This window comes from Oncorhynchus clarkii, chromosome 3 (genome assembly GCF_045791955.1).
Source record: "Oncorhynchus clarkii lewisi isolate Uvic-CL-2024 chromosome 3, UVic_Ocla_1.0, whole genome shotgun sequence".
In the NCBI taxonomy this organism is placed as follows: domain Eukaryota; kingdom Metazoa; phylum Chordata; class Actinopteri; order Salmoniformes; family Salmonidae; genus Oncorhynchus; species Oncorhynchus clarkii.
The window spans coordinates 82874539-82931753 of record NC_092149.1 but is presented as its reverse complement, the minus strand read 5'-3'; the positions used below and the strand labels follow the sequence as shown (position 1 = coordinate 82931753).

The 57215-nt window shown below is 43.3% G+C and overlaps 2 protein-coding genes across 4 annotated transcripts; both read left to right on the top strand.

The window, feature by feature from the left end:
* Positions 1–15284: 15284 nt before the first annotated feature.
* LOC139405522 (exosomal polycystin-1-interacting protein-like) lies at positions 15285–20945 on the top strand. Of its 3 annotated transcripts, XR_011633886.1 has the most exons (5): positions 15292–15408; positions 15522–15647; positions 17715–18920; positions 19038–19310; positions 19350–20945. XR_011633886.1 is itself a non-coding variant. In XM_071147927.1 (3 exons), the coding sequence occupies exon 3, from the start codon at positions 17778–17780 to the stop codon at positions 18528–18530; it is 753 nt and encodes a 250-aa protein (XP_071004028.1). In that variant the 5' UTR covers positions 15285–15408; positions 15522–15647; positions 17715–17777; the 3' UTR covers positions 18531–19952. The 3 variants fall into 3 exon arrangements, 2 of the variants coding, with proteins under 2 accessions (XP_071004028.1, XP_071004029.1); XM_071147927.1 differs by having other exon boundaries at positions 15285–15408; positions 17715–19952; XM_071147928.1 differs by lacking the exons at positions 15292–15408; positions 15522–15647 and adding an exon at positions 16562–16734 and having other exon boundaries at positions 17715–19946.
* An 8526-nt stretch (positions 20946–29471) lies between these two features.
* On the top strand, positions 29472–46950 carry LOC139386194 (uncharacterized). The gene is made up of 15 exons (XM_071131669.1): positions 29472–29615; positions 30021–30134; positions 30901–31021; positions 33035–33195; positions 33421–33569; positions 33762–33921; positions 34113–34240; positions 34618–35502; positions 38120–38129; positions 38784–38913; positions 40432–40610; positions 40881–41026; positions 41256–41421; positions 41501–41613; positions 45831–46950. Exons 2-15 carry the CDS (start codon positions 30086–30088, stop codon positions 46626–46628), a joined length of 3195 nt encoding a protein of 1064 aa, XP_070987770.1. The 5' UTR covers positions 29472–29615; positions 30021–30085; the 3' UTR covers positions 46629–46950.
* The last annotated feature ends 10265 nt before the right edge of the window (positions 46951–57215 follow it).

Here is a 57215-nt window from a genome sequence, read left to right as displayed (position 1 = left end):
TTCAGAGGTGAATGTTTCAAACCAGTTGCTGTGAAAGTCCTTGTCAATTCCCTGACAGCCCAACAATGAGCAATGGAGTGTTCACTGTGGATAGCTTGGGTTTAGTGAAAACAAAAAAAACATTTTCAGACACTGAGATGGTAAAAATAATGCATGTGTGAAGTTGCTGACGCCTTGCTTGAAGGTAAAACAAAAAGATGAGCTCAGAGAAAAGATCAAACAGATCCCACTGTCAGAATCCACAGCAATGAGGAGAACTGAAATATTAGCTGAAGATTTAACTTCACAACTTCTTTGTTTCATTAGCAGTGAATGAACATCAACAGATGGCACTAATGCCTAGCTTCTGGTGTTTGTCAGATTTTACATCAAAACATAGAAGGAATTCTTTGAGGAGCTGTTGGACACATCTAGAAGCAAACACACAGGGAGAGGATATCCATGAGGTCATCAAAGGGATAATGACAAAAATGGGGAGAGAGAGCTGAAGTAAGGGGTCTCCATGACCACTGATGGAGCTCCAGACACGATAGGAAGAGGGATGAGACTGGTTGCACATTTGAAAGAGGACCACCCTGATCTGACATATCACTGCATGATCCATCAATCTGTCCTGTGTACCAGTCTAGGAAAATAACCCCTGCAAAAAAAGAAACGTCCTCTCACTGTCAACTGAGTTTATTTTCAGCAAACTTAACAAGTGTAAATATTTGTATGAACCTAAGATTCAACAACTGAGACATAAACTGAACAAGTTCCACAGACATGTGACTAACAGAAATGGAATAATGTGTCTCTGAACAAAGGGGGGTCAAAATGAAAAGTAACAGTCAGTATCTGGTGTGGCCACTAGCTGCATTAAGTACTGCAGTGCATCTCCTCCTCATGGACTGCACAAGATTAGTCAGTTCTTGCTGTGAGATGTTACCCCACTCTTCCACAAAGGCACCTACAAGTTCCCGGACCTTTCTGGAGGGAATGGCCTTAGCCATCACCCTCCGATCCAACAGGTCCCAGACGTGCTCAATGGGATTGAGATCCGGGCTCTTCGCTGGCCTTGGCAGAACACTAATATTCCTGTCATGCAGGAAATCACACACAGAATGAGCAGTATGGCTGGTGGCATTGTCATGCTGGAGGGTCATGTCAGGATGAGCATGTCAGGATGAGCCTGCAGGAAGGCCTGCACTGCCTGCAATGACAACAAGCTCAGTCCGATGATGCTGTGACACACCGCCCCAGACCATGACGGACCCTTCACCTCCAAATCGATCCCGCTCCAGAGTACAGGCCTCGGTGTAACGCTCATTCCTTCAACGATAAACGCAAATCTGACCATCACCCCTGGTGAGGCAAAACCGAGACTCGTCAGTGAAAAGCATTTTTTGCCAGTCCTGTCTGATCCAGTTACGGTGGGTTTGTGCCCATAGGCAACGTTGTTGCCGGTGATGTCTGGTGAGGACCTGCCTTACAACAGGCCTACAAGCCATCATCAGTCCAGCCTCTCTCAGCCTATTGCGGACAGTCTGAGCACTGATGGAGGGATTGTGCGTTCCTGGTGTAACTTGGGCAGCTGTTGTTGCCATCCTGTACCTGTCCCGCAGGTGTGATGTTCGGATATACCGATCCTGTGCAGGGGATGTTACACGTGGTCTGCCACTGTGAGGACAATCAGCTGTCCGTCCTGTCTCCCTGTAGCTCTGTCTTAGGCGTCTCACAGTATGGACATTGCAATTTATTGCCCTGGCCACATCTACAGTCCTCAAGCCTCCTTGTAGCATACCTAAGGCAAGTGCATGCATATGAGCAGGGACCCTGGGCATCTTTCTTTTGGTGTTTTTCAGAGTCAGAAGAAACGCCTCTTTAGTGTCCTAAGTTTTCATAACTGTGACCTTAATTGCCTACCGTCTGTAAGCTGTTAAGTGTCTTAACGACTGTTATTTAGGTGCATGTTCATTAATTGTTTATGGTTCATTGAACAAGCATGGGAATCAGTGTTTAAACCCTTTACAATTAAGAACTGTTAAGTTATTTGGATTTTTACAAATTATCTTTGAAAGACAGGGTCCTTCCAAAAGGGACATTTCTTTTTTTGCTGAGTTTAGCATTAAGGTCATGACAACAAGGATGAGACTTGTCCACTTTTTTGAGAGCAACATCCCTACAACACCGCCTGCTACGAGGCATTCTGACAGAGGCCAATGCCAGTTTTAATGACTTACTACTGCCCAATCATGTCAGATGGCTCGGCAAAGGCAGGATTTTGGAAACACTTTTGGGGCATTCGGGAGAAAATCAAAGCTTTCTTATCAGAGCAAAAGAGTGACAAGGCAACTCAGTTTTCTCTTCTTCTGAGTTTTGTTGGAAGATGAGGAGAAGATGGAAACAGTTGCATTTTCGACAGACATTACATCACACCTTTATCCACTGAATGTTAAGCTGCAGGGATGGGACATAACAGCAGTTCAGGCTTTCCAGAAATGTTCGCTTTTTAAGAATCCCCAGGGAGAACTTGCCAACTCCCCAATCTTCTGGTGCCCAATCTTCTGGTGCCCAACCATGTCGATTTCATCCAAAACAAATGGATAGCTTCAAGGCTCGCTTTGATGACTTCACTGTTGGAAGAGAACTGCTGCTGCTCATTCAGAACCCCTTCTTGGTCACAAATGTGAGTTGTCAGAAGAAGCAAAACAGATCTTCAGATGGGTAGATGTTGCCTCAATGCAGATGGAGTTGATTGAGCTGCAAGAAAATGTGTCTTTGAAGGAGCAGGCTAATGATTGTGACCCTGTTACTTTCTGTGGAAAGATGTTGCCTGCAGCCGATGTCCCTGTTCACATGAAACTGGCACTATACATCCAGACTATGTTTGGCTCCACATACTGCTGTGAATCAGCCTAGTAGTTCAGTACCCCAGATTTAGGGTATACGTTTTTTGACAGCTACTGGACATATAATGTTATGCTAAAATATAATTAACAATATCTAGTTAGTAAACGTTTTTTCAATACAAAGTTGTGCCCTGACATTAAAATGTAGAACACATCTAATGTAGAACACATTTTACGATAGTTGCTGTAAAGTAATTTATTGGCATATAACCTAGCTCCGCAATATTTATTGCGTTATTGCCTGGACGGTTAGTTGCCATATATATACTCACTGCTGCTGAGTATTGCGCAACTCCAAGCCATCAACATCATCAATATGACAGTCCACTATCATTGCAGTAGTAGCAGAGGAGACAGCAGTACCTTCCTCTGTTTTTGAACTATCTAACTGTGTGATGGGTCGGGTGTGGTATGCTTTCAACATGTTAATGTGACACTCACGAGATTGGCGTTTTCTATCAGGAGTTTGAAGCACATAGTCAGTTTCACTTATTTTCTTTTCAATTAAATAAGGACCAGAGAAACGAGCTGACAGTGAAGATCCTGGAACAGGTAATAACACCAGTACTTGGTCACCTGGCTGTAGTGGACGAGAAACAGCCTCTTTATCATAGTGTCTTTTCATGCTCCTCTGTGAGGAAGACAGAGCTTCCTTTGCAAGAGCACAAGCTTGGTGTAGGCGCTCACGAAAGCGACTAACATAGTCCAACACATTCTCATCTCTGGTACACAACTCTTGGGACAAGAACTGTTCTTTAAGGACTTTCATTGGTCCTCTTACTGTGTGACCAAACACTAGTTCAGCCGGGCTGAAACCTAGGGACTCCTGCACAGTTTCACGAGCAGCAAACAAAACTAGAGGAACTCCCTCATCCCAATCTTTCTCAGATTCCAAACAATATTTACGTAGCATAGACTTCAGTGTCTGATGCCATCTTTCAAGCGCACCCTGAGACTCTGGGTGATAGGCGCTTGATACACGGTGCGTAATTGATAAGGATTTCAACACCTGCTTGAAGAGCTTGGATAGGAAATTGGTACCTTGATCGCTTTGTACCACCTTAGGTAACCCGAATGTCGTGAAGAATTTTATTAAGGCTTTACTCACTATCGGAGCTGTAATCCTTCTCAGAGGAATAGCCTCGGGGTATCTTGTAGCCATACACATTATCGTTAACAAAAACTGGTTACCCGATTTTGTCTTCGGTAACGGTCCGACACAATCAACCACCACATGCTCAAATGGTTCACCTATGACAGGTATAGGACAAAGAGGAGCAGGAGGAATAACCTGATTTGGTTTTCCTGTTATCTGACAGGTGTGGCATGTCCGACAGAACTGAGCCACATCTTGTTTTAAACCTGGCCAAAAGAAATGTCGAAGGATCCGATCATACGTCTTTGTAATTCCTAAATGACCAGACCACTGGTGATCATGAGCAAGGGATAACACATTTTGTCGAAAGGCTGTAGGAATCACTATTTGGTAAACAGCATTCCAATCTCCACCCGCGTCAACATGGGATTTCCATTTACGCATGAGGAGATTACCATCAATGAAGTAAGCCACATTCTTCTTCTTCACCTCTTCTAACGAGACAACACTAGAAAAACATTTAGCAAGCTTGTTGTCAACCTTTTGGTTAGCAATCAGCTGCTCACGAGTGACTGGTAATTGTATTGCATCAGCAATAACTTCAACGTACTTTGATTCTTTCCTGAGCTGTTTGTCAGAGGTGATCAGCTTCTCAGAGGTATCACACAATCCATCCTCTTGATCATCCTCTTTGAACAGAACAGTGTTCGACAAATCTATCACGTCACCCTCTTGTAGTGCCTGAGCACGAGTGACAACACATGTGGATAACTCTGTGCCAACTCATTCGAGAGAGAGTGGTCACTTTTATCCAATACTTCCAATACGGGTACTACCTTTCCTCCGGCAATATCGTTACCCATTATAAAGGTCACACCTTTCACTGGCAACTTAGGACGTACCCCCACTCTGAATATTCCACTGATTAACTCAGAGTGTACTTTCACAAAGTGCAACGGCACTGGGACAAAACCCATTTCAATACCCTGCACTAACACACTGGAACCACAGTATGTATCGTCAGATAAGGGCAACACATCAGACAATATAAACGACTGCGCCGCACCAGTATCTCTAAGGATTTTAACCGGACGCTGAGACGCTTCGTCATTCTCTAGGGACACAAACCCCTCGAAAATGAATGGTTCATAACTGCGGTCGGGGACTGGGTCTTTCAAACTACAGTTACCCTGAGGCACCTGTTTTGTTGCAGACCTCACAACCGTACGAATTAGACCAACACCTGTTGGCGGCTTGGCACGAAGAGGCATCCCTTGTTTGCGTTTAAGCAGGAAGCAATCATTAATCATATGTCCCACTTTATGACAATAGAAACAGGAACGCTCATTCTTCTGGCGTGCTTGATATACTACTGCGGGCCGACTAGGGCTAAAGGTAGGAAACTCAGTGGTTCTACTCTCAGTTTGAGCCGAAAACACACTCTTGTGCGTCAACACAAACTCGTCTGCCAACACAGACGCTTCTGCCAGGGAGGATACTTTCTGTTCGTTTAGGTAAACTACAATGCGTTCGGGTAAGCAATTTTTAAACTCTTCCAACAAGATTAACTCCCGGAGAGAGTTGAAATCAGTTACCTTACTAGCAGCATGCCATTTATCAAACAGATTTCCCTTGTCTCTAGCAAATTCCACATAAATCTTACTAGAAGACTTTCTATGAGACCTAAATCTCTGTCGGTATGCCTCAGGCACAAGCTCATAGGCACGAAGAACAGTAGCTTTGACCACTTCATAATTCAAACTGTCCTCCAGAGGTAGCGCTGACAAAACCTCTTGGGCTTTACCAGTTAATTTACACTGAAGTAATAGGCACCATACCTCTTCAGGCCACTTCAATGCTACGGCTATACGCTCAAATACACAAAAATAGGAGTCAACCTCCGACTCTCTGAACAAAGGTACTAAGGCTATCTGCCTACTAATGTCAAACGTGTTTGAGGACACAGCAGGTGGGGACGGCTCACAAACAGGCACAGTAGGAACGAAGGCTAGCCTCGCTGTCTCTGCCTCCAGTTCCATCTGGCGCATTTTAAACGTCATCTGCCGCTGTTCTCTTTCTGCCTCAATTTTACACATCATCTGCCGTTGTTCTCGTTCTTTTTCTGCCTCAATTTTACCCATCTCCAAATCTAAATGCCGCTGTTCTTTTTCTGCCTCAATTTTACCCATCTCCAAATCTAAATGCCGCTGTTCTCTTTCTGCCTCAATTTTACACATCTCCAACTGGAGAGTCTCTCGCCTAATTTGGGCTCTCTCTTCCACCTCTAGTTGTAACTGTGCTAAACGGACATCCCTCCTGGCATCACCGTTTGACAGTGGGGAGAGTGGTTCAAAATGGGACAATGTGGCTGGTGTTTTAGCCTCACCCTCATTATCAGATACCAATGGGCTTATAGGAGCAGTTACATCCCCTACAGGGTTAGTAGACTCAGGCAGCGGTAACACAAGCACCTGCTCTTCCAACAATACATTTAACACTAGCTGTTTAACCTCCGCCTTAACTACACTCTGCGGAATCGATATTGAGTAATGGTCAGCCAAGGTCATTAAATCAACTCTACGACATTTATCAAAAACCTCCCACGAAGGATTATCCAAAAAGGACTTCAAATCAAAAGTAGCCATCTTACACTACTTCACAAGAGCCAACGAAAATAGCAAACACTAATGCTACTTCAGCTATGACGCTCAACACTGAACTATACCACTACAACAATCTACATGAGCGGCATGGGTGTCAGTAAAGACAGATCCCGGATGAGCCCCCACTTATGTTACGAATCTCTTTTGGCCCGACAGTCTAGGGGGGGGATGGTAGTGAGACCCGTAACATAACTCATGTAAATTATAATAGTGACAAAGTAAAAGTGAACGAAATAACCACGACAACCGAAATAATACCGTCAAACTCAGGGTTTATTATAAACACACGGTAATGGGGGGGGGAACAGGAAAAGGGGCTGAGCTGGACCCAAGGAAAGAAACAAATATGCAAAAACACCCCTAAGCTAGGCTAGCCTATTTCAACAACAGCTAACTAACTAACCAAAAATACAGTGGGTGGTCCGCCCAGTTCTAACTAGTGTGTTTTAACAAAGTTTACCTACGGGTAGTGTATGCCCATGGGCGACTTGTCTTGGTTTCCCCTTTTTCCCACCAGCAAACACCATAAACAAAAACAATACTCACAGGAGATGACAAAGTGATTTGGAGGTGCTCAAACAAAAGAAGAGGTTAATTATTACACAAAGAGCGAGATCTACATACATGGTATTTACAAAGAGATTGTGCTACTGAAATCTATCAAGAGCAGAGATCTACCAACATGTCATTACAAAGATTGAGCTCTCCTGAAATCTACAAAGAACAGCTATCTACCAACATGGCATTACAAAGATTGAGCTACTGAAATCTATATAGAACAGCTATCTACCAACATCGCATTACAAAGATTGAGCTCCTGAACAAACAAATGATGGGGTTTTTAAACCATGGGGAAGGAACTGTGATAGGGTAGGAAACAGGAGGAGGTGTGTCTTCTGATTGATGGGTTGATTGTTGACTGATTGGGGAGTGATGATTTTCACCTGTGAGGGGAGAAGGAGAGAAAAGAAACACACACAGGATACACACAGACACAGGATACACACAGACACAGGATACCTGTATCCGTAACAGGTGGCTAAGTTTAGTTACTTACTAAGCTAGGCTAGCTAACTTCGGTTCACTCAGATTTTAAATTCTCAATGTTGAGCACCTCATCATAAACAATTTCACTTCTCTAACTACATGTATATAGACCTGCTGGCTATCATAAGGTTGTTGCTGCTGGTGTGCTTACTACTAACGTTACAGCAACGTTAACATTGGGTAAAGTTAGCTAGCTGGCTACAGCCAGGGTCGCATGGTAAGCACTGTCACTTGGCACTGAATTAACGTTGAACTAGCTTTTTTAGAAAATGAAACTTAACGTTCTGTACTGAGTTTCTCAAACATCGTAGCATTAAACTAATCTTAAGAGGTTAGCATGTCTTGGGGGGTATAATATTCGTGCCTCTGTCTGTACATTTTCCACTCATCATTATTCACAATTAATTCTGGTTTATCCATAACCATGATCGCATCCACATTCATGTAGAAGTGTTAAGAAACATTCTATTCTTATTTACAACAAAGTGACTCCAAAATGACACTATACGTTATACATGAATTTCTATTGGCACAAAATAATCTGAAACGCAACCAAAATTAACAGCAAATGCAGCCAACACATTTGTAGAGTCAGAAGCTTGATGTAGTCATTGCGTGCAATGAATATGGGATCAAAGACTTTACTTTATTTGAATTTGCCCAACTTTTGGTCTCCTAAAATGGGGGAGACTATGTACACAAAGTGCTGTAATTTCTAAACGGTTCACCCGATAATGATGGAAATACCCTGAGATTAAAGCTGACAGTCTTCACTTTAAGATTTGTAGTCATTGTATCAATCCAAATGCAAATTGCTAGAGTACAAAGCCAGAAGGGGGAAAAAATGCTTTACTGTCCCAATAATTAGAGGGTCCTACTCTGAGATGTTGTGATTACAGACCCTGCTTAATGACCAAATTGAGCATGATCTTCTTTTGTGACATCTTATGAAGTGATCTTTTGTCTTTAAATTCTTGTTTCAGCTGAGGGCTGATTCAACTGGCCCTTGGTAGCCTGAGCTAATTATTTTTTCAGGTGAGGGCTGATTCAGCTAGAAGTCTCCTGGGGATCCATCCAGAACTGGGTAAAAGGCCAAGATGAAGGGGGGGGGGGGGTGAACAGTATCTGAACTGAACGACTTTGAAAATCCTTGGAAGCGTTGCAGTAATTGAATTACAGGCTATATTATATGTAGGTTATTGCAGTAGGCTGTTTATTGCTTATGCCATGTGCTTTGTGAAGAGTGCAGGTTAGAAGGAACACGCCTTAGTGAACAAACAGTAGAAAGGACTTTCAATTTAGATTGAAAGAATACGCTAATCTCTCTCCATCTCTTTCCCCTGTCTGTTATTCTTCCAACCTCCCAGCAAACCAAGGTTGGTTCTGTTCTCGGAACGCAAAAACTGTCGTTGTGATGATAGTTATAAAATGTTTTTTATAATTTACTTAATGTTGCAAGAACGTTCCCAGAACACATAATCTGTACTTTAAATGTTCCCAAAATGTATTTTATTTAACTAGGCAAGTCAGTTAAGAACAAATTCTTATTTTCAATGACGGCCTAGGAACAGTGGGTTAACTGCCTGTTCAGGTGCAGAACAACAGATTTTTACCTTGTCAGCTCAGAGATTTGAATTTACAACCTTCCAGTTTTTAATCCAATGTTCTAACCACTAGGCTACCCTGCCATCCCAGAATGTCCTAACCTGTGTTTGAATACCCCTACTAACATACTGTACATACTGAATGAGTGTATATACTATATTATTAGTTCATTTTAGAAGTCTGTAAACTAACAGTATCCTTTCAGTTGAGTTTACGAGCTCTTCGCCTGTCTCCCAGAAGTTGATGCTGTTGCTAGGCAACCTCTTACTAGCTAGTTAGCATAACAAATAACTAGTTAGACATTTTATGTCTTCGGGTGTGTTCTTAAATTCAATCTGAAGTGCCAGAGTGCGCTCGTAAATTCAGAGCATTGGTACGTTTGTAATATCTGAGCATTTGGCTCTCAGAGCGCACACTGGATGTTCGGGCAGAGGAGTAGGGTTGATTTGACCGTTCTGACCTTACAACAGGCAGTCAAGCACCCAAGCTAACATTGGCTAAGCTTGCTAGCTACTTCCAGACACAAGAGACAACTCTGACCATTTTACTCGCCTTGGCAGAGCTGGAGAGGCAGTTATCCAGAGCGTTGGTGACTGTAACTGACGTTTACTGACACTGGCCATATTCAACTGGTGTTTAGCCCTCTTAAATTCATGGTACACTCAGGTACACTCAGACGAGAGTGCTCTGAAATCGGAGTAGATAGCCAGAGCTACTTTACAAAAGCACCCGAATGTCCATTGAGAACACACAACGACTATACTATTTAGCTAAGAATGACGGGTATAATCAAGTCAATAAACGTTGGGTAGTTAGATAGCATATAGTTAATATACTGGCAAGTTTGATGTATAAGTAGCCAACTAACATTAGGTAGCTGGCTAACATACCGGTACATACTGCTGTACTGATACGCTATGTGGTTCATGAGCACAGCCTAACCTAACGTGTAACATAACATATTTGCAAAGTCATTACTTTCTTACATTGCTCAACATTTTCTTAACATTTGTCATAATTAGTTTGTAAAATACAAGTTGTAAGTTGTTTTGAACACACTACCATAAACAATCTCTGAGAAACTGATGAAACCATCTCCTGTAAGTAAACTACTGTAAGTGGTACATTTGTCAACTGGTACTAGTGCACCAAGTAGGTTATTGTAGTATTCTGAAAAAAAAAAACGGTTGATATTGTTTTTAATGTAATTGAGAGGAAGTAGACTATTCATCGGTGCAGAGCTATAGGTGTGCCCTTACAGTTGATCAAAGGCTGGGTTATGGAAAGTGATTGGGGCTCTCCCTCTTCAGAGTGCTGTAAATGTGTGACTCAGAAGATCTCTCAGTTCCGATGATGATGATGTAATGTGAATATGAAGTCATGGGAACTGTTGGTATTTGACATGATTCTTCAGAACAGGAATATAGAAGGATTTTTTTACTGGTTTCCTTTCTCTAATGTACAACCTTGTATTTTTTTATTTGATTTATTTCACCTTTATTTAAACAGGTAGGCAAGTTGAGAACACCTTTATTTAACCAGGTAGGCAAGTTGAGAACAACTTCTCATTTACAACTGCGACCTGGCCAAGATAAAGCATAGCAGTTCAACACATACAACAACACAGAGTTACACATGGAGTAAAACAAACATACAGTCCATAATTCAGTAGAAAAATAAGTCTATATACAATGTGAGCAAATGAGGTGAGATAAGGGAGGTAAAGGCAACAAAAGGCCATGGTGGCAAAGTAAATACAATATAGCACGTAAAACACTGAAATGGTAGTTTTGCAGTGGAAGAATGTGCAAGGTAGGGATATAAATAATGGGGTGCAAAGGAGCAAAATAAATAAATACTGTAGGGGGAGAGGTAGTTGTTTGTGTTAAATTATAGATGGGCTATGTACAGGTGCAGTAATCTGTGAGCTGCTCTGACAGCTGGTGCTTAAAGCTAGTGAGGGAGATAAGTGTTTCCAGTTTTAGAGATTTTTGTAGTTCGTTCCAGTCATTGGCAGCAGAGAACTGGAAGGAGAGGTGGCCAAAGGAAGAATTGGTTTTGGGGGTGACCAGAGAGATATACCTGCTGGAGCGTGTGCTACAGGTGGGTACTGCTATGGTGACCAGTGAGCTGAGATAAGGGGGGACTTTACCTAGCAGGGTCTTGTAGATGACCTGGAGCCAGTGGGTTTGGCGACGAGTATGAAGCGAGGGCCAGCCAACGAGAGCGTACAGGTCGCAGTGGTGGGTAGTATATGGGGCTTTGGTGACAAAACGGATGGCACTGTGATAGACTGCATCCAATTTATTGAGGAGGGTATTGGAGGCTATTTCGTAAATGACATCGCTGAAGTCGAGGATCGGGAGGATGGTCAGTTTTACAAGGGTATGTTTGGCAGCATGATGAGTGAAGGATGCTTTGTTGCGAAATAGGAAGCCAATTCTAGATTTAACTTTGGATTGGAGATGTTTGATGTGAGTCTGGAAGGAGAGTTAACAGTCTAACCAGACACCTAGGTATTTGTAGTTGTCCACATATTCTAAGTCGGAGCCGTCCAGAGTAGTGATGTTGGACGGGCGGGCAGGTGCAGGCAGCGATCGGTTGAAGAGCATGCATTTAGTTTTACATGTATTTAAGAGCAATTGGAGGCCAAGGAAGAAGAGTTCTATGGCATTGAAGCTCGTCTGGAGGGTTGTTAACACAGTGTCCAAAGAAGGGCCAGAAGTATACAGAATGGTGTCGTCGGCGTAGAGGTGGATCAGAGACTCACCAGCAGCAAGAGCGACATCATTGATGTATACAGAGAAGAGAGTCGGTCCAAGAATTGAACCCTGTGGTACACCCATAGAGACTGCCAGAGGCCCGTACAACAGGCCCTCCGATTTGACACACTGAACTCTATCAGGGAAGTAGTTGGTGAACCAAGCGAAGCAATCATTTGCGAAACCAAGGCTATCGAGTCTGCTGAGGAGGATGTGGTGATTGACGGAGTCGAAAGCCTTGGCCAGGTCAATGAATACGGCTGCACAGTATTGTTTCTTATCAATGGCGGTTAAGATATCGTTTAGGACCTTGAGCATGGCTGAGGTGCACCCATGACCAGCTCTGAAACCAGATTGCATAGCGGAGAAGGTATGGTGGGATTCAAAATGGTCGGTAATCTGTTTGTTGACTTGGCTTTCGAAGACCTTAGAAAGGCAGGGTAGGATAGATATAGGTCTGTAGCAGTTTGGGTCAAGAGTGTCCCCCCCTTTGAAGAGGGGCATGACCGCAGCTGCTTTCCAATCTTTGGGAATCTCAGACGACACAAAAGAGAGGTTGAACAGGCTAGTAATAGGGGTGGCAACAATTTCGGCAGATCATTTTAGAAAGAAAGGGTCCAGATTGTCTAGCCCGGCTGATTTGTACGGGTCCAGATTTTGCAGCTCTTTCAGAACATCAGCTGACTGGATTTGGGAGAAGGAGAAATGGGGAAGGCTTCGGCGAGTTGCTGTGGGGGGTGTAGTGCTGTTGACCGGGGTAGGGGTAGCCAGGTAAAAGGCATGGCCAGCCGTAGAAAAATGCTTATTGAAATTCTCAATTATAGTGGATTTATAGTGACAGTGTTTCCTATCTTCAGTGCAGTGGGCAGCTGGAAGGAGGTGTTCCTATTCTCCATGGACTTTACAGTGTCCCAGAACTGTTTTGGGTTTGTGTTTTGGGGGGGGGGGTTGAGTTTGTGTATACACATGTCTGCACGTGCACTCACACACACACACACAAGTTGATGTCAATCTGGAACTCTTTGGGGTCTCAGTGAATCCATCATCCCAGAATCCTTTGGGGCACTGGAGCTCCTGAGATTCAGCCACATCACCCACTGGGCCACAGGATTGTGTGTTTTTTATAGAGGCCCAACTCTATGCAAAGGGGATGTGACGCTGCACGGGGCAGATAGTGGTCACACCAGTATTCAAACACAATTCTAGACTGCCTCAGGCTTTTCCTGTTTTTCATTTAACCAACCTGGAAGACCAGGTGTGTTGAATTTATCTCTGAACTGATCAATTAGCTCAGTTGGTCAGGAGTGGTGCCTAGTTGAAACAAAATCCTTCAGTACCTTCGACACTCCAGGAACACTGGCCTTGGCTCTCACATTGAGCAAAGAGACAGCTATGTTAATGTAACGGATGTGAAACGGCTAGCTTAGTTAGCGGTGGTGCACGCTAAATAGCGTTTCAATCGGTGACGTCACTTGCTCTGAGACCTTGAAGTAGTAGTTCCCCTTGCTCTGCAAGGGCCGTGGCTTTTGTGGAGCGATGGGTAACGATGCTTCGTGGGTGACTGTTGTTGATGTGTGCAGAGGGTCCCTGGTTCACGCCCGGGTATGGGCGAGGGGACGGTCTAAAGTTATACTGTTACATTAACATGAGTTAAATGTCATGTGTCTTGCTCTGTGGGAAATATTTTCTCGTTACTTAAACTGTATATATTATTTCTATTATTTTGATCTACACTGCTCAAAAAAATAAAGGGAACACTAAAATAACACATCCTAGATCTGAATGAATGAAATATTCTTATTAAATACTTTTTTCTTTACATAGTTGAATGTGCTGACAACAAAATCACACAAAAATGATCAATGGAAATCAAATTTATCAACCCATGGAGGTCTGGATTAGGAGTCACACTCAAAATCAAAATTAAAGTGGAAAACCACACTACAGACTGATCCAACTTTGATGTAATGTCCTTAAAACGTCCAAATGAGGCTCAGTAGTGTGTGAACTCCACGTGCCTGTATGACCTCCCTACAACGCCTGGGCATGCTCCTGATGAGGTGGCGGATGGTCTCCTGAGGGATCTCCTCCCAGACCTGGACTAAAGCATCCACCAACTCCTGGACAGTCTGTGGTGCAACGTGGCGTTGGTGGATGGAGTGAGACATAATGTCCCAGATGTGCTCAATTGGATTCAGGTCTGGGGAACGGGCGGGCCAGTCCATAGCATCAATGCCTTCCTCTTGCAGGAACTGCTGACACACTCCAGCCACATGAGGTCTAGCATTGTCTTGCATTAGGAGGAGCCCAGGGCCAACCTCACCAGCATATGGTCTCACAAGGGGTCTGAGGATCTCATCTCGGTACCTAATGGCAGTCAGGCTACCTCTGGCGAGCACATGGAGGAATGCCAAAGAAATGCCACCCCACACCATGACTGACCCACCGCCAAACCGGTCATGCTGGAGGATGTTGCAGGCAGCAGAACGTTCTCCACGGCGTCTCCAGACTGTCACGTCTGTCACATGTGCTCAGTGTGAACCTGCTTTCATCTGTGAAGAGTTGATGTGTGCAGAGGGTCCCTGGTTCGCGCCCGGGTATGGGCGAGGGGACGGTCTAAAGTTATACTGTTACACAAGTAATGGTACTCGGACACAGCCAGTGTATTAGTGTGCTTTGGTGAGTGAGTCGTGGCAGAGAGGGTTTGAATACTACAAATCATGCATGGTTCTGCAAGCAGAGGTATCTCTTAGATTTTTTGGTTCTATTCTGTACACTGTCAGGCCTTACCCATGAGCCCCAGTGTCACAATGTTCCATGGAAGACAAACGGTGTGTGTGTGTGTGTGGGGGGGGGTAAAAACATTTCAGATTCATTGTTTGGTATTCAAATAACATGATTTGATAGATATGATCTTGAATACTGCAATTTTATAGTGTAAGTAGTCTGTATTAGTCTGAATGGTAAAAGATTTATTCAGTAGTAGGCTTATTATATTCTACCAGCAGATGGCAGCTTGAGGAACATCGACAAGAGGGGAGGGAGTGACATAAGAGAGGGAGGGAGGGAAATAAGAGAGGGAGGGAGTGAAATAAGAGAGAGAGGGAGTGACATAAGAGAGGGAGGGAGTGAAATAAGAGAGGGAGGGAGTGAAATAAGAGAGGGAGGGAGGGAAATAAGAGAGGGAGGGAGGGAAATAAGAGAGGGAGGTGGGGAGGAAGAGGGATGGAAGAAAGAAGAGAGAGAGGGAATGAAAGCGAGTGACATGAGGAGAAAATGGGCAGATTATTTGTGTCCCGTGTCATCATCACCGAAGACTGTCCGTGCTATCCCATGTTCAGAGAGTAAGTCTGTCTTTCTTTCTCCTCTCCTTCTCTCACTCTTCCCAGCTCTCTCTCTGTCTCTCCCCTCTGTGCCTCTCTCTGGGCTGACTGTTTCTCCCCCTTGCATCTGCTAGACGGGTGAGGAGTTCCACTGTGTCTGCCAACAGATGGGGAAGGCTAAGTTGCTGCGTCTGGAGCAAAGCTGAATCATAACGTCTGAGAAGCATATGCCTCCCTGACTGCTGCCAGCGCTCTTCCATGTAAGTTGCCATACTTTTAATAATCAAGCCACATCGTCTCATTTATTGTGTGTGTGTGTGTGTGTGTGTGTGTGTGTGTGTGTGTGTGTGTGTGTGTGTGTGTGTGTGTGTGTGTGTGTGTGTGTGTGTGTGTGTGTGTGTGTGTGTGTGTGTGTGTGTGTGTGTACGTGACAGTCTCAGACAGAAAATGGGATTTCGAGGAAGAAGTAGAGGGAGTATTTTGGAGAGGCAGAGAGGGAGAAAGGGATGATTTGGAGAGGCAGAGAGGGAGAGAGGGATGATTTGGAGAGGCAGAGAGGGAGAAAGGGATGATTTGGAGAGGCAGAGAGGGAGAGAGGGATGATTTGGAGAGGCAGAGAGGGAGAAAGGGATGATTTGGAGAGGCAGAGAGGGAGAGAGGGATGATTTGGAGAGGAAGAGAGGGAGAAAGGGATGATTTGGAGAGGCAGAGAGGGAGAAAGGGATGATTTGGAGAGGCAGAGAGGGAGAAAGGGATGATTTGGAGAGGCAGAGAGGGAGAAAGGTATGATTTGGAGAGGCAGAGAGGGAGAGAGGGATGATTTGGAGAGGCAGAGAAAGAGAAAGAGAGGGAGGTTCGGTTGGGTGCTTGCGGCCGCATGCGGAACATGATGTCAGAGGAATGTCCTGCACCGCTCCTCATAGCTGACTGGAACAGCAGCCACCTTCCTCTCTCTCTCCCTCCCCGTCTCCCTTTCCTTCAGCATCCGGCCCAGCAGCTGGAGCTTGAAGCTAATGAAGGGAGTGGAAGGGAAGAAGGGAGAGAGACAGAGGGAGAGGCAACGTTTGGTGTGACATAAAGAGAGGGGGATAAGTTGGACTGGGACAGTAAAGGAGTGGGAAGGAAGGGAACAGAACAGTAGTCTGTAAAGCTGCACTGAGCTCTATAGTAATGCAGACCTGTGAGTCATGGCTGTGGTCTGTATAGGAATGGAACAGAACAGTAGTCTGTAGAGCTTGGGCTCCGGTAATGTAGACTGGGCTGTGGTCTGTGTACTTAGCAGGGATCCGGTGACTGAAGGATACAGAGGCTACATGGAGCAGTCAGACACCTTAGCACAGAGTGGGAGTAAGTTGACACAGTGTTGTATGGAGTCATGGCTGCTGAGCTTCTAGTTTAGGTTTAAGGTCTATGGTATATTCCGTTTAAAGGCTGAGAGTGTCTTGATGTTTTGTGATGGATAGGAGATGTTTGATGCTAGGCTGAGGAGTGGGGATCGACATAGCCGAATCCTCTGTTAGTCTGGGTTTTCAACCAAACATATCCTCTTACATAACTTCAGTTGCCACTACAGTGCCAGACTGGCAGACTATCATTAGCGCTACATGCTGGTTATATAAGAGATAAATAAATAGGATTCTTTGTGACCAGAGCCATCCTTCTATTTTTTCAGACGTGTTTCAGACAACTAAGTACATTTTGTCCAACTGTGATGCCAATCACAACATCGGAAAGTCCTCTCCTTTAAAAACAAAAAGAGGGAAAAAGTTATTCTGGAAGTCTTTTATTCATCCCACTTTTCCTCTGCTCCTCGATGGGGAAAGAAAGAGGCAGTGTTTTATTTTTCCTGACAGTTTTAATGTGGCTGGCCTCTGCCTTTACCGCAGCACGGTGCAGGCATTTTTATAGACAGTCGTATGCCATCCGCAGTAGCCCAAGGCCTGAAGGACCTCTCCCCAATAAAGTTGGAGAGCAACAAAAAAAAAAAGCTAAATTACGGGCGCCTGGAAATAAAGAGCTGAATTCAGCTGGCTGTCTCTCACGGACCTCCAACCAATAAACTGGAATTTTAAATAAGAAGCAGCTAGGTTCCTGTAGGACAGAAGAGCTATTTATCATGTGCTATTCTGAGCGAGTGAGTATGATTGAGTTCTTCTGTGACAGAGGCAGAAGGCTATCTGACACATTTTTCCCACTGGTAGGATTTGTCTTGGTTTCAATTTTGCTTTGTTTTTGATTTGTCTTGGTGTCTATATTAGGTTGAAATCTATCTCAAAGTACACTTTGCTCTTTAAAAATCTGCATAACTTTCACCTCCCATCCTACAGATTTGCTTACAGGCTTCAGGATATCCACTCGGTGAAGATGTAGTCCATTTGGTTTCCGTGGAGATGTCTCTAAACAGGGCCTCCTCTTGTCGCTTCCCTCCTGCCCTGTTGCCGTGGCTACTGTGGACTCTGTGGGTTCTACTCCTCCCCACAGCCGTCGCCTCGACCACGGGCCCCGGCAACAGCACCCTGCTCTTCAACAGTGCCGCCCACGGCAACAGCCTGCGGAAATGCAGCTGCTCCACCCACATCCAGGATTGTGACGAGGCGTTGGCAAACCTGCTGTGCAGCTGCCGCACCATGTCGCACTCAGAGCTGACCCCTGGGGGCCTGAGGGAGCAGGGTAGCTTGACCATGTGGCTCAGAGAGCCTTGGGTCCTCACAGAGCTACTGAATGGGAGTGTGGTGCCAGACCTGCGCCTGTCCTACTGTGGACCCGGGTCCCTGGCCATCCCCACCCAGTACCTGGCCCTGTTCGGTCTCCGTAGGCTGAGGGTCCACAGCGCTGCCCAGGGTGCCCCACACCCGGAGCAGGTCCTCACAATCGCCTCTGGGACTGAGGATATAGACGGGATGGGGTCCCTAGCCTCCTCTTCTATCCTCCATGTCTCCTTCCTGGATGTAGCGTTGCTTAATGGCTTATCGTCCCTAAAGGCCTACAGTGTGAGCGCCCCTCCCATGCCCACCCTCTCCCAGTACTTCCCCCACCTGCCCCTGTACCCCTCCACCGCCTTGGACCAGCCCCTGTACCCCTCCACCCCTCTGGACCAGCCCCCAGACCCCCAACAGGACTGCCTCTTCACCTTCATCTACTAGACCTGTAGGCTCTGAGCAGAGAGCAGGGCTGGGTCAGTCCCTCAGCTAAATAGATCTATGGAAACTAGACTGGGCTGGATGGATAACACTGAAGTGGTAAGTGCAAGAGCTCCATTCACCCTGATGTTACTGAATGGACTTGATGTGCAGAGAGCTATGCTGCTTTTCAATTTGTTTCTATATAGTGCGTTTCTACGCTGCAGAAAACACTATTCCAATATCCACAAGAAGACTCTGGACAAGACAAGACAACCATCTCTGAGAAGAAGAAGGAGGCATCTTGCAGTATCAATGCAAGAGCAAGGCAGAGAATAAGAGATGGAAAGAGACTGAGAACGAGACAAGGACGGCATCCGTCTGCTGCCCTAAAGACTAACAGGAAGTTTGTAGGCCTGCTGTTATGAATGCTATCTGACAGTTAGCTTGTAGGCCTGCTGTTATGAATGCTATCAGACAGTTAGCTTGTAGGCCTGCTGTTATGAATGCTATCAGACAGTTAGCTTGTAGGCCTGCTGTTATGAATGCTATCAGACAGTTAGCTTGTAGGCCTGCTGTTATGAATGCTATCAGACAGTTAGCTTATAGGCCTGCTGTTATGAATGCTATCTGACAGTTAGCTTGTAGGCCTGCTGTTATGAATGCTATCAGACAGTTAGCTTATAGGCCTGCTGTTATGAAAGCTATCTGACAGTTAGCTTGTAGGCCTGCTGTTATGAATGCTATCAGATAGTTAGCTTGTAGGCCTGCTGTTATGAATGCTATCAGATAGTTAGCTTGTAGGCCTGCTGTTATGAATGCTATCAGATAGTTAGCTTGTAGGCCTGCTGTTATGAATGCTATCAGACAGTTAGCTTATAGGCCTGCTGTTATGAATGCTATCTGACAGTTAGCTTGTAGGCCTGCTGTTATGAATGCTATCAGACAGTTAGCTTTGCCAGCTGCTCTTTTCTTCAGTTATTCGGTGCAGATGGCCTATTAAGGCATGTTGTTTTGAAGCAGGTTACCATGGCTCCCCTATAAATGGGTCTTCCTGGTTGGAACCCTAATGGATCGTCAGGTCTTGTGACCGTTCTTAGTTGAACTGTACGGTTGTGGACCCACCTTAAGCTGGACTTGGTTGGGTTTGTAATTCAAGATGAAGCTGACGTAGAAGCCTTTTGGACTGTTGTGCTCTGGTGACTGGGTCCGTCCGGTCCATGCTGGATTGATTACATCACTGTGTTTCTGGTGTTCTAGAATACAGGGCTTGTCCTGGAACGGCCTTGGTCTCACCCCTATGGTCCACAATATGTCATTCTGCTCATGTCCTAGAATGAGCATGTCTGTACCCTTATAGTTTTTAAGTAATACCCTGGCCAGGAATTAGACCATGTTAGTAAAAGTTAATACATCTTACCCTTGGTTTAAAAAAATAAAAAAAAATAATAAGAGGGGGAAGAAGGAACATCACAAGAGGTGTTAGGAAATATTTTCTGATCTCCACAACTCAAAAAACAAAATAGCACATGTTCTATTTTCAGCTGACATCCGGAGAGAGACATAGTCATATCATTCATCTAAAACCACCCTCACAAACCGACTGCAGCCAACACTTCTGTTCTGCGTGTGCGTGTGCCTAGGCGTGCAAGTGTACATGCATATTCTTATATACGTCTTGTAAATAATTGTTGAAGATGGGTGACGTGACGCTTCAGTTCCTCTGCCTGCCCTGTGGTGAGCAATGGTGGGTATTTTCTAGATTAGGTCACTCCAGAACACACTCACTAATGACAGTTGGGAAATGAAGTTTTCTAGATTAGGTCACTCCAGAACACACTCACTAATGACTGTTGGGAAATGAAGTTTTCTAGATTAGGTCACTCCAGAACACACTCACTAATGACTGTTGGGAAATGAAGTTTTCTAGATTAGGTCACTCCAGAACACACTCACTAATGACTGTTGGGAAATTAAGTTTTCTAGATTAGGTCACTCCAGAACACACTCACTAATGACTGCTGGGAAATGAAATTTTCTAGATTAGGTCACTCCAGAACACACTCACTAATGACTGTTGGGAAACAAAGTTTTCTAGATTAGGTCACTCCAGAACACACTCACTAATGACTGCTGGGAAATGAAGTTTTCTAGATTAGGTCACTCCAGAACACACTCACTAATGACTGTTGGGAAATGAAGTTTTCTAGATTAGGTCACTCCAGAACACACTCACTAATGACTGTTGGGAAATTAAGTTTTCTAGATTAGGTCACTCCAGAACACACTCACTAATGACTGTTGGGAAATGAAGTTTTCTGGATTAGGTCACTCCAGAACACACTCACTAATGACTGTTGGGAAACGAAGTTTTCTAGATTAGGTCACTCCAGAACACACTCACTAATGACTGTTGGGAAATGAAGTTTTCTAGATTAGGTCACTCCAGAACACACTAACTAATGACTGTTGGGAAATTAAGTTTTCTAGATTAGGTCACTCCAGAACACACTCACTAATGACTGTTGGGAAATGAAGTTTTCTAGATTAGGTCACTCCAGAACACACTCACTAATGACTGTTGGGAAATGAAGTTTTCTGGATTAGGTCACTCCAGACACACTCACTAATGACTGTTGGGAAATGAAGTTTTCTAGATTAGGTCACTCCAGAACACACTCACTAATGACTGTTGGGAAATGAAGTTTTCTAGATTAGGTCACTCCAGAACACACTCACTAATGACTGTTGGGAAACAAAGTTTTCTAGATTAGGTCACTCCAGAACACACTCACTAATGACTGTTGGGAAATGAAGTTTTCTGGATTAGGTCACTCCAGAACACACTCACTAATGACTGTTGGGAAACAAAGTTTTCTAGATTAGGTCACTCCAGACACACTCACTAATGACTGTTGGGAAACAAAGTTTTCTAGATTAGGTCACTCCAGAACACACTCACTAATGACTGTTGGGAAACAAAGTTTTCTAGATTAGGTCACTCCAGAACACACTCACTAATGACTGTTGGGAAGTTAAGTTTTCTGGATTATTCTACATTGACATGACACTACAACATTCAGACGTATCAGATCCCAACCAGGTCCATGTATTTAAGAGAGCTGGCAATGTTTAATGTGGTTTCTAATTCTACACATTCGGTTATATAGCATTAGTGAAATATTCCAGTGGAATATTGAAATATTTCCTATGTCATGTTAATGAGGAGCGAACACATCTCGGATACAATCTCTCAAGCACAGGCTCTCTCTGTAGAGACAGAAATCTGACGCTAGTGCTTCCCATTTGGGAAATTTAGGTCACACCTCTGGGGAACCATTTACTGTGGATTAAACATTTAGGCTAGGTCGTCACAAAATGTGTCGCTCCTCGCGCTCACTGTCTGCACCCTAAAGTATATCTCAGTCACTCACAATCCGGGCAGAACGATCCACGAGCCTCCGTAGCAGGAGATGGGTGTTTGTGTTTCATGTCATGTTTATTAACTAGTGTTGCTACTTTGATTTTAAAGCACCTTTTGATTCAAGCACTTTTTTTCTTCACTGTATCATATCAGGATATTTTTTGAAGGTATATACAGTTGAAATTTGAAGTTTCAATAGACCTTAGCCAAATACGTTTAAACTGAGTTTATCACACCTCCTGACATTTAATCATGGTAAAAGTTATCTGTCTAAGGTCAGTTAGGATCACCACTTTATTTTAAGAATGAGAAATGGCAAAATAACAGTAGAGAGAATTATTTATTTCAGCTTTTATTTCTTTCATCACATTCCCAGTGGGTCAGAAGTTTACATACACTCAATTAGTATTTGGTAGCATTGCCTTTAAATTGTTTAACTTGGGTCAAACGTTTCGGGTAGCCTTCCATAACCTTCCCACAATAAGTTGGGTGAATTTTGTCCCATTCCCCCTAACAGAGCTGGTGTAACTGAGTCAGGTTTGTAGGCCTCCTTGCTCGCACGCTTTCTCAATTCTGCCCACAAATTTTCTATAGGATTGAGGTCAGGGCTTTGTGATGGACACTTCAATACCGTGACTTTGTTGTCCTTAAGCCAGTTTGCCACAACTTTGGAAGTATGCTTGGGGTCATTGTCCATTTGGAAGACCCATTTGTGACCAAGCTTTAACTTCCTGAATGATGTCTTGAGATGTTGCATCAAAATATCCACATCATTTTCTTTCCTCATGAAGCCATCTATTTTGTGAAGTGCACCAGTCCCTCCTGCAGCAAAGCACCCTCAAAATGGTGTTTCCACCCCCGTGCTTCACGGTTGGCTTGGTGTTCTTCGGCTTGCAAGCCTCCCCCTTTTTCCTCCAAACATAACGATGGTCATTATGGCCAAACAGTTCTATTTTTGTTTCATCAGACCAGAGGACATTTCTCCAAAAAGTACGATCTTTGTCCCCATCTGCAGTTGCAAACCGTAGTCTGGCTTTTTTATGGTGGTTTTGGAGCAGTGGCTTCTTCCTTGCTGAGCGGCCTTTAGGGTTATGTCGATATAGGACTCGTTTTACAGTGGATATAGATGCCTTTGTACCTGTTTCCTCCAGCATCTTCACAAGGTCCTTTGCTGTTATTCTGGGATTGATTTGCACTTTTTGCACCAAAGTACATTCATCTCTAGGAGACAGAAGGCGTCTCCTTCCTGAGCAGTATGACAGCTGCGTGGTCCCATGGTGTTTATACTTGCGTACTATTGTTTGTACAGATGAACTTGTTACCTTCAGGCGTTTGGAAATTGCTCCCAAGGATGAACCAGACTTGTGGAGGTCAACAATTTTTTTTCTTGGCTTATATCTTTTGATTTTCCCATGATGTCAAGCAAAGAGGCACTGAGTTTGAAGGTAGGCCTTGAAATACATCCACAGGTACACCTCCAATTGACTCAAATCATGTCAATTAGTCTACCAGAAGCTTCTAAAGCCATGACATCATATTCTGGAATTTTCCAATCTGTTTAAAGGCACAGTCAACTTAGTGTATGTAAACTTCCGACCCACTGGAATTGTGATACAATGAATTATAAGTGAAATAATCTGTCTGTAAACAATTGTTGGAAAAATTACCTGTGTCGTTGCACAAAGTAGATGTCCTAACCGACTTGCCAAAACTATAGTTTGTTAACAAGAAATTTATGGAGTGGTTGAAAAACGAGTTTTAATGACTCCAACATAAGTGTCTGTAAACTTTCGACTTCAACTGTATGCTTTGCAGAAACATGTATAAATCACATATAGATAAGTACAGGCTCTCTGGTGTTGGGACTGGCTGTATAAATTGCTCTGGGTACAAGCCTTCGATGACATATTTAATATGTCATCAATAAATCACGTATCACAGTTTGGTGGCTTTGATTTGTGTATAATTTGGTTCAAGGCAGATTATTGACTGTTTTATAAGGTAGAAATAATTTGTTTATATAGGTGAGTGTGGGTTATGGCCTCTGTCTACACTCCATTAATGTTGAATATGAGTATTATGTTATTAAAAACCAATAAAAGTGACAATGTCTAAAATGCTATTATTTCTGTGTCGATGTGCGCACACATTTACAGGTGTCAGTGTATGGCCCATAGAGGGCACCTTGGAGCTACACTAACAGCAAAGTACAAAAACATTCAATGTTTTGAGGGGCACCAACTCAAATCCATTCCTTTTTACAGGTGTATAGTTTATGGAACAGCAGCAAAGATTTTGATTCAGAAGCTGGACAGAATCTGGTATATAGCTTAAAGGATATGTATTGGTGCATTTAAATCAACATCTGTATGTGTCTTACTAGTGGAGGCAGGTGAGATGCCTTTGGATATATGGTGTAATAAATTGTCATTGGCTTATTGGGTTGAAAGGCTGTGAGGTTGAGCATCCCACTGCTACTGTTCTAGATGACTGTTGGGAATATACTAGTAGACAAGGCAGTGGTTTTGGTTGGACAGTTGGAAAGCTTGCTGATGACAGTGGTTTGAGGGAGTTGGAGGCCGTTTCTGTGGTGATAGGGGATGTTCCTCCATGGTTACTCCCAGATCCTGTTGTTGATCTACCTTGGTAGAGAAAAAGGAAAGATTGGTCAGAAGTCAGTGATAAAGGAAAACCGGTTGACATTTACATTGGTAGAAGTTTATATGCTTTTTAAACGCTTTTCACAGATGGATCCAAGAACCCAGATAGTGGAGCACAGGAGCAGGCGTTTACCTTCCTGGATTTGATGTGCAGATATGTAGAACGCAGATAGTGGCGCACAGGAGCAGGCGTTTACCTTCCTGGATTTGATGTGCAGATATGTAGAAGACTGACAGATGAACTGTCAGAACACTCAGTTGAACTGTTGGTGATAATAGCTGCCCTCTGGTGGGTGGAGGACGTACAACCTGTTAGAATTATAGGATGCTCAGATTGTCTGTATTGAATAGTTGATCATCTGGTAAATCTAATAGGAGGGATTTACTATTGGAGGTATTCATGTTATTATGGAGAGTTGAGACACTGGGTGTGATAGTGAGATTCTGCTGGGTCCCAGCACATTCAGGTGTGGAAGGGAATGAAATTGTAGACCAGTTAGCTAAAAGAGCTTTGAAACGAGACATAATTGATATTAATGTTCCACTGGGTAGAGGTGAGACCAAATTTAAGATCAGAGACATTTTGAGAGATACAGATGAGATGGGACTCTGAGCCCAATGGCCTGCATTTATATGGGCGGCAGGGTAGCCTAGTGGTTAGAGCGGCGGACTTGTTACCTGGAAGGTTGCAAGTTCAAACCCCCGAGCTGACAAGGTACAAATCTATCGTTCTGCCCCTGAACAGGTAGTTAACCCACTGTTCCTAGGCCGTCATTGAAAATAAGAATTTGTTCTTAACTGACTTGCCTGGTTAAATAAAGGTTAAAAAAAAAGAAATATGCCGTCCAAAGAAATGTCGGTGGACCAAGATTCAAGGGTCAGATCAGGAAGGAAGAGGTGGTGTTTGCTCGACAGCGCTTAGGACTCGTCATTACAACTGGTCAGCAAGCAAGAATGGTTTGTGTCTGAAGTGTATGGTCACAAAACAGTGTGTGTTGTAAGTATGTTGAAGAGAGGGAAAGATTGAAGTGTGGGGTCATTGAGTTGGGGGGGTTGGAAGGCAATTGTGGGAAGGGGAGGGTCTGTTAGTAGGGTTATTTTGTATTTTCTCAGAAGTACTGAGTTAGGTAGGAGGATTTAGAAATGTTGCAAACAGTGCTTGACCACAGACTCCAGCCCAGTAGGTGGCGGCATGCACCTTTAACCTTGGAGGACCGCCATTATATCGTAGAAGAAGAAGTCCATTCGTTGAGGACTATGGTTCCGGCTAAAGAAAAAGATGGCGGAAGTGGATCCTGAGTTCGAATCAAGCAGCGCGTCGAGCCAAGTTGATGAAGACGAATGTTCTGAATGGACAACGGTAGTAGTGAAAACTGTAACAAAAAGGAAATTGGCTAAAATTGGAGTGGAGGATATGTGTATGAATGATAATGAATCGCTTCTTGTTGGGATGCATATGTGGGAAACCCGTTTGAGGTGTCGAAAATTGTACAAATGTATTAATTGTTTTTCTGAAGAACAGAGGAAGATTGCAGTGAGCCTGAAAAGAACAACAGAAGTGTTGGGTTTTGAACTTCGCTGTAGAGCACCCGTCAAAGGAGTCATCTCAAGGGTGACGACAGATGTTCAGTTTGAATACCATTTACCTGAAGAAAACTCCTGCTGTGATTGGTTCCTGGTGTCTGATCCGCTGGTGTCTGATTCGCTGGTGTCTGATCCGCTGGTGTCTGATCCGATGGGGGTCTGATCCGCTGGTGTCTGATCCGCTGGTGTCTGATCCTCTGGTGTCTGATCCGCTGGTGTCTGATCCTCTGGTGTCTGATCCGCTGGTGTCTGATCCTCTGGTGTCTGATCCGCTGGTGTCTGATCCGCTGGTGTCTGATCCGCTGCCACTGGGTGAATGAAGAAAAAGAAAGTCTGACGGACCTGTCGTTTTTTGATAAAGAGGTTGTCGGGCACGCTCATAGTGTACATGGGGCATTAGGCGGCCGAATATGGCGGCCGATCAACGACCTAAACTGACCAAGATGCACCTCCAACAACAACACACACAAAACCTCACATAATTCTGCCCACAAACAATTACAATTTCTCTCAACCAGTGGCATATGGGCTTTTTAGGTGTGTGCTTATGCTGCATTTGATAAGCAGTACCCACTGCAACATATTTTGCTTGTCCATTCCCTGCGCACCTCTCCAGGGTGGAGGGACGCATCTCTTAAGTGTGGGTGCCCTGGTTCACCTGGTGTGCGAGGTTGTGGAGGTGTGGGGGGGGGGGGGGTTCCCCTGCTGGAATCATTAAGCGCTCCACCAATGTTTTTCATTAATCTAACGTAAATCATGTAGCAGATATAGGATATGGTATAAAGAGTGTGGCCTTTTCTATAGCCTACAGCCTGGAAATATAAATATATATAAGGATGCAGACACTTTTTTGTTTACATCATGCAGGTTTCTCCAGATCAAATACCGGAACCTAAATGGCACCCAATCAAATAAAATATGTGATGTCATGTTAACAAAATAACATATCCTAACAACAGGACAGGTCAAAGTGAAATGGACCATATGGAATGGACCAATCACGACTGTTGACCAGGAGTTTCACTCCCATTGTCATGATCAGTGGTTTCAAGTTTGTATCGGTCAATGTTTGACAAGCTGATCGTAGCGAAACAAGACAAATACTTCTCCATTTCCCACTATGTGTAAACACATTGCAAATAGACTCGAGAACTCCTGATGAAGTTGACTAACTGATTTCAGAGCTTAAATAGACAAATGAATTAGTCACAGGAATCAGAACTAATAAAGCCAATACAACTTCCTGTTTTACAAATGGTGGGCCTACCACATGGATGGGCATTCATAAAATTCCATTGCCAGCCACACCCCAGTAAGCACAAGCCGACATCTAAGTTTATCACATCGATGGGCATTCATAAACATGTAATTTTAGGCAACATTGTAAGTTGTACCTCAGTTAGCACAGGAGGATGTCTTTTTTTGGTGCAGTTCCAAACAGGCCTTGATTTCAACGTCCACAGACATAGATTTTTGATCCGGACCAAATTTGAACCAATCATATGTTAGGTTCAGTTTTTGTCCAGTCTAGACCATTCTTGATTTGGCCCAAACGTAGACGTATATTTAACCAGGCAAAGTCAGTTAAGGACACATTCTTATTTTCAATGACTGCCTAGGAACAGTGGGTTCAGGGGCAGAACCACAGATTTGTACCTTGTCAGCTCGGGGGTTTGAACTCGCAACCTTCCGGTTACTAGTCCAACACTCTAACCACTAGGCTACCCTAAATTACCTATTTTCAACTTTCATTCAGAACCGAAAATGAACCTGATTTCAACATCCATAGAATATGTTTGTTTTTTCTGGAAAAGATGCCTTTTCAAAATCCTGGAAAATGTTATTTAAACATATGGGAAATACCTTTTCACCTTCCATTCTGAACCTAAATTGAACCTAACTTCGTCTTGTAAATACGTATTTTAGACGTCCTTTTAACGTCATTATGCTTACTGGGACTATTCTAGTTTTGTGCGGGGGCGAATTTTTTGGGTCTCGCCTATTCCGGCATAACGCCAAGGACCGGTGTTGTGCCGAAAATCTCCCCCCTGCCAGAATCACCCATTCGCGTGAACGCACTCAATTCTTCATTGCTGCGATACGTTAGGCTACGCCCTGGTGAAGTGTAGACCTTACCGTGAAATGATTATTTTCAAGCTTTTATTAACGAACAATGCAGTTTTCATAAAATATAGTTAAGAAAATATTTACAAAATAAACTAATCCAGACATCCTGGAGTGCCCTGTAAACGTGAAGGAGATTGAGGTGACAAAAATCAGAGCGGTCAATCGAATCTCTTATGCAGAAGCGATTAACAGAATTGAGAAAATAAGTGATGCTAGTGAATATGTGGTTGTGGACGCATCACAGTCTGTAGTAAATGTTTGCTGCCAGCCAAAAGATAGCCTGTGCGTTAAGGGTGGATTTTGTGGCGTTCATTTCCACAGTTATAAACTGTGCAAGTCTCTAATAAGTATAAGAATAAGAATCTGGACATTATTGTGTTTGCGCCAGAAATTTTGGGGACTTAAGGATCTTACTTCTGAAGGCCGGCCCTCCCAGGTTCCCCGTGAGCCTGTGTATGGATCATATGGTTTATTTTGTTAACAGAAAAGTTGTTTGATTTAGTTTATTTTTTGTTAGTTTTTTGTTGTTGTTGGTATTTTGTTCCATTTTGGGGAATCCTGTTTCCATCCCGCACAGCAGGTTGCCGGATGCACATTTAATTGTGCGATCGTCAATATACCATAGAAGAAGTCCATTCCACAAATAGAACAATGAGACAGATATTTCACCAGATGTATAAATGTAAAGCATCCGCTTGGCGTTTAAACTCCCTACCAAATATGGTAGTGAGAGGAAGCCCAGTGGCTGGCAGTGGTAGAAGACGCAAGAGATGGATTTTGGCCATTTTCTCATCGATTAAACATTTTTATCTCAATACAGTTTTCTGTTCCCAAAACTAGAATCTGTTGTAAACAGAGTGGACTACGTTTTGTAGACTTTAACATTTGCCAAAGTTGTAAAAAAATGCATTGTTTAGAAGGAACGCAAAGACGAATTTAGTTATTGCACACGCGCACTTCACCGAGTAGGCTTCCCTAACATGAATATGCAGATATCTGCTAGAACGGGCGAATAGGATCTCATCTCAATATGACTCATTTGTTCCCATTGCAAATGGCAGGCCCTGGTCTATCTTGGTTTAGTTAAAGAAATATTTGCCCCATTGCCTTTTGGGGGCGTTCGACCTGGTTATCATGTGATTTCACAAAAACGAGTGACGTTTGGAAAACACAAGTGACCGGAAGAATTACTAGTATTCACAGCACGGTCAGACTGTTTATGTGTTTACATGTCTATTTTCTCTTCTGCTTTTACCCACGGCGGGAAATATCACGTTCTTTGAAAGGGATTCATCAAGGAAGGCATATCTTCAGGTACAATTATTTATTAATGCCAGCATTTAGTTCGGATCAAGAAACGTGTAGGACAAGCGTAACTTTACCCCTTTACACGCGAAGTCATTATTAGAAACACTGTAGACTTGGAAGACGACACAAATCTCTATATTTTATTTTATTCATTAAAATTGTTTGTTGTGTTTTATCATTTCAAGAGTTGCATACTGGTTGTACACAACATATGTATATAAACACATAACAGTAACCTAAAGTAAGCATAGATTGAGTCAAGTGTTGTTCACCTGTCCCAACGTTAGATCATACAACCTGATCGTTATAGCAATAGACGCCACACAAACCTCACAGTACTGCTGTACCTTTCCTTTTGTGTGAGTGAGAATTTCATTTTCACTTCTGTATTCAATATCTTTTGTTTTTCAGAACATTGACCAACAATGGACCAGTCCTCTCGATCATTTTTTTAAAGGTTTTAGGAATAACAAGATATGAAATATTTCCTTCTAACTATTTACTTGATGTTGCAGTGTTTTTATGGTAAGTTGTCCACTGCTATTATGGGTTTCTGAACAGGTTCAACGTAGCAGTGTTTACCGCTGTGCATGTTTACTGCTAAACAGTGCTGAGTTTCCCAAACTAGGGGTCAAGTTGAAAATGCAGTTGCAAGACAAAATTTGGGGCAGATTCTAGATGCGGTTGTAATTAACAGACCGGTTTCTGTTTTCTTCCTATAAATGTGGCTCTCTTTTTAACGTTTTAAGCGTTGTGATGCCTTCACTGAAAGACACGACTCAGGAACACTTGTTTCCAGCTACTATGCCCACAAGCCATTAGAATGGCGCGGACAAGACCAGGCTCTAAATCAGACTGAGGGGGAAAGAACATTGTCAATGATGATGTTATTTTCAACACAGAAGATCACACAACGTTATTGCCTGATGGTCTCCTGAACTTCTCAGTACCTTTCTGATGCATTTCAGTCACTTCAAACCATACTGTCTTTCAGACTGAAATACTGTCAGACTGATTTGTAATAAACTGTCATAGTCAAATTAAGAAAGGGACCATTGGCAGTTGATTACATAACATGGTGGGGTTACTGGCGGCTAGGTAGCAAGTCATTGATTTACTGTACCTTGGCTGGGATAAGATACTGAAGTCTCTAGTTGCTCTCAGTTGCTCTCAGACATACACCCACAAACAGTCTGTGTCTGTGGGCAGTATAGTGTCTTGTACTGTATGTTATCTTCATTTACGAGTTTAACGATACAGTCCCTCTCTGTATCCCCTTTTGCCATCCTAGCCCTGTGTACCCTCCCTGCTCCGGTCAATGTTACCATCGATTCTCTCAACTTCCACCATGTTCTCCGCTGGATCCCTGGGCCAGGCACACCACCCGGGACCATGTACAAGATCTTACACAGGTTGTCACCTACACCCCCCCCCCTTCCCCCATATTAAATTCTAGATAGTAGTATCACCCATCATCATGATTGTGTTTGTGTTTATCATATTGGATAATTCTACTACTGCATTGTGGTTAAGGTTTATGGACTTTAGACAAATGATGGTGATCTGATTCCCATGACACTTGATATGACTGGGTTGTAACGTGTGTCAGACGTTTGGTGTAGTAATAATAAGGATAATGTCTCCCTGTCATGGCTTTTGCTCCATCAGTACAGATCCCATCACATCTTGACCACCAAAGTCCATTTGATGTCACAAATCTGTCCAGTACTTTACAAATATCCTCTCCTGTTGTCCTGGTTTCCAGTGGTTTGCAGAAGAGGATGTCTTCCTTAATTGACCCCCCCCCCCCATAAGCATAACGGACACTCACCAGGAGCTGTGCCAGGCCCGCCACGTCTGTTGACTCATCCAGCTGTAACGCATAGAATTCACTGGCTTGTGTGTGAAGCAGTATTTGTTTCAAAACATCTCCTGCCATGTCACTGATGCGTCGTGAAACAGTGTTCGTTTGATGAAGGCATTGTCTGTATAGTTTTTTGGGTCTTTTCCCCCCAGCATTGTCCCAGCCCATATCCGCGGCAGCAGGAAGAATGAAGTCCTCCACAATAGTATGGGGCTTGCCTGTCCTAGCCACTCGGTAGCTCACCATATAAGACACTTCTAGCCCCTTCTTATTAATGGTGTCTGTTGCTTTTATACATGTCTTACTACTCGAGTCATCTTAATTCTCGCTCAAAAAACTCCTGTGGCTTATTTTTCACATTGTCATGTTTCGTTTCTAAATGTCTGCGTAAGAGTGAAGGTTTCGATCGAGAGAGTAACGGTTAATGTGATTGGATGAGTAACGGTTAATGTGATTGGATGAGTAACGATTCATGTGATTGGATGAGTAACGGTTAATGTGATTGGATGAGTAACGGTTAATGTGATTGGATGTTAATAATTTGACATGGCTACCTGTATTTGACATTGTGTTGTTATTTCGCCAGATGGTTTATCTTATTTTTGGCAGTGAAACAAGGCTACTCAGGTGAGGGGGAAAAAAAACTCACCCAAATGTATAGCTCCGTTGGAAAAATATAAAATGTGCTGTTTGATTATAATATTTTTGGTCTGTGAACCACATTTTCATTTGGCGTGCCCCCGACGGCATTGCGTGTTCCCCAGTTTGGGAAAAACTGATATAGAGGATATCGCCGTAGTCTAAAATCGGAATGAATGTAGACTGAATGATTTGTTTTCTGCTATTTAACGAAAGACATTCCCTATTCCTAAAGACCTCTTAACTAACTCAGCAATTTGCTTTTTTAGAAAGATAGCTTTTTCGTCAATCCAGATACCCAGATATGTATTAACCCTGGACATGATCAATGTGGGCATCATCTAATGTACATATGGATAAATCATCAGATACATTTCCAATATGGATAAATCATCAAGATACATTTCCAATGTGGATAAATCATCAAGATACATTTCCAATGTGGATAAATCATCAAGATACATTTCCAATGTGGATAAATCATCAAGATACATTTCCAATGTGGATAAATCATCAAGATACATTTCCAATGTGGATAAATCATCAAGATACATTTCCAATGTGGATAAATCATCAAGATACATTTCCAATGTGGATAAATCATCAAGATACATTTCCAATGTGGATAAATCATCAAGATACATTTCCAATGTGGATAAATCATCAAGATACATGGATAAATACTCGTAAGCCATTATGGAACAGGAAATACTACTTTCTGTTTGGAAATGTGGTTACACAACACCACTCTGAGATAGAATATATCTTGTTGAGGTCTGAAGGCCACATTGATTCAAAATCATAATGATTTGGAATCCAAAATGAACTCACTGTATTTTGTCAATGAAGTAATTTAACTGGGTCTACTTTGTAATTTTATTCGCTACATTAAAAATGTACCTCCTCGTTTCTATCCTAACAGAGAAAACAACATGACCCTACAGCTACAGCATCAAACCAACATGACAAATCAGAAGCTGGATCTGAAGTACCCCAAAGAAGAATACAGATTGTGTGTTCAGGCTTCCCACGAGCTCTTAGAGTCGCCCCTGACCGTGATCACCTTCACCCCCTACACACAGAGTACGTCTGCTGGTCATTCTGTCTTGCTAATAGGTGGATGACTATACTTCTGCTAGGGATTTTAACCAGGTGTTTGTGTGAGGGCCATTCTTTGACATCACATAACACAATCTAGGCATGTATTTGTGTGTCAATGTGTCTGTTATAGTATGTAATATAATATGTTGTTGTAAAAAATTACATATTTAATTGTGAAATGATGCTACAGTATCATATCTTCCACAGCTGTTATTGGTCCTCCGACATTGTCTTTGGATGGATGTGGCAATTGTCTGGTAATCAACATCACACTGCCTGAGATGGAAACCATTCAAAATGTCTATGGGAGCACCGTATCCTTTCAGATCGACTGGAAGAGAGCAGGAGAGACTCGGGTAAAAACAACAATGCCTATCCTTTCCTGCCTCTCATTTCCCTGGTTTTCCTGCCTCTCCTTTCCCTGTCTTCATTGTAGTGTCAAATTCTATACATATTATTGTTATAATTTTTTTAAATGATGTCCATTTAATGAGAATGAGGACCATTTAATCAAAAAATGAATACTCTTCGATCATATTCATTTTCAGATCAAAGAGACCCGTACAACTCATTTAAGTTATATGCTGGAGAACTTGAAGGTGGGCGCAGAGTACTGTGTGAGGGTGCATACGATGATCACCACCAACCAAAAAACACAGCTTTCTGAGTGGAAGTGTGCACACACCAGTATTGTGGAGGCTAACAGAGGTGAATATTGTCTATAGTTATGTTAGTCAATGCTTCATCCTCACTTTTTACCATGCCAGATATTAGGTCATGTGTTGGCATTGTGTTACTATTTTAAATATTGCATGGAACTCTTTATGTTATCAGGATTATTCTGTTCATTCAGTGCACCTTGGATTGGAGTATAACCATGACTTGTCCCCCCCCCCCAGTCCCTGCTGTTGTAGCTGGGGTGTCGGTTCTCCTCATTGTGAGTGGGGCAGGCCTGATGGTTCTCATGTTTGTCTTGTTCTACACGGGGTTCTTGTGCAAGTTGAAGACCCACCTGCCTAGATCACTGGTGAGAAATGGCTCTATCTTGTAGCTAACCACACCCTACACTCTCACTCCTTTGTTTCAATTCAATTTAAAAGGGCTTTAGTGGCATGGGAAACATATGTTTACATTGTCAAACCCATTTCTCACAACTCTCTCACTGTTTGTCTATGATATTATTTGTTTGGCTTTGCCATTGTTGATTTGTTGGTCCTGGATGTGAGTTTGAAGAGCTTAAGAAATGCAAAGCCAAAGTAAATTCCTGCAAAAGGCAAATAACATTAACTTTAACTCTTTCATGCCCTGTTGTCCACATAAAGTTAAATCAGCTTCAGGCAGTGACATCACTGTGCTTTTCTCTGTGTCTAACATAGCCTCTCTCTTCTCCCTCTCCCCTTGCAGACTGACCTGGTTGAGGGCTACCTAGTCACCCCAGAGAGAACAGTTCCTGACCTGGTCTCCATATCCTCTGAGCCAGAGCAACAAGGGAAGGCCCTCACAACAAAAGCACACCACAACAGAGAGAACTCAAACCGAGCAGGGGAGGAAGAGGAGGAGGAGGAGGATGAAGAGAAGGAGGGGGGAAACGGCACGGTCTACATGGACCGCGATGCGGGGCTCTCCTTTGATAGCAGCTCCAGCACCATACAGTCCCAGGAAGCATCAGGGGCTAATGTTGCCCTTCTTAACGTAGCAGGGCATTCTGGGGGGTTGAGTTTTGAGACAGCAGCTGAGGAGGAAGAGGAAGTTCCTGTGGGTGTGGTGGTGCTTGGAGGTCAGGGTCAGAGCGAGGTCAAAGGTGAACTAACGAAGGTCATTTCCAGCCTAGACGGAGATCAACCCAGACCTCTGGGACTTGTAGGGTTGGGTGGAGAGGAGGAGAAAGAGATGAGGGAGGTGGAGAAAGAGATGAGGGAGGAGACCTCTGGTAACGTCAATCTGTTCTCTGTGACTCTGGGGGCTTTAAAGAGGGAGGAGGAGGAGGAGCATGAGACAGATGTTTTATTAGGCTGTTCCAAACAGGAGCAGAAGCCTCTACTTCCCATAGACTCCTTACAGAGGACATTAGGACTGGACAGCATGGGATCACAGGGTGAGATACAGGAAGATACAGGCCTAGTACTGACACCGTCACGGGCAGACTGCACACACAAATACTTTGAATATTCAGATAGACATGCTGTCAGCTGTACAAAGACATACTCTGACTGCCTGGTAACGCACACTGGCACTGTGCAGTCTCACAATGAGACAGAGGAAGAGGAAGAAGAAGACTTCTCAGGCTATATGGGACATTGATGCGTGCGTGCGTAGCGTGGTTCATTCTGCGTTGTGTACTTTTAATTAGGACGCTGCCACAACTGAAGGTCTGCTAGTTGAATTATTTTGATTTGCCCTGCACATGAAGAGACAACACACATTGTGTTAACCCTTGGCGCAGTCCTAGCTCTCAGACACCTGCACATGAAGAGACAACACACATTATGTTAACCCTTGGCACAGTCATAGCTCTCAGGCACCTTGCTAGCCGAAGGTCAGGCAAAGGAGAACAATAAGGGGGTATGGAAATACAGATAACCCGCGACGGGCCAAACCAAAATATACAAAATGTATTATCAAATTATTAACATCCCCTCTAGACCTGGCCTATTTGAATTGGTCCTTGTGTGCAACTTGGTGCATAATCTAGGGGAACAACATCGCACTGCTACACATGCGTGCCGTGTAGGCCTACAGTGTAAGTGTTTTAGCCGATAATTGCACAGCTATTCCACTTGGTTGGATATGCCTTCTATCACGTCCATTCCTTCCCAAATATTGTCTTCTGTTGAGAATGTGTGTAAAACAAAGGTATTCACACTTTCCCGATCCTCACCCCAAAACGGATGACAGCCTTAAAATGTCTCTACGTGTTATCAGGATTCTGTTCATTCAGATACACTTAATTTTTGAAATTATCTTTCTCAAAAACGTTTGTATATTGTCAAATACTATAGCATGTACTATTCATTTGTATTTTTTTTTTGTTATTTGGTGACATTAATGCAGTTCCTCCAGCCCGACTTTGAATACCACTGATGTGTCCGTTTCATTCATTGTAATGTACGTGCAATTTTATGAAAGAAGAATTAGAGCTCAATGATCAAATCGTGACCCGGTTTTTGTGTAGAATGTGTGTTTTTTAGGCTATTGTTTCTAAAAGTTATTATGTGGGAAATTCCTTGATACGTCGAGACTTGTATGTCATGTTAAAGTACACTGCTCTCTTAAAAAAAAGAAATGCTTAGTGTGAAACAATGTCCCCCAGGAAAAGCCAATCCGTTCTTATAAAGATCTGTGGATGGTTGCTCAACATTGTCGTCATTTCCAGCAGCAGCGTTGTTATGCCGCGTTCAAAACAACTGGGAACTCGGACAAATACGAGGTCGATGATCTTCATGTGAGAAAATCTGATCTCTAGAAAGAGGCCCGAGTTCCCGATTTGGAATTCCGAGTTGGATGACGGTTCGAAATGATTTTCCCAACCGTACCTCGTTTTTTAACGCCTGTAAATCGGAGATTTCCGAGTTCCCAGTTGATTTGAACGCGGCAAAAACCTTTTTGTATTTCTACAAGCTGGCAAGGCAGCAGTTACGGAAAGCACCCCAATTGTGGCAGAGGACTGGCTCTTCTTGTTCGACTTTCTGTTGCCAACCAGGCAGAAATGTCATCTCATAACGGTAGCTATGTTTTATTGTAATTGCATTATGCTTGGCGTTATCAAAGGATATCCACTGTTTGGCCTAGGCTTTGTTAGCGAGAAGCTAACGGACTCGTGGTATTAGTGGAACCGACAGCTAACTGTTGTTTTACTAGCGGTTATCGTGTTTTCTTCTTACTATCTCTCTGCACGTTTAGTTTGGTAATGTTGATGTAGCTAGTTGGCAGGGGTGTAAAAAAGACTAAGTACCACTTAACGTTATCCCCATAAAACTACTTATCTGCTTTACCAATTTTTTTTTTTTGACAACTTTTACTTCACTACATTCCTAAAGAAAATGATGTACTTTTTTTTACTCCGTACATTTTAACCCTGACAACCCAAAAGTACATGTTACATTTTGAATGCTTAGCCAGGACAGCCAATGAAGAGAACATCCCTGGTCCTCCCGCCTCTGATCTGCGGACTCACTAAATACAAATGATTCAGTTTGTAAATTATGTCTGGGTGTCGGCGTGTTCCCCTGACGATCCGTAAATAAAAACTATACATGTATGCGGTCTGGTTTGCTTAATATATGCAATTTTAAAATATTTCTACTTCTGATACTGAAGTATATTTAAAGTCAAATACATTTAGACTTTTACTCAAGTAGTATTTTACTGGGTGAATTTTACTCGAGTCATTTTCTATTGAGGTACTCTACTTTTACTCAAGTATCCACCTCTGCTAGTTGGCCACCTGAAACGAGAATTTGTGATATCAACTAGTTATGCTACAAAAGTTCCCATTTCCATTACAACAAAGCAGCAGATTTCTGTAAAAAAAAAAAGAGTTAAGGAAAAGAAACGCATTCTGACACCGCCCCGGTTGCAATAGCCTAATGTAGCTTACCAAGTTAGTCTGTTTTTCCTTTTATCTTTCCAAAATTCCAGCACAATGTTGGTTTGAGTTGTGAATTATGAACCCCAGACGCAACTCGATCGCCCGATCCCTTTGAAACCAAGTGCACAAACACCACACCCAAAGAGACAATGAAAGCCCGCCTGTCCTTTTCAGCTAGAAGAGGATGGACATGAGAGCTGCTGCACAGTGGAGTCCAGGTGGAGGATGTACGAGTCAGCTTGATTGACATGACACACCGAGTGTTGTGGCAGTGGTGTCATGTCTCCAGTGATATGGATGGTTACCTGGTTACTACAGGCACATTCAGGTGAGACATTTTTGAATAGCTTGTCGTCCCTCTGCATCTTGTACAATTATATATTTTCCTCAGTAACGTTACGGCTTCATAATTGTAGTCATCATTACTGTATTTCCGAGGGGTAATACCTAAAATGACTGTCCAGTGTGATTTCTTTGAAATAATGACCTATAATTAATTACATTATGAGTGAAATAGCATTTTTTGGGGGATGGAAAACTAAATAATCTTTCCTGTGTTTGAATGGTGTGGCCGTACCCCAACAACAAAATGGTGTGGGTGTAGGGGCCTGTACTTCAAGTTGCTTTTATCAATAAGGCCTGAGTGGGTGTGGTATATTTAAGCAATATGGCCCGAAGGGGTGCGGTATTTGGCCAATATAGCACGGCTAAGGACTGTTCTTACACACGACACGAAGTGGAGTGCCTGGATAAAACTCTTAGCTGTGGTATATTGGCCATATATTCCCCCCCCCCCCCCCCCCGAGATGCATTACTGCTATTATTAAAGACCAATGTAATTAGAGCAGTAAAACAAGTGATTTTTGTGTCATAGTATGTTGTGGTATACGGTCTGATATACCACAGGTTTTCAGCCAATCAGCATCCAGGACCCAAACGACACACTAAATAAAATGTATCTTCCTCTTCTTCTCTTTCTCAGCTATGTGTGATTTGCCTGCTCCAGTCAATGTGACTCTCTCCTCCAGACATTTTGTCCACCAGCTGAGGTGGGACCCAGGCTCGGGGTCCCCCAGGAACGTGTACTACCGCGTGATGATTTTCTCTAGCAGGTATGATGTAGGTGTGTCATTCAGTATGAGTATCTCTCTCGCTCTTTGATCCTCTCAGTTAAATAGGCCAAACTGCTTTTCCTTGATGTGTTTGCTCTTTGAATGATTCAGTACTGTAATCACAACATATTGTTTGATTCTGGGTTAAACTTGGAACATTGTTAAACTCAGTATCTTATTTAAGGAGTGATAGCGACTGGTTTTTGTTTTACATCAGAAGTTAATGGTTATCTGTAGGAGCCAGATGGCTTCGGAATGTGTTGGGTGGACGGGAGGAAGTCACAGGATTGCTATAGGGGATACGGATGGTGATCTGTGGGTTAGGAAAATGGGGGGTTGAGGTCAGGTCAGGTCCCCTTAAAGGGAGAAATGATGCTTTATTGCCCTATTACTTCGTCTTCCCGTCAAACCATAATAGATGTAAGGATTAGAGAGAAGGAGTTGTGCCTAAATTGGAGTGTATATATACTAGTGGTGTTGGTGGAAACATGTTTTGTCTGAATGCAGTTGTATTGACCCTCTGGGAAGAATAAACTTGGTTAAGCTTTCATAATGAGAATTAGAACCGAACTATATCATATACCCAGGTGAAGATAGACTTGTCAGAACATGACTTGGGAGTGTCTTCTTGTATTTTAGCTCAATGATACACACACCATACTAACTACCGTAATTGCTGGACTATCAAGCGCATCTGAATATAAGCCGCACACACTGAATTTAAAAAATATATGTATTTTGTACATAAATAAGCCGCACATGTCTATAAGCCGCAGGTGCCTACCGGTACATTGAAACAAATGAACTTTACACAGCCTTTAAACGAAACGCGGCTTGTAACAAAAATGTATAGGCTTTTAAACGAAACACGGCTTGTAACAATTATTTTTTTTTTAAATAGCAGTAAACAGTAGCCTACCAAGAAAGTCATTGGTCACTATCTTCCTCCTCCTGTGCACTGAAACCACTGAAGTCATCTCCTTCGGTGTCGGAGTTGAATAGCCTCAGAATTGCTTCATCCGATGTTGGATCGCTGCCCTCTTCAACACGCAGCAGTCCATCCTTTCCAAACCCGTTGATGATAGTGGATTTTGTTGACAATGCTCCACGCTGTCAGCAGCTCAATTTCCTTTTCCAACAGCCAGATCGATCGCCTTCAACTTGGAAAGCTGCATCATATGCATTTCTCCGTGTCTTTGCCATGATGAGGGTGACAAAATGACTACCGTAATCAGAATGATGGGAAGTTTGAGCGCGCTCGATTTACGTCACATTATGTGACGGTGCTCAGTTTTTTGGGCGGCATGAATCTTGTGAAAGCGGGGGAAAAATCCATAAATTAGCCGCGTCATTGTATAAAACGCGAGGTTCAAAGTGTGGGAATAAAGTAGTGGCTTATAGTCTGGAAATTACGGTACAGTGTAATGTTAGGCCAACTAGCAAACAAATAAGCTAGACTTGAACTTCTCTGTCTGTCTATCATTACCTCTCTCTTTTTTCCCCCCTCATTTAAATTAGGGGTGGCCAGTCTTGGGAGGTGGTGGCTGGCTGTGAGCACGTGGAGTCCCCTCTGGTGTGTAACCTGACTAAAGCATTCTCAAGCCGCAGTCAAACCTACTACAACCGGGTGTTCGCTGTGTCTGGGAACGAAGTCTCACCCCCGGGCAACCAAATCGGCTTTAAACCCATCGATGGCAGTGAGTGTCAGCGTTTCCTCAGTCACGCCGAAAAGGAGAGCAGGCCGGTGCTTATCAGGGTTGTGGGGGAAGGAGGGGCCGGGAATGGAGTTTGTAGGGTTAATGTTATAATACTTTGGAGTTGTGTTCAGGAGCGCTAGCAGAACAACTAGTAGGCTGACACGTTCTTCATTTAACAAAAACATGTTCTCCCCTTTCTGGAGAGACTTTTAAACTGCTTGGTTGAACAGCAGCCACTAAGTGCTGTTTGTCCCTCTGTGTGTCCTGTAGCCCTCCTGGACCCGCCCGTGGTGAGTGTTAAGGCCTGCGACAGCACTCTGTGTGTGAACCTGAGGCCTCCTGTGGACGGCTTGTGGGATGTCTACGACAGTTTCAGCTACAGTTTAAGCATCAGAAGCAGCAGGCATGGAGCTAAGGTGAGGACAGGAAGAGCCAAACCTCTTGAAAATCTAAAACATGCCTAAGGGTTGGAGCTACATGGGTCATTTTGATATTGAGTGACCGATTCACACACAGTATGACATCATCACTGCATCGTCAGAGATGCTTTACTTATTGCATGCCATGTTCTCATTTCAGTGCTGAATAACTCGGTGTATTCAAGCATGACGCATTGGTTTGATTGGTTTCTGTTGTGTGTCCAAGTACTCTGAGGAGATGACGTCTCTGAAAGAAAAGATTCTAAATAACCTGGCTCCAGGCAGAGAGTACTGTGTCTCCGTCAGAATAAGGGACAGCGAGGAGAGAAGCGACAAGAACTCTTCCTACAGCCAACCACACTGTGCCTTCACAGCTGCCAAGTACAACGCAGGTACACTGTGTGTGTGTGTGTGCAAGCACATAAGCACATATGTGGTCTTTGTGTTCTGACTGTCGATCTCTCTCCACAGACGCAGCGATCTCAGTGGTTTTGTGTTTGCTTGTGTTGTTTGGCCTGTTTACTACTACCCTACTGTTCCACACTGGATTCATCTGTCTGAGACGACACCTTCCAGAAGTACTGGTAAGCTATAGACTGATACAGATGGATCTATTCTAGCCCTGGTTTCAATCAATAAAATCTATTTTATAAATATCTTTTAACAACAGCAGTTGTCACGAAGTGCTTCACAGATACCAGCCTAAAACCCCAGAGAGAGAGAAAGCAATGCAGAAACTAGGAAAAACACCCTAGAAGGCAGGACATGGTTGGAATACTCGATCAGAAGGGGTCTGGGACTGGCCTCCCGAGTGGCGTAGCGGTCTAAGGCACTGCATCACAGTGCTAGAGGCGTCACTACAGACCCGGGTTTGATCCCAGGCTGTGACGCATCTGGCCGAGACCCGGATGACCCATGAGGCGGCTCACAATTGGTCCAGGTTAGGGGAGGGTTTGGCATAGTCCTTGTCCCATCGTGCTCTAGCGACTCCTTGCGGCGAGCCGGGCGCATGCACGCTGACTTTGGTCGCCAGCTTTGGTCACAGCGTTTCCTCCGACACACTGGTGCAGCTGGCTTCCAGGTTAACCACGCAGTGTGTCAAGAAGCGGTGCGGCTTGGCTGGGTTGTGTTTCGTAGGACGCACGGCTCTCGACCTTCGCCTCTCTTGAGGAGATGCAGCGATGAGACAAGACTGTAACTACCAATTGGATACCATGAAATCGGGGAGAAAAAGAGGTCTGGAACAAGGTAGAACTGACTGAAGAGTGTTGGGTCACGTTCACAAATCTTAACATTAGCTCATGCTAAAATGTCAACAGGAGGCTCAGACAGTGGAGATTGACAGCCCTGCAAAATTACTTTTTTTTAATCTTCAACATAGAAAATGCTACTAAAAATAACCCATGATTCACCAAACTATAAAGGGGAAGCAGAGTACTTTAAGCACGTGTTTTTGTTTTAGTCCACTAGCCGAAGATAATTGTATGGATTTTTTTTCTACTATTAATGTAAAATTAACAACTGTACAGAAAGACTCGTGTGAAGGCCAAATTACAAAGGATGAATTTCTTGACGCAATTAAAGGCTTTATGTCTGAGAGAACTCCAGGGTTGGATGGCATACCAGTGGAAGTATACCACACTTTTTAATATAGTCAGAAGACCACGATTAGCACTATTAGCACGAAACTATTAGTTTTAATAGAAATGGTAGATTACCAGATACTCAACAAGGTCTGATTTCATTATTACTGAAACAGGACCCATGTGGTCAATATAAAGATCCAGTCCATTTAAACAAAACTGGAGGCCCCCTTACATGTCAGTGTTCTAGTCAAATGTATGGCGCATAGAATTAAAACAGTATTGTTTGATATTATTCAACCTAATCAGACAGATTTTTTTTTTTTTACATCGATGATACAATGGAGATAATATAAGATAAATACTGGAAACAATAGAACACTATAAAAAAAATAATCTGGGAAACCAGGTCTGGTATTCATAGCTGACTTTAAAAAGGATTTTGTATGCCTGGAATTTATAAGCGATGAGACAAGATAGTAGCTACTAAACAATTGAATACCACAAAATTGGGGAGAAAAAGGGGTAAAATAAAAAGGAATCTCAGACGACACGAAATAGAGGTTGAACAGGCTAGTAATAAGGGTTGCAACAATTTCGGCAGATCATTTTAGGAAGAAAGCGTCTAGATTGTCTAGCCCGGCTGATTTGTATGGGTCCAGATTTTGCCGCTCTTTCAGAACATCAGCTGACTGGATTTGACCCTGCCTATACCTAACAACCTGTTTTTTTTTTTTTTTAAATGATATCATCAAAAAATATTCAAGTTTATCTGAAATGGCAAATCAGACAAAATTAAACAGGATTATTTATATAATGAAGATGAATTCGGAGGGCAGAAATGATTAAATATTGAAGGATTAGACCTCTTACTAAAAGCTTCAGTCGTACAAACGTTATTTTAAATCTAGACTGGTTCTCTAGCAGATTAGTAAGAATGTCTCACCCCATGTTCAAGAATGGCCTTTTCCCTTTATTCAGATTACGAACTATTACTTTCGGATATTTTAAAATGAAATAATCTCCAAAATATTGCTATATTTAAAACAAGCCTTAGAAAGTTGGTTTCAATTTCAGTTTAATCCACCAGAAAAGACAGAACAAATAATAAAACAGATATTGTGGTTAAACTCAAATATACTAATAGATTTTAAAAAATTAAAAACATTACAAAAAAAAGTATAATCTTTATAAATTATATCATAAGTATGACTGGTGGAGTTAAGTCACACATGCAGTTTACAGAAATACATGGAAATGTCTGCTCTACCCAAAATTACAATCAACTAATAGCAGCAAAATAATGGCGGATTCAAAACTTAGAATTTGTCTATTTAAATTAGTATACAAAATTTTAATAAATAATTTTGTACATGTGTAGATTGTTTTTGGTCGCAGGTCCAGGATGGTTGGAGAAGTGCAACATTGACTTGGAACTAACTCAGCAGTTAGCACTACTGGGTGATTTGATAAATAATATAGTAATACTTTTAGCAATTAAAAAAAAAAAATCTTTAATATACAATCAGTAGAAACTATGAGAATAAGAAAGATTCAAAACTTTTGTGAACATCATAGCACTGTTGAAAAAAAAATGGCAAGTAGAAATACAAAAGTGATGGTGTGAAGAGATTTTCTGAGAGGGGTTGTGTGGAGCTGAAGGATGGGATTAGACACTACAGCTGAAGGATGGGATTAGACACTACAGCTGAAGGATGGGATTAGACACTACAGCTGAAGGATGGGATTAGACACTACAGCTGAAGGATGGGATTAGACACTACAGCTGAAGGATGGGATTAGACACTACAGCTGAAGGATGGGATTAGACACTACAGCTGAAGGATGGGATTAGACACTACAGCTGAAGGATGGGATTAGACACTACAGCTGAAGGATGGGATTAGACACTACAAGATAACTAATGTAAAGTATACTTTGTCCGTGTATATAAGTTCAGAACTTTTGTGAAACATAACAGCACAGTTGGAAAAATAGAAATAAAACTGGATGGACTTCAGAGATCGATGGGAGGGGTTCGTGGTAGCTGAAGGATGGGATTTAAAAAAAAAAAAACACACATGATAACTATTGTAAAATACGTTTTGTCAAGTAAAATGTATAAACTGGAAGTAGAAGCCTAAGTGTTGTTGTCCATTAGTTTACACCAATTAGAGGAGGAGTGGTAAAGTTAGGGGGAAATAATAAAGGAAAATATAAATATATTTTAATATATACAGTACCAGTCAATGTCTTCATTATTATTCTACAATGTAGAAAATAGTAAAAAATAAATAAAAACCCTTGAATGAGTAGGTGTCCAAACTTTTGACTGGTACTGGATATGTTTACAACAACAAAAATATACAGGGGGATTGGAAGTGATGCAGACGATTACGTTGATAGAAGCTACAATCTGTCTGCACTGTTAAAGCGGATCTACACCCTAACAAAAAGAAAGACAGCCCTGCACAATGCCGGAAAGAGCTGCAAGTCACACACACACACCCAACAAACGGCACCGTGTTTACCAGACAGCTGAAGCCCCAGGCTGCTGCAACCAACTTGGTTCAAACAAAAGCCCTCTTGTTTCTCTCCTAGTCTCTTTATCGGATTATGGGGTATTGTGTGTAGATTGATGAGGGGAAAAAAAACTAATGTGATACATTTTAGAATAAGGCTGTAACGCTACTAAATGTGGAAAAACAGTAATCCAACTCAGGCCTCTTTCTACACCTTTGTCTCTGAAGATCACTGACGTCATTATTTGACCTTGTATTTTTCAAAGTTCCCAGTTGTTTTGAACACAGCATTAAACCACTGCGGAATTTACATTAATGTGTCGTACAGGGGAATGGGGGGTCTGATTTAAACCACACAGCTGAATTAACATATCACACAGTGGAGGGGGGGAGTCCAGGCTAACAATGTGCCAATGAACGCTAGGTTGTTTCCCATCTGCTCACTGTTTGATTTGTTCTATCATGAAGTGTTGACCACAGCGGTGCTTTTAGTATTCATGAGGTGACCTTAGTCACAGGCTCACACATGGTGTCAAAAGAGGCGCACCGCTCTGTTGATTTAAGACTTGTTTTGTTTTTTAATCTACGTAATCTACATATTTAAAAACATTTTCGGTAGCCATGGTCTTATTCTGTGGTACGTGTCTGACTACTCACCTCCTCACCTCACAGATGAACTCTATCTCTCCTCTGCAGAGCTCAATACAACACCACGAGGAGAGCCTATACCCAGTGCCCTGTGATGAGAAACCATGTCCCTCGGTGCTTCCAGTGCCGCCATCGCCCCCTTCAGGAAGCACTGGGAAGGACACAGAGAGTGAGGAAGAAAGCGAGGCAGAGACAGAGCGAAGCAGTGGGGGAGGACAAGGATACAAGACACGAGGGATCACTGCTGGTCTGACCTCTCATAACCCCCTCTCTTCCTCCTCTTCCTCTAGAGCAGAGGTGTTCCTACACCCCTATCTAAGCACACGCTCTCTGGCATATCCCACTGCCACATCCACAGACACTCAGACCACCGCTGAGACGCAGTCCAACCGCCCTCACGTTCCTCTCTTCATAACCAGCGACCAGCAGCCTGAATCTCTGCTCAGACCTGACGGCTTCTCAATGTCTCTATCAAACAACCATCCACCGTCTGGACCGTCACAAACCAGTCAGCTTACAGAGCCAGCTCAATGTGCCTCACGGGGACAGGACTTGAGCTTCAGTCTTTCCTCAGAGAGGGACACAGGGAATGCAGGGGGATTACATCCGGAGGAGGAGGAGAGCTGCCTGGATGTCAACCTGCTGTCTGTAACCCTAGGTAGACATGAGGAGAGGAAGGATCCAGAACACCGCTCTCTGGGGGAGCCCCCTGAGCCCACCACTCCCTTCCTGCCCTCTGACACCAAGTTTTGGGCCACAGAGCCTGCCATAACACAGACGCACACTGCTACCTCTGAGGAAGAGGAGGAGGAAGATGAGGAGTATTTTGGTTACATGAGGCGATGAGAGAAGTAATTTGTTGCACAATTAACCATTCCATTTTTTTTTTTTGCCAGGAGGTTTTTTTTATTTGTTAATGAAAGCCATATGGTGCCTGTGGACATTCAGTGTACTCTTCTGGCATAAATATCAAGGTCCCAAGGTAGCCTGAAGTGGCTTCCTGTGGACATTCAGTGTACTCTTCTGGCATAAATATCAAAGTCCCAAGGTAGCCTGAAGTGGCTTCCTGTGGACATTCAGTGTACTCTTCTGGCATAAAAATCAAGGTCCCAAGGTAGCCTGAAGTGGCTTCCTGTGGACAATCAGTGTACTCTTCTGGCATAAATCTCAAGGTAGCCTGAAGTGGCTTCCTTGTCCTTCCTTTATTTTTGTTATAACATTTAACTAGGCAAGTCAGTTAAGAACAAATTCTAATTTACAATGACCGTCTACCGGGGAACAGTGGGTTAACTGCCTTGTTCAGGGGAACAGTGGGTTAACTGCCTTGTTCAGGGGAACAGTGGGTTAACTGCCTTGTTCAGGGGAACAGTGGGTTAACTGCCTTGTTCAGGGGAACAGTGGGTTAACTGCCTTGTTCAGGGAACAGTGGGTTAACTGCCTTGTTCAGGGGAACAGTGGGTTAACTGCCTTGTTCAGGGGAACAGTGGGTTAACTGCCTTGTTCAGGGGAACAGTGGGTTAACTGCCTTGTTCAGGGGAACAGTGGGTTAACTGCCTTGTTCAGGGGAACAGTGGGTTTAACTGCCTTGTTCAGGGGAACAGTGGGTTTAACTGCCTTGTTCAGGGGAACAGTGGGTTTAACTGCCTTGTTCAGGGGAACAGTGGGTTTAACTGCCTTGTTCAGGGGAACAGTGGGTTTAACTGCCTTGTTCAGGGGAACAGTGGGTTTAACTGCCTTGTTCAGGGGAACAGTGGGTTTAACTGCCTTGTTCAGGGGAACAGTGGGTTTAACTGCCTTGTTCAGGGGAACAGTGGGTTTAACTGCCTTGTTCAGGGGAACAGTGGGTTTAACTGCCTTGTTCAGGGGAACAGTGGGTTTAACTGCCTTGTTCAGGGGAACAGTGGGTTTAACTGCCTTGTTCAGGGGCAGAATGACAGAATGTTACCTTGTCAGCTCGGGGATTCGATCCAGCAACCTTTCGGTTACTAGTCCAACGCTCTAACCGCTGGGCTACCGACTGCTCCGCATTAGGTGAAAATAACTGTTTATCTCTCCATCATATTGCTTTGACTTCTCTTGTATTTTCAGACCAGTTCAAATTTAAAAGGGAAGAGCCAATGTATTTGCCTGACTACCCAGACTCCTTGCTCCGGCCATATGCTACGCCACGACCACAGACGTTAGTTTCTTCTCCGCAATGAGTCTGGATCCGAGTACCTCCCCGACGATTTCTAGAACGCAAACACTTTCTAACCATTCTGATTGGTCCCAGAAACTGATGGATTGGACCAGAGCCAGAACATGTGGATAAAGCGCCGTTTAGAAAATGTGTCATTGGGTTTTTGATTGATTGGTCAGAGATGATCCAATCGCTGATGACTTTGTTTTGTACAAGACCCCCTCGTTTTGATGTCAGTTTGACTGAAGTATGTAGCGAACGACAGAACAGCGGAAGTATTTAGTTTGAGTCGTTGGCCAACCAATAGTATTGATATGGACTGTACTATATTATTGCAGTTTTTTTTAAAGTATTTAGACATATAGAATTGTTTTTTTTACATCATTAAATTGTTAGTTTTTCCCAATTGCTAAAACACAATTTTGCAAACTAGGCTGGTTTTATCCAAATACTAAACACAATTCACAAAACCACACACCCAAACTGCAAAATGAAGCACTGCAACCAACTACATATATCAAAATCAAACAGTAGCACCAAATGGCCCAAACTTCATTCATATTACCAGATTTATGTCTAACCAACTGCACACACTTCATTCATATTACCAGATTTATGTCTAACCAACTACACACACTTCATTCATATTACCAGATTTGTGTCTAACCAACTACACACACTTCATTCATATTACCAGATGTATGTCTAACCAACTACACACTGTTGGGCATAATGAAAATCACTCTCATCTTTAGGATGCTTTGCCATAATACTAAAATAGTTCAAATTCTAGAAAATTCTTCAGATGCACATAAATATTTGCAGATACACACACATGCTGTTGAAACATTTTATTTTTCACCAAAACAAGTCAGTGCAACATATGCACAGCAGATATATTTACATTGGACTGAACAAAAATATGCTCACAAAAAAAACTGTAAACTGAAAAATAAAAATATATAGAGAAAAAAAAGGGATGAAAAATAATTAGGCAGCATCTTGCCGCACAGCTGGGTCTGGCCACAACGCCTCGTCCACATCACAGCTGGGTCTGGCCACAACGCCTCGTCCACATCACAGCTGGGTCTGGCCACAACGCCTCGTCCACATCACAGGCAATATCTTCCCTTGCCAGACATCGAGGGAAGAAGCGCCTTGAGTGCCTTATCCATCCCTGAATCACGCCCACATCAATCTCATCACATGCCTCTTCCATAGCCTGTACAAGAGGCATGCTCACAAAGGGCTGCCGGTCATATACCTTCCACCGCCATGCCGAAAACAACTCTTCTATGGGGTTCAGAAATGGTGAGTATGGTGGGAGGTCAGCAAACCAGTTTTGGACTGGGGCTGCACGAAGAAAGCTCACGCTGTCCCATACTACAACGTACCGGGTTCTTTGATGGTCTGCATCATTCATACGCTCTGGTGGTATGAGAATGTTGTGGAGTCTGTCCAGAAATGTGAGAATATGGGCTGTGTTGTATGGTCCAAGGTTGGCATGACGGTGGAGGACACCATGCGTATTGGAGATGGCAGCGCACATTGTGATGTTCTCACCACGTCGGCCAGTAACATCTATAATGGCTCTGTGGCCAATGACGTTTCTCCCACTTCTTCTGGTCTCTGCTAGGTTGAACCCAGCCTCATCTATAAAGATGAACTCATGTGGGATTGCATGAGCATCCATTTCCAGTACTCCCTGAAAACATAGAACAAAAGCAGTCTGTCTATATGGTGTTATCCAGTACAATGGGAAACAATGTTGTAGTGTACTGCAGTCAATATTGTACATACATCCACATATTCTCGTCTGACCTCTTTTGTTTCTTTGAGAGTTTCTCTCAAACGGCACCTTTTTATAAAGTTGTTTCATTCTGATTTGGTTTCGCTTGAGAATGCGAGCCAATGTGGACAGACTGACTCGTTGAATATGGTGTTGTCTTGGATGATGTGGCTTTGAATTTCTCGTAATCTGATTTCATTATTTTCCAAAACCAAGTTTACAATGGCAGCTTCCTGTACCCCGGTGAACATTTGGCCCCTTCCTCCACCATGGTTGTGTCTCTCAGTCCTTTAGAAAAACAAAAAAATAGGGCTTGGACAATGCAGCCTAAAGATATTTCCCCCACAGTAGAGTAAATTCTACAGGAAATTTGTGCAGTTAGTGTATGACATCAGCCGTTCATGAAGTAAACAGGTGTCACCCAACTGATACACTATGACATGGGGTGTACTACATAGTGTGAAAGAAATGTTGGTTACATACCTGTACTCCAGTATAAATGTCCGGAGGACACAGGCGACAGTAAAACGGCTCAAGTTGGGCTGCGCTCTCTGTCCAGCCTCTCGCATTGTCAGCCCATGACTGATGACATGATCAACTAAGGTTGCTCTGATTTCACTCTCTGTCCAGCCTCTCGCATTGTCAGCCCATGGTTGATGACATGATCAACTAAGGTTGCTCTGATTTCATTTGAAAGTTGTCTTTGGCCATGAATTCCTCTACCCCTACCTCTCACTCTTCCTCCCCCTCTCATTCTCACCCTTCCTCTACAACGGCTTCCATTGTTGTTGTAAAACAAAAGGTGCTCACCTGTGGTCTTTTCATGGTGCTTACTTCCTGATTGAAGTGGTAACAATTAACCATTGAGGTGTTTGGCCAGGTGGCACATGTATTGGCCAATTAGCTCATGTAGTGTCATTTTGAATGGCAGTGTTTTGAAATGGCAAACATGTGACTTTATGTCAGATTGTTGTGTCTTATGCAGAGAACCGTGTGCAGTGCATTTAAAAAGTGCCATTTTGAATTGCAAAAAATGTGTGTAAAGCAGAAATTGTGTTTAGACTTTTGGAGACTTGAGAAGAGGTTTTGCTCTCTGTGTGTCAGTTAAAATAATTGTGCCGTGCATGTCGTTTTAGTGTGTTAGCAATGTAAAGTACATATTACCTCAGCGGAGTTCTCAAGTTGCTAACTTGAATGTGAGAGCCATTATCAAAAGTTTAAATTAGGTTTCCAAGTACTTTGGGGGTTATATTATCGATGTTCACAGACAGCATTAGTACTACTGGCTAATGCTAACGGGCAAACGTCAAGGGCATCACTGGTCAAGCTATACGATACAGTATTCTGTACTTATTCAGAAGGTCAACATGCTTTTTAGTGTTTATGCGATTATCGTAGTAGTACTTCTTTACTTGCTTTTTGCTATACTGTAAGAAACATTACATTTTTTACATATTCAGGAAAAAGTAGTCCTTTTGAAGTGTGTATTATACAATTTTTCAATCAACGTTTATCTGTAAAATAAATGTAATATTTGTTAACGCCAATTAATTTTTATAAATCTTATACATTTTTTTTAAAAATCCTTAATGTTGTATGTAATAAAATATTTTTTTACCATTTGAACATTTTGTTTTATCGTTTGTTATAAACACAGTTAAGAAACTATTCAGTACAACATTAGAAGTTTCATGTTCCTGACAGATATCCTTCAAACCACAGAAACACAACTAATACAGCAAACACTTCAAAATATTACAGCAAAATGGACAGCAAAGAAATACACTGAGTCTACAAAACATTAGGAACACCTTCCTAATATTGAGTTGCACCCCTCAGATCAGTCAATTCGTCGGGGCATGGACTCCACATAGTGTCGAAAGCGTTCCACAGGGATGCTGGCCCATGTCGACTCCAATGCTTCCAACAGTTGTCAAGTTGGCTGGATGTCCTTTGGGTGGGGGACCATTCTTGATACACACAGGAAACTGTTGAGTGTGAAAATCCCAGCAGCGTTGCAGTTCTTGACACTCAAACCGGTGAGACTGGCACCTACTACCGTACCCCGTTCAAAAGCACTTAAATATTTTGTCTTGCCCATTCACCATCTGAATGGCACACACAATGTATGTCCCAAGGCTTAGAAATCCTTCTTTAACTCGTCTCCTCCCCTTCATCTACACTGATTTGAAGTGGATTTAACAAGTGGCATCAATAAGGGATCATAGCTTTAATCTGGATTCACCTGGTCAGTGTATGTCATGGAAAGAGCAGCTTCCGTTACCTACCTTATCTTCATTGTTCTCTGAAACATTTTCTTGACTTGTTTGATTTGTGTATTATCTCTGGTACTAATATTTTGCTCTACTATAATATCTCTCTATGGCTGTCCTGTTTAATACCTGTCTCTCTGGCTGGTGTCCTGTTTAATACCTGTCTCTCTGGCTGGTGTCCTGTTTAATACCTGTCTCTCTGGCTGGTGTCCTGTTTAATACCTGTCTCTCTGGCTGGTGTCCTGTTTAATACCGGTCTTTCTGGCTGGTGTCCTGTTTAATACCTGTCTCTCTGGCTGGTGTCCTGTTTAATACCTGTCTCTCTAGCTGGTGTCCTGTTTAATACCTGTCTCTCTGGCTGTCCTGTTTAATACCCGTCTCTCTGGCTGTCCTGTTTAATACCTGTCTCTCTGGCTGCTGTCCTGTTTAATACCTGTCTCTCTGGCTGGTGTCCTGTTTAATACCTGTGCTCTGGCTGTCCTGTTTAATACCTGTCTCTCTAGCTGGTGTCCTGTTTAATACCTGTCTCTCTGGCTGCTGTCCTGTTTAATACCTGTCTCTCTGGCTGGTGTCCTGTTTAATACCTGTCTCTCTGGCTGGTGTCCTGTTTAATACCTGTCTCTCTGGCTGGTGTCCTGTTTAATACCTGTGCTCTGGCTGTCCTGTTTAATACCTGTCTCTCTGGCTGGTGTCCTGTTTAATACCTGTCTCTCTGGCTGGTGTCCTGTTTAATACCTGTCTCTCTGGCTGGTGTCCTGTTTAATACCTGTGCTCTGGCTGTCCTGTTTAATACCTGTCTCTCTGGCTGGTGTCCTGTTTAATACCTGTCTCTCTGGCTGGTGTCCTGTTTAATACCTGTCTCTCTGGCTGGTGTCCTATGTAATACCTGTCTTTCTGGCTGTCCTGTTTAACACCTGTCTTTCTGGCTGGTGTCCTGTTTAATATCTGTCTCTCTGGCTGGTGTCCTGTTTAACACCTCTGTCTCTGGCTGTCCTGTTTAATACCTGTCTCTCTGGCTGGTGTCCTGTTTAATACCTGTCTCTCTGGCTGGTGTCCTTTTTAATACCTGTCTCTCTGGCTGGTGTCCTGTTTAATACCTGTCTCTCTGGCTGGTGTCCTGTTTAATACCTGTCTCTCTGGCTGGTGTCCTGTTTAATACCTGTCTCTCTAGCTGGTGTCCTGTTTAATACCTGTCTCTCTGGCTGTCCTGTTTAATACCCGTCTCTCTGGCTGTCCTGTTTAATACCTGTCTCTCTGGCTGCTGTCCTGTTTAATACCTGTCTCTCTGGCTGGTGTCCTGTTTAATACCTGTGCTCTGGCTGTCCTGTTTAATACCTGTCTCTCTAGCTGGTGTCCTGTTTAATACCTGTCTCTCTGGCTGCTGTCCTGTTTAATACCTGTCTCTCTGGCTGGTGTCCTGTTTAATACCTGTCTCTCTGGCTGGTGTCCTGTTTAATACCTGTCTCTCTGGCTGTTGTCCTGTTTAATACCTGTCTCTCTGGCTGGTGTCCTGTTTAATACCTGTGCTCTGGCTGTCCTGTTTAATACCTGTCTCTCTGGCTGGTGTCCTGTTTAATACCTGTCTCTCTGGCTGGTGTCCTGTTTAATACCTGTCTCTCTGGCTGGTGTCCTGTTTAATACCTGTGCTCTGGCTGTCCTGTTTAATACCTGTCTCTCTGGCTGGTGTCCTGTTTAATACCTGTCTCTCTGGCTGGTGTCCTGTTTAATACCTGTGCTCTGGCTGTCCTGTTTAATACCTGTCTCTCTGGCTGGTGTCCTGTTTAATACCTGTCTCTCTGGCTGGTGTCCTGTTTAATACCTGTCTTTCTGGCTGTCCTGTTTAACACCTGTCTTTCTGGCTGGTGTCCTGTTTAATATCTGTCTCTCTGGCTGGTGTCCTGTTTAACACCTCTGTCTCTGGCTGTCCTGTTTAATACCTGTCTCTCTGGCTGGTGTCCTGTTTAATACCTGTCTCTCTGGCTGGTGTCCTTTTTAATACCTGTCTCTCTGGCTGGTGTCCTGTTTAATACCTGTCTCTCTGGCTGGTGTCCTGTTTAATACCTGTCTCTCTGGCTGGTGTCCTGTTTAATACCTGTCTCTCTAGCTGGTGTCCTGTTTAATACCTGTCTCTCTGGCTGTCCTGTTTAATACCTGTCTCTCTGGCTGTCCTGTTTAATACCTGTCTCTCTGGCTGTCCTGTTTAATACCTGTCTCTCTGGCTGGTGTCCTGTTTAATACCTGTCTCTCTGGCTGGTGTCCTGTTTAATACCTGTCTCTCTGGCTGGTGTCCTGTTTAATACCTGTCTTTCTGGCTGTCCTGTTTAACACCTGTCTTTCTGGCTGGTGTCCTGTTTAATATCTGTCTCTCTGGCTGGTGTCCTGTTTAACACCTCTGTCTCTGGCTGTCCTGTTTAATACCTGTCTCTCTGGCTGGTGTCCTGTTTAATACCTGTCTCTCTGGCTGGTGTCCTGTTTAATACCTGTCTCTCTAGCTGGTGTCCTGTTTAATACCTGTCTCTCTGGCTGTCCTGTTTAATACCTGTCTCTCTGGCTGTCCTGTTTAATACCTGTCTCTCTGGCTGGTGTCCTGTTTAATACCTGTGTCTCTGGCTGGTGTCCTGTTTAATACCTGTCTCTCTGGCTGGTGTCCTGTTTAATACCTGTCTCTCTGGCTGGTGTCCTGTTTATTACCGGTCTTTCTGGCTGGTGTCCTGTTTAATACCTGTCTCTCTGGCTGGTGTCCTGTTTAATACCTGTGCTCTGGCTGTCCTGTTTAATACCTGTCTCTCTGGCTGGTGTCCTGTTTAATACCCGTCTCTCTGGCTGTCCTGTTTAATACCCGTCTCTCTGGCTGCTGTCCTGTTTAATACCTGTCTCTCTGGCTGCTGTCCTGTTTAATACCTGTCTCTCTGGCTGGTGTCCTGTTTAATACCTGTCTCTCTGGCTGGTGTCCTGTTTAATACCGGTCTTTCTGGATGGTGTCCTGTTTAATACCTGTCTCTGGCTGTCCTGTTTAATACCTGTCTCTCTGGCTGGTGTCCTGTTTAATACCTGTCTCTCTGGCTGTCCTGTTTAATACCTGTCTCTCTGGCTGGTGTCCTGTTTAATACCTGTCTCTCTGGCTGTCCTGTTTAATACCTGTCTCTGGCTGGTGTCCTGTTTAATACCCGTCTCTCTGGCTGTCCTGTTTAATACCTGTCTCTCTGGCTGGTGTCCTGTTTAATACCTGTCTCTCTGGCTGGTGTCCTGTTTAATACCTGTCTCTCTGGCTGGTGTCCTGTTTAATACCTGTCTCTCTGGCTGGTGTCCTGTTTAATACCTGTCTTTCTGGCTGGTGTCCTGTTTAATACCTGTCTCTCTGGCTGGTGTCCTGTTTAATACCTGTCTTTCTGTCTGTCCTGTTTAACACCTGTCTTTCTGGCTGGTGTCCTGTTTAATACCTGTCTTTCTGGCTGGTGTCCTGTTTAATACCTGTCTCTCTGGCTGTCCTGTTCTGTGTGACTGTCTTATCATTTTATATTTTATGCGTCTCCCTCCGTCTCTCTCTATATGTCGATATGTTTCAGTGGTGTGCCTGCCCCCAGTCTTTAGCAACATGTCCATTGTCTCCTTCAACCTTGAGCACACTCTGACCTGGCTGCCCTGTTCAGGGACTCCTGCCAACACCCACTTCACAGTTCAGAGCCTCAGGTACGCTCTTACTCTTCAGTCCCATGCTTTCATTGTTCTATCCTTCTAGTGTAGCTGCTGAGTAAGTGCTTTCCTTTTCCGATCCTTCTAGTGTAGCTGCTGAGTAAGTGCTTTCATTGTTCTATCCTTCTAGTGTAGCTGCTGAGTAAGTGCTTTCATTGTTCTATCCTTCTAGTGTAGCTGCTGAGTAAGTGCTTTCATTGTTCGATCCTTCTCGACCCATCCTGTCTCAGCCTCCAGTATTTATGCTGCAGTAGTTTGTGTCAGGGGGCTAGGGTCAGTTTGTTATATCTGGAGTACTTCTCCTGTCCTATTCGGTGTCCTGTGTGAATCTAAGTGTGCGTTCTCTAATTATCTCCTTCTCTCTTTCTTTCTCTCTCTCGGAGGACCTGAGCCCTTGGACCATGCCCCAGGAATACCTGACATGATGACTCCTTGCTGTCCCCAGTCCACCTGGCCGTGCTGCTGCTCCAGTTTCAACTGTTCTGCCTTATTATTATTCGACCATGCTGGTCATTTATGAACATTTGAACATCTTGGCCATGTTCTGTTATAATCTCCACCCGGCACAGCTAGAAGAGGACTGGCCATCCCACATATGCTCTCTCTAATTCTCTCTTTCTTTCTCTCTCTCGGAGGACCTGAGCCCTAGGACCATGCCCCAGGAATACCTGACATGATGACTCCTTGCTGTCCCCAGTCCACCTGACTGTGCTGCTGCTCCAGTTTCAACTGTTCTGCCTTATTATTATTATTCGACCATGCTGGTCATTTATGAACATTTGAACATCTTGGCCATGTTCTGTTATAATCTCCACCCGGCACAGCCAGAAGAGGACTGGCCACCCCACATAGCCTGGTTCCTCTCTAGGTTTCTTCCTAGGTTTTGGCCTTTCTAGGGAGTTTTTCCTAGCCACCGTGCTTCTACACCTGCATTGCTTTCTGTTTGGGGTTTTAGGCTGGGTTTCTGTACCGCACTTTGAGATATCAGCTGATGTACGAAGGGCTATATAAATAAATTTGATTTGATTTTGATTTGATTTAGTGTAGCTGCTGAGTAAGTGCTTTCATTGTTCTATCCTTCTAGTGTAGCTGCTGAGTAAGTGCTTTCATTGTTCTATCCTTCTAGTGTAGCTGCTGAGTTAAGTGCTTCCATTTCAGCTGGTTACATGGTAAAGGCAAAATACTGACTCACTGCAGTCTAGGACAGGCACACCATTGATATAAATAGAGAGAAGGGGGGGAAAAAAGTGATTTAATCCATGTAAGGGCTGTAACATGAAGAAGGGGTCTGATTACTTTCCGAATGCACTGGATCTACTTCATTTGGAGGTTGTTGTTGTTTTACAGTGTAGAGAGGTACATATACCTAGAAAAGAAAGCAAGTTCTGAGAATCTGGTCCAAACCCACTCACGTTTTCTTTTGAATAGAACCTGACAATAACACCAGGACTGAGGATGACAAAGTAGATCAGTATTTAGTCTAATATAATGATTACATC

Bases quoted from the DNA above. Each gene is read 5' to 3' on its own strand.
- LOC139405522 (XM_071147927.1), top strand. From the start codon at position 17,778: ATGTCTCTAAACAGGGCCTCCTCTTGTCGCTTCCCTCCTGCCCTGTTG.
- LOC139386194 (XM_071131669.1), top strand. From the start codon at position 30,086: ATGAAATATTTCCTTCTAACTATTTACTTGATGTTGCAGTGTTTTTAT. The intron at 33,196-33,420 runs GTACGTCTGCTG...TATCTTCCACAG, and splicing joins CTTCACCCCCTACACACAGA to CTGTTATTGGTCCTCCGACA. The intron at 41,422-41,500 runs GTACACTGTGTG...CTCTCTCCACAG, and splicing joins AGCTGCCAAGTACAACGCAG to ACGCAGCGATCTCAGTGGTT.